The 72,089-nt window shown below is 35.1% G+C and overlaps 5 protein-coding genes and 1 pseudogene across 5 annotated transcripts; 5 read left to right on the top strand and 1 right to left on the bottom strand.

Moving 5' to 3' along the window:
• The first annotated feature begins 297 nt into the window (after window positions 1-297).
• On the top strand, window positions 298-1,235 carry LOC103542589 (olfactory receptor 8K3-like). Its single transcript, XM_008509525.2, is given in 2 exon segments — window positions 298-1,207; window positions 1,210-1,235. Coding segments are annotated over 2 exon segments (936 nt in total).
• Window positions 1,236-10,455: 9,220 nt separating this feature from the next.
• LOC103542588 (olfactory receptor 8K3-like) lies at window positions 10,456-11,435 on the top strand (annotated as a pseudogene).
• Window positions 11,436-18,186: 6,751 nt separating this feature from the next.
• On the top strand, window positions 18,187-19,131 carry LOC103542585 (olfactory receptor 8K3-like). The gene has a single exon (XM_070566015.1). It carries the CDS (start codon window positions 18,187-18,189, stop codon window positions 19,129-19,131), a length of 945 nt encoding a protein of 314 aa, XP_070422116.1.
• A 10,797-nt stretch (window positions 19,132-29,928) lies between these two features.
• Window positions 29,929-30,867, bottom strand: LOC103542586 (olfactory receptor 5J3). Its single transcript, XM_008509524.1, has one exon. It carries the CDS (start codon window positions 30,865-30,867, stop codon window positions 29,929-29,931), a length of 939 nt encoding a protein of 312 aa, XP_008507746.1.
• Window positions 30,868-45,806: 14,939 nt separating this feature from the next.
• On the top strand, window positions 45,807-62,466 carry LOC103542900 (olfactory receptor 8J3-like). The gene is made up of 3 exons (XM_070563884.1): window positions 45,807-45,890; window positions 48,117-48,167; window positions 60,519-62,466. Exon 3 carries the CDS (start codon window positions 60,539-60,541, stop codon window positions 61,484-61,486), a length of 948 nt encoding a protein of 315 aa, XP_070419985.1. The 5' UTR covers window positions 45,807-45,890; window positions 48,117-48,167; window positions 60,519-60,538; the 3' UTR covers window positions 61,487-62,466.
• LOC139074336 (olfactory receptor 8K1-like) lies at window positions 48,126-49,016 on the top strand. Its single transcript, XM_070563885.1, has one exon. It carries the CDS (start codon window positions 48,126-48,128, stop codon window positions 49,014-49,016), a length of 891 nt encoding a protein of 296 aa, XP_070419986.1.
• Window positions 62,467-72,089: the final 9,623 nt, after the last annotated feature.

Genomic DNA, 72,089 nt, shown 5'->3' with positions numbered 1-72,089 from the left:
CCAGTAGCACCCCTCATGCAGGTGTGACAGATAAAATTCCTCCAAAAATCATCAAATACCTTTTGGGGACCGTTCCCCCAATTGAAAACTACAAGTCTCTCTCTATCTCCAACTTTACCCCTATTTCTGTTTCTATTATCAAATATATATATTGTGGGGGTTTTTTTTGCAGGAGGTGGATTATTTTATTAGAATATGAATGGTAAATTTCAATTTATTTTATTTATGCTAACTTTATATACTAAACTTTGCCTATGCTGATGTCTCTATCCAGAATAGGTTTTCTGATGAACCGGGATGGAAAAACATAATCAAACAATGCTGAATGAATTCATTCTCATGGGGATCACAGACAATCCTGAGCTGCAGGCTCCATTATTTGGGCTCTTCCTCATCATCTACGTGATCTCGGTGGTGGGCAACTTGGGCATGATCATCCTCACCAAGACAGACTCCAGGCTACAAACACCCATGTACTTCTTTCTCAGACACCTGGCTTTTACTGATCTTGGTTATTCAAGCACTGTGGGCCCCAAAATGTTGGTAAATTTTGTTGTGGATCATAATACAATATCCTATTATTTTTGTGCCACACAGCTGGCTTTCTTCAGCATGTTCATTCTTAGTGAACTTTTCATTCTGTCAGCAATGTCCTATGACCGCTATGTGGCCATCTGCAGCCCTCTGCTCTACACAGTCATCATGTCACAAAGGGTGTGTAGGGTGCTGGCAGCAATTCCATATCTTTACAGCACATTTGTTTCTCTTCTAGTCACCATAAAGATTTTTAATTTGTCCTTCTGTGGCTACAATGTCATCCATCATTTCTACTGTGACAGTCTCCCCTTATTATCTTTACTGTGCTCAAACACAAGTGAAATTGAAATGATTATTCTGATATTAGCAGGTTTTGATTTGATATCCTTTCTTATAGTTCTTGTGTCTTACTCGCTCATTCTTAGAGCCGTTCTCAGGATGAACTCTGCTGAAGGTAGGCGCAAGGCCTTTTCCACCTGTGGGTCCCACCTGACAGTGGTCACAGTGTTCTATGGGACTTTGATATTTATATACGCGCAGCCCAGGTCCACTCATTTCTTTGACACTGATAAAGTGGCCTCCATATTTTACACGCTCATTATCCCCATGTTGAATCCCTTGATCTATAGTTTGAGGAACACAGATGTTAAATATGCCGTAAACAAGCTGTGGAAAAGTTATGTAATATCTTTTCTTAAGGTTCACTGTTCAATGTGATTCCTATAAGTTAGGTTATGACTTTAAGCTTTGTTCATTATGCTTTCAGAGGGAAAAGTTAACACTAATAAGTTCATCATATATTTAGAGATTGGATTCATTGAGCCAGTCACATTTCTAAGTGTTATAAACACATTAGTGAACAAAACAGTAAAAATCTTTGTCTTCTTCGAAGGAGAGAGATAAAATTTAAGCACACTAATTTAGTAAATTTTATAGAACAATAGAATGTGTTGGGGGCTATAGACCATAAAAGCAGGCAAGGAGATGGATTTGCTTTGTGGATTGAGGAAGAATAGTAGGTACAGAAGGGGAGTTCATATGACTCTTGTGTTGTTCTCAACATTTAGAACAAACTTTCAAGTTTTTCTGTGTGATTGTGCATGTGTGTTTTTGTGTTAGAGCATTTTTCTGTTTTAGCCTTCATACTCTTCTGTGTGGAGTGTTAAAATCAAACTTGGTTGTGGTTTCAAGGAGGCTCATTGTAGTGTGATGACTTGAAGGCAACAGTCATCTGAATTTGCTCAAATGCCCCCATTCCACATGGGAATCTTAGAATCCCGTTCTTTTCTCATCCGTCCCATTATTTCGCATATAAGCCCTAGAGAGTCAATTAACTCAACACACTTAGCATTTCAGCAACTCAGAAGGTCTGCACTGCATCTAATTGTGTCCAAATCAGTCCATCTGTCTATGATAGTGGATATATCAATTAGGATAAATTTCTTGAGTTCTCCCATAGAAGCTTTCAAGTTTGCACAAAATTTTCTTTTTATATTTTTACCAGCTTTATCTCAATTCTTGAATGCCTGTTTTTGTGTAATGGATTCTTACTTTTCCCTGCTTCTCTGGAAAACAAGAATAATTACTGTTTTAAAGGCAAGCTTTAAGTGTTTTTATATCTTTGCATAGGAGGTCTACTTTATGATAAATTAAATTAATCATACTTCTGACTTTTCTCAAATTTGGTTCATATGGATGTGTATTATTTTTGGATTAGGATCCATTATTTAAAAGCATCGTTTTGATAATTCCTCTTTTAGGAAGTAGAAGGAGACAATTCCATTATTTGTCTATGACACATTTCTAGCAAAATTGTAGTATGATATGAAGCAATTTATATACAAGTCTTCTGAATAAACTTCCTCCCATCCCTAACTAAATTCCTCCTTGTTTTTTTGCTTACTTTTAGAATTTTAACATTCACAGAACTTTATTTACATCATAGAGGGACTATACTCTTTCCTTGTCTACATCAAGGAATAAAATTTTCTATGTAGTCAATCAAATTTGAATGAAATTAAGACATTAAAATAAAAAATATTAGTATATTATCATGTGAGGATAAATATTACTAAAAAATTTATAGTTTTTAATTAAGAAAAATTATAAACCAAAATAAGAACTATACGTATATACGTATAAGAAATTACTTTTGTTTCCTAGAAAATGTATAATAGCCAAAAATACAGTGAAATATTAATCAGCTATTGGTGGCTGCTGACATTATTAACTTTTTGAATTTAATATATTTTCTTATCTGTTTTCCCCAAAATATCTTTTGTGAATAATTATGACTTTTATAACAGAAGAAGGTAAATTTTCAAATATTTGGATTTTAGAAAATGAACTAGTGAACATGACTCAATATCCTGGTACTAAAATAAGACTTTGCTAGTCCTTTTGATTGTCCTTCAAATGATAAACCAAAGAAAGAACAAAATATATCGAGATTTACAAATATTAATAATATATTTCAATCATTTTAAAGGTTATTCTCTGCATCATTATTAAGAAGACATATGTTATTTCAGAAAGTTATATATTTTCTATAGATATTAAAAACTGAAAAATTGGGGCTGGCCCAGTAGTGTAGTGGTTAAGTTTGTGTGCTCCACTATGGCAGTCCAGGGTTCACAGATGTGGGTCCCTTGCACAAACCAATGCACCACTCATCAAGCCATGCTGTGGCTGCATCCCACATACAAAATAGAAGACGTTTGGCACAGATGTTAGCCCAGTGACAGTCTTCTTCAAGTAAAACGAGGAAGATTGGGATTAGATGTTAGCTCAGTGTCAATCTTCCCCACCAAAAAAAAAAGAAAACCAAAAAGATGTGGACGAATACGTAGTCATACTGAGATGATCAATTTGAAGAGTAAATGTAGTAAAGATATCAGTTCTTCCTAGAATGATCTATAAGTTTAATGCAAGGCCTGTTAAACTTCCAGTAAGATTGTTTTTTCAGATATAGCTGAGCATATGCTAAAATTTATATGAGAGGAAAATGACCTGGCATAACTAAAACACATTTGAAAATGTAGACTAATAAGGAAGGAAATGCTCTACTCCGCATTAAGACTTACCATGTGGCTACAGCAATCAAGACTGTGTGGTAGAGGTGGAGAGATTGAAACATAAATCAATGGAACAGTATTGAGAACACAGAAATAGATCTTTGAAAAGTTTGATAAACTCGTGATGGTACAAAGATAATTCAATTAAAGGATAGCCTCTTTAAAAATGACGCTGGAGTAATTGGACATATATAGGAAAAACAAATAAAGACATAAACTTCATCTAAGCCTATACAACTCAAGCTAATGTGAACTAACTCAAAATTGAACACAAATATAGAATGTAAAACTGTAAAATATTCAGACAAGTACGTAGGGAAAATCTATATCTAGGACCTACGTCTAGTGGCGAGTTTATAGACATGACATCAAAGCACAATCCATAAAAGTAAACATGGATAAGCTGGACTTCACCAGAATTAAAACAACCTGTCAATCAGACTTTTGGACACTTACCTTAGAGAAATGAAAACTTATGTTCAGATAATCATCTTTATGAAAATTTTTATAGAAGCTTTATTCGTGATAGCTGAAAACTGGAAACAACCCAGTTGTCTTTCAGTGGGTGAATGGTTGAACAAACTCTATCATCAGTACCATCCAATACAACATAACAATAATAAAGGAACAAACAATTGATACCCACAAAAGCATGCATGGACCGCAAGAGAATTATGTTGAATAAAAACTGCTTATTGCAGAAGGTTACAAATGGTATTTACTTTATAAAACATTCTTTAAAAGATAAAATTATAGCGATGGGAAACTAGGTTAGTGGTTTGCTAAAGACTAGGGAATGAGAGACTAGAAGGAGGTATGACTATCAAAGAAGGGCATGAGGGAACTTTGTGGTGATGAACCAGGTCTGTATGTTGACTGCTGTGGGAGTTAAACAAATATACACATGTGATAAAATTGCTTTAAATTACATATACGCAAACAGAAAAATGAATGCATGCAAAACTGGTGAAATCTGAACAAAGTCAGTGGCTCGTCCCCATGTTAATTTCATGGTGGTAATATTGTTACTGTATTTATGTACTGTTATTATGACATTTATTACCACTTGGGGAAACTAAGTGGGGCACGGGAATTCTCTGTGGTCTTTTTGTTTTTTGGAACTTCTTGTAAACCTATGATTACTTAAAAAGAAGTTAAAAAAGCAAATCAAAGACGCCTGGGATAGTGTGGGGAAAGGAGTAGAATGAAAGTACTGCATAGACACTAAGAAACTTAGGGGTGCAGATAAATTCATTATTGTGATTGTTTTAATTGTTTTTCAATGCATACATATGTCCAAATTAATCAAGTATTAGACTTTGTGTATGCACTGTCTATTTTAGTGATACCTTAATAAAGTGTTTTAATTAGAAAACATGCTAAGAAACCAAACCAAACATAAGAAGAAAAGTCATTAACAGAAACATGTATCTTATAATAATACCAATTAACAAGAGAGAATATAATTTAGGCTCTGGTCACAGATGTGAGGATCCAAGAAACTTTATGAATTTAATGGTGGAGGAACGTATTAATAAAATCAACTTGAAATATTTAACAAAATCACCTGGTGTATTATACATTCTATTACCAACATTTTTCAATTTTGTGAGTGCATAAGTGTGAATATGTGTGTAGATGTAAGTATAGATATATCAATGTCTATATCCACATAGACACACACACAAGCAGATATTTGATATGTCTCACATGGAGAATTTGTTCACAACATATTAACATGACAAGCTCAAGATTTTTCATTGGACTGCAAACGTTAGTAGTGTTGGTGACAGCCAAGGTTACAAACAAAATATCTATCAATAAAATATGGATCTATGAAATTTTAATATATTTATTGACTGTAATGAATAAATAAGAAAAATGTCACAACATGGATTCATCACAAATAATTAGAGTGAATTAAATTCAATAACACAATTTACAGCAAAATAACATAGTAAAATATACATAAAAAATACATTTTAGCAGAAAGTATTGATAATATGTGTATATATCAAGCAGAGTAGGATATGTGTGAAGGTGGACAAGAAGGATTGGAATGATTATTGGACAATATGGAAAAACAATAAATATTGAAACATAAAGGCAAGGGGCTGGCCCGGTGGGGTAGTGGTTAAGTTTGTGTGCTCCACTTCAGCAGCCTGGGGTTCACTGGTTCAGATCCTAGGTGCAGACCTAGCACTGCTCATCAGGCCATGCTGTGGTGGCATCCCACATATAAAGTAGGGGAAGATGGGCATAGATGTTAGCTCAGGGCCAATCTTCCTCAACAAAAAGAGGAAGATTGGCAGTGGATGTTAGCGCAGGGCTAATTTCTTCTTCAAAAAAATTAAAAGTAAAGGCAACTATAGTGAAGAGATGCCCTAAACAGGTGATGACAATTCACTACGAAATGAGAATGAGAGAGAGGAGTAACTAATTTCTCTCCCAATGTCCCAAAGCAAAAGTAAAACAATTAAAAAAAGAAGAAGAAAACAAACACCTTATATAGAAAATATATTATTTTTAGTTCACTTATATTTTAAATAATTCAATACGACCATGTTTAAATACATCTCTCCCATGTCATCTATTTGAGGAGTCATTGTAGAACTAGAGGAACACTAACAAGCTTGTTGTATTGAGTAAATATATTTAAGCCATTTCTCTATGTGGTTGTGTTAATAAGGCTAATCCACAGACACAAAACCAAAAGGAGAATACACACACATGCATGCATACACACACACACACACAGATTGATGTTAAGGAATTGGGTCATGCAACTGTAACGGCTGTTAAGGCAGAAATCTGTGGGCAGGCTGGCACTGTAAGAGTTGATAACTGCGGTCTTGAGTACAAAGGTGAGAAAATAAGATAGAATTTCTATATTGTAGATATTGCTGTCTGGAGTATAATTCCCTTTGCTTTGGGAATATCCGTTTTTGCTCTTCAAGGCTTAAACTGATTGGATGAGGCCCACCCACATTCCGGAGGGTAATTGGCTGTACTCTAAATCTATTGATGCAAACATTAATAACATAGAAAAAATATCTTCACAGCAACATCTAGACTGATGTTTGACCAAAGAAGTGGCACCATTGCCTAGCAAAGTGGATACAAGTTTAGTCATCAAAGTGGAAAAAAAGAGAAAGTTAATCAAGAGTAAAAGGTAGAAATATAATATACAAACAAAAAAATGAATCTAGCTCACTTGCTCATAAATATAAGTTATTCTGGGCTATTAATAGACACACGCTGTCCTTTGCATTCTGTTAAGCTTTCGAATACTTCAGGGACAATCATGGAATTGTTTGGCCTCTCCAAAGGGAGAGTCTCAGAGGGTGAAAAACAATCCATAAATTGTTCTCACTATTCCATGTTATGAAACACATGCAGGATCCAAAACAGAGGTTTCATGACAGGTAAACAGAATATTTCACGTGGTGCCATATTTTACCAATATCTGAATAGTTTGAGTGACATCAGCAAGAACACCTTTATTCTATGGCAAAGCATAACAAAATATTGAGATTTCTGATTCACTTCCGTGTGCATTCTGCTATGATAACGCATGAGCTGAATAGGACTGCTCTTCTTTCTCTTCAGATTAATTGTTAAAACATTTTCAGAAATACTATTAAGAATATTTGAAATGTCAATGCCATATGACATGTAATATTTATGTTTTTACAAATACTTAATCACATGAATATTTGAGGCCAAAAATAAAGAAAATAAAGCCTAACTAAGGAGCCAGGAATAGAAAAATATACAGATATGGCAGAATTATGAAGCTTCAAGTATTAAGTTTCTAGTCTGAAAACTTTCTAAATCCTTAGTCCTTTAGCGACGCTAGGCTTTTCTTATTCCTTTCTCAAAAATATTGTAATAATTAATATATATTTAATTCAATGTATAAATGTGAATTTTTTTCTGATCTCTTGATGAATGAAAAGGAAATTTCCACCTTACACTGAGATGTGAAAAGCAATTTTTAGAGGTTAGGAGACTTTCAAGTACCCAGTCTTATGGTGATGGTACAATGGACAGCGTGTTCAGTTTCCAGTGGGATCTGGCAGAAAGCTGATGTAATTTTTCAAAGAGTATAGCTTTAGAAAGTAATCTGATAATCCAGATAGTGCACAATGAAAAGGTGGTTTGATGCATTCTGTAGACGTCTAAAGCTGGTGAGAGAAAGCCCGTCTATCCTCCGTCATCGTCCAGGAATTCAGCGCTTCCCAATGTGCTTTGTTTTCTTTAGCTTTTCATCATTGCACGTAAACAAGATTTATACTGCTTCGTATTCCATTGATTTAAAATATTTTTTCCAAACATGGAAATATGTTCAGTATTTCTGACATGAGAAGGGTAAGTACATGGGACAGGGTAGGATGTCAGAAGCTCACAAACTTCTAACCAATGATTTATGTGAGAAAGTATAGATTTCCTGTAAAAACCTTTATAATTTAATGTTTATGTTATAAAGATTAGTAATTTAATGTTATAAAGATTTTTCTATTTGCTTTTTTAGAGCTCACTCAGAGACTCCTGACACTGTTATTTTCCTTGTAATCAGGATCAATTCTTTTTAAGTATGTATGTATGCATTTCTTTTTTTGCGGAAATATTTATACTCACAATTTTTTAAAACACTAATTCTTTTACCTTAGCCTGCCATCCTCATTCTACTCTGCTATGTTTTAAGCTTGGTGGTTTATTAGGCACATTCACATATGTATTTATTTCATTATACTTATGGACGTCTGCATTAAATTAAATGTGTAGAGAAGTTCTTTGTGACCTTAATGTACAGACAGTCTTCAAATAACATCCCAGAATTTATAATCTGTGTATTTTATCTTCCAGCACGCTATTGTGTAATATAGTGATTTTAAACCTATTTTTTTCTTTAAAGTAGAAAATCTCTTTATCCAAAAAGAATGTATGTGAAACATTATTATATGAAACTGATTCCAGTGACCTCACTTTTGCTCAATTTGCTTATGTCTTCATACTATTCTAGGTTCATCCATCACAAAACATATCTTTGTGTTACAAACAAGGTAGTATTCATCAGTTATAATAAAAATGCACCTGGGGAAGAGGAAATATGTTAGTTTTTTTTAATTTTCTTTAAAGTATTTTATTGGAATCCTTTGATTAAAAAATGTACTTGTTTAAGACAAAGGTAAGAAGTGAATCCTGACTGATATTTAAATTCCCCAAAATTTCTAGTCAGATTTTTACCCCAACAAGTTGACAGCAGTTTCTCAAGCTAATACAAGAAAGATGCAAGTTCCTAGGATTTACCCAACACCAGAGAAAGGACATTCTTTGTGTCAGCAAAATTCATAGTAGCCAAGAAGGGGCATGACTCTTCACTTTTTGTCATAGCCTCTAGATGAAGTCGCAGGAACCATTACCTAGGCAACCCAGCCATCCTGACAGCACTTCTCCAAGAGGCTAAATACCAAACCTTAGCCCTTCAGTTGTCAATTTAGTGCTCAATCTCTGTGAAGGGGCACTGCCTCTGGCTGGGCTTCCAGATCTCTAGAAATATGTTAGTTTTAAGATAAATGTATGTTAAATATCTTAAGTAAAGTAGAAGATAAATTATCCAAAAGAAGAGCACATTGATAGTCAAGTTGTAGTCACGGAGCTGGGTCATGGTGGAGGGGTACTGAGGACAGTTACCTGGACAACACACCACTCCATCTATGCATCCTCATAACCCTGACAAAGAAGTTAAGTCATACAGAAAGAGTTTATACGTACATATCTAAAATAATCCATTTCAGGTAACTCACTCTCTCCACCAAGAAATTAAAACAAACACACACAAAGAATCCTATGTACTTGACATTAAGGGATATTTCCAGGTACCACAAACACAGTGAAATGTATAATTCTCACTTATCTTCCCAACAACCGTACGAGAAACAGTTTATTTTGCTGGTGTGAATAAAGAGATTAAGATAATTTACAACATTTATCCACAGTACTGCTTTATATACAACAAAAATTTAGGTGTAGTAGTGAGGATATTAACCTATGTATATTTCATGAGATGTTTCCCTATGTAAAGAAAAATAATCTACTATAATCTCTCAGAATTTTCTTCTTTTTACACCTCTGTCCAATACTGGTCAACACATTAATTTCATCCTGTCCCATCTGAAGGCATAAGGGCCTTCACATGAATATGCTTTAAAGCAGGGGCTTCTAAATATTTCCACACATAACTGGAATTTGCATTTTAAAATTTTGTGATATAATTAACAGATTTATCATGTCATATTATGTAATTCTAATTTTGTAAGTGTAATTATGCTATTGTCATTATATAAAAGACAAAACAAAAAGTTTGTCACCTCTAAAACTACCAGTTGCAATTTGTATCATTTTTATTCATTTTTGCTTTATTACACTTATATCTATATTTATGTCTATATCTATACATATATGAGGGTTTGCCAACGTTGGCACTGTTGATATTTTGAACTGTAAAACTCTTTGTTGAGGGGGGCTACCCTAATATAGGAATATAAGTAGCAGCATCACTGGACTTTAACCATTAGATGCCAGTAGGATCCCTCTTTCAGCTGTGGCAACTAAAATTCCTCCAAATATTATCAAATGTCTTTTGGGGCACAAAGCTTCCCCAGCTGAAAATGACAAATCTCTCTCTATCACCAATTATATCTCTACTTCGGTTTCTATTATTAAATACATATGGTTTATTTGCAGGGAGTGGATTATTTTATCAGAGTCTTAATGGTAAATTTGGATTTATTTTATTTATAGCAACTTTGCATATTAAAAAATTACCATATTATACTACATGAAAGCTATTGAGTATGCTGACATCTCTACCCAGAATAGGTTTTCTGATCAACCTGGATGGAAAAAAAATCGCACAGTGCTGAACAAATTCATTCTCATGGGAATCATAGATCACCCAGAGCTGCAGGCTCCATTATTTGGGATCTTCCTCACCATCAACATGATCTCAGTGGTGGGTAACCTAGCACGGTCATCCTCACCAAGATGGACTCCAGGCTACAAACAACCATGTACTTTTTTCTCAGATACATGACTTTTATTGATTTTGGTTATTCAACAACTGGAAGCACCTAAAATGTTACTAAATTTTGCTGTGGATCAAAATACAATATATTATTATACTTGTGCCACACGGCTGGCTTTTTTCATCATGTTCATTATTAGTGAACTTTTTATTCTATCAGCAATGTCCTATGACCACTATGTGGCCATCTGTGACCCTCTGCTCTACACAGTCATCATGCCCCAAAGGCTATGTCAGGAACTGGTGGCAATCCCATATCTCTATAGCACATTTGATTCTCTTGTAGTCAATGTAAAGATTTTTAATTTATTCTTCTGTGGGTATAATGTCATCAGACATATCTACTGTGACAGTCTTCCCTTGTTATCTTTTCTCTTCTCAAACACAACTAATTGAATTGACTATTCTGATTTTCTCAGCTTTTAATTTGATTTTCTCACTTCTGATAATTCTTGTCTTACCTGTTCATCTTTGTAGCCATTCTCAGGATGAACTCTGCTGAGGTTAGGCACAAGTGTGTTTCTATCTGTAGTTCCCACCTGACAGTGGTCACAGTGTTTTATGAACCTTTAATGTTTAAGTCCAGTCATTCCTTTGACACTGATAAAGTGGCTTACATATGTTACACCCTCATTATGCCCACATTGAATCCCTGGATCTATAGCTTGAGGAACAAAGATGTCAAATATGCTTTACAAAGGATGTGGAAAAAACTATTCAATATGTTTACTTAAGGTTCAATGTCCAACGTGATTTCTATAAACTAGGTTCATATTTTAAGCCTTGTTTTGTGTGCTTTCAGAAGGAAAGCAAATACAAAAAAGTATATCATATATTTAGATAATATCTTCTATGTGCCAGTCACACTAAGTGCTGTAAATATATTGGTGAGAAGAACAGTAAAAATCTTTGCTTCTTTCTGGGAAAGAGGTGAAATAGAAGATTAGAATTAAGTAAATTTTACAGCACAGTAGAATGGTTAGGACACATAGGACAAGATAAAGAGAATGGGCATGCTGCGTGGGAGTAAGGGAGAATAGTTGGCAGAGAAGGGACACTAAAATGACTCGTGTTATTCTCAACTATTAGAATAAATTTCCCAGTGTCTATGTGTGTGTTTGTGCATGTCTTTGTGTGTGTTTGCGTAAGCACATCCTTCTGTTTTAGGCTTCATACTCTTCTATGGCATGTATTAAACTCAAACATTGTGGTTTCAAGGAGGCTCAGTGTAGTACAATGATTTAAAGTCATCCGCCATGTGAATTTGCTCAGATGCTCCCATACCACATGGGCGATCTTAGGGTCGTGCTCTTTTCTCATCAGCACAGTTGCTTTCATATGTGAGCCCTAGAAAGTCTATTAACTCAGCATACTCAGCAATTTAGTAACTCATAGGATTTTCTGAATCAGTCCATTTCTCTATACAAGAGGATATACCAATTAGGATACATTTCCTTGATTATAGTTAACAATGCTGTATTTAATACTTGAAAGTTATTAAGAGAGTAAATAAATCTTCTGACAACAAAAAAATAGTAAATGTGAAGTGACGGAGATGTTAGATAATGCTAAATTCTAATCATACTACAGTATGTATGTAGCAAATCAACACACTATACACCTTTAACTTACGCAACGTTATATGCCAATTATATTTCAATAAAACTGGAGAAAAAAATTTCTTGAAGCTTGCCATGGAAGCTTCCAATTTTTTTTTTTTTTTATAATTTATTAGGGTCTTGATTCTGAACTCCTTGTTTTTGTCTAATAGATTGTTACACCTCCTTATCTTTCTGATAACCTAGAATACTTCTTGTTTAAAGTTCACACTATAATTGTTTTTGTTTCTTTGCAAAAAAAGTCTACTCTATGTTGAATAAGGTTTGTTGCCTCTTTATAAGGTGACTTTCCTCAATGTTGGTTCTTATGAGTGTAATATAATCAAGAGCAGCCAAAGGCATTATAAGAAAAGAAAACAACAGAGCAATATCAGTCAAGACAATTTATGCAACAATTCTGACAAAAATTTTAGTAAATTTAATCTAGCAATATGTAAATACAAGAATGCACCATGCTATGTTTACTCCAAAAATGTACAGTTGGTTTAATATTCAAAAATGCAATCATATTAAGAAACTAAAAAGGACAAAAAAATTGACATCTTAATAAATATAGCTGACAGATCATTTTAAAGTGTCAACATCTGCTAGTAATAAACATTTTGACCAGACAAGTAGTAAGTGGGACTTTGTAAAAGTGATAAAGGGCACCAATGAAAAATCTACAACTAGCATCATGTAGCATATTAAAAAATCAAATACATTTTCACTAAGATTAGGAGCGAGATGAGTAGGATCTTCTTCCTCATTCTAGTCAACTTGTACTGGAGGTTGTATCGAGCACTACATGGAAAAGAAAAAAAATAGAAAGTATTCACTTGGGAAAGGAGGAAGTAAAACTGTATTTATTAGTAGACGACATGATCGTGCAGGTAGCAATCTACTGGAACCTATGGAAAAAAAGTCTAAACTAAAAAGTGAATTCAACGGGGCAAAAGAAAGATCAGTATACAAAAATTTTATTTCTCTACACTGCCAATAAAAATTTAAAGTAAAATTTTTAAATACCTGTTACAAAGGCATCAAAATGGTTAAAATACATAAAATAAATCTGAAAAAATATAAAAAGCCTATACAATAAAAATTAAGAAACATTTTTGAAAGACATTAAAGGAGACCTAAATAAATGAAAGATAAACTATGTTCATTTGCTGGAATATTTAATATTGTTAAAATCTCAAACTTCCCCAAATGTACCTCTAAATTCAATGCAACCCCAATGAAAATCCAAGCAGGTTTTATCTTTTGGTAGGAATTGGGAATCTGAAACTAAAATATATAAAGAAACACAAAAGATCTTGTGTAGCTGAATTAACTTTAAAAAGAGGAATAAAGTTGTAATACAAACACTAAGACAAACACTAAATTCCAGTTTTATTTTAAAGCTACAGTTATCAAAAGAGTGCACATCAATGAAATGATAATGATAGACCAGAAATAGACTCATGTATATATGAAAAATGGATTTTCCACAAAGCAAAAGAAAAAAAGGTCATTTGGTGGGGAAAAGACTTTTTAAGAAATCATGATGAGCTAATTAGATACACATATGCAAACATTGAACATTGATCAATAACTCATACAAAGATTTACAGAAAATGGATTACAGATGTAAATGCAATACCTAAAAGTCTAAAAATTTCAGAAGAAAACCTAATAGAAAATATTCTTCACCTTGGGTTGTGTAAAGATTTCTTAGATTCAACACCAGAAGTAAAACTGATAAAATAAAAATTTGATACAGTGGTCAACATGAACATTAAATCTTTTACTTTTAAAAATATATTCTTAAAAGGATGTAAAACAAATGCACATTCTGGGAGACAATATCTTCAAGCAATGCATCTCATGAAGGGCTTGTGCCACAATACATACAGAGATCTCATAACTCAATATTAATAATATTAATAATAATAAAGAATAGGCAAAACAACTGAATAATCTCTTTACTAAATAACATATAAAGATGGCAAATATGCACAGAAAAGTTGCTCAGCATCATTATCCATTAATGAAATTCAATTTAAAACCTCAATGAGATAACACCATATATCATATATTGTGTGTAAGATATATATTTATACACATAGGTATATATATATATATACACACACACACATACATCTATGTGTATATATATAAATATGAGATCTATATATCTGTTTATATATATATGTGAGATAAATTTTATCATATTTGTTCATTTTTGTATAAGATTTTGATCAACATTGTTTATTTTTTGCCTCTGTGCTCCTAATTATATCAGTGCAACGTTTTTAAAGGCTATCTTCCTCCTGTTGAATTACTTTCATATTTTTATGAGAAATTAGTTGAACTATTTGCCAAGGTGTATTTCTATGTTGTTTATTCTGTTCCATTGATTTATGTGTTTGTATTTCCACCAGTATCTCACAGTCTTGATTATTGTGGCTGTATTCTAAACCTCAACATAGAATACAGTATTTTCTTCATTTCAGCCACAATTTAAATTTGTTTTCCCCATGCTAGGTCCTTGACCCTTCATATAAATTTCAGTTTAAAGTAGCCTCTACAAAAAATCTCGCTGGAATTTTATTTGGATTTGCATTAAATCTATAGATCAGTTTGGAAAGAATTGACTTCTTTAGTCTGTTGAGTTTTCTAATCTACAAACTCAATACGTCTACTAATTTGTGGGGCTCTTTTATTTCTTTAGTAAGTATTTTGTACTTTTCAGCATACAGATCTTATATATGTTTTATTAGTTTCTATCTACACATTTTACTATATATGGGGTGAATATAAAGAGTTTTATTTTTTAGTTGGTTTCTGTATGTCTTTTAATCATGTTTCATGACACTTTGCTGAACTCATATTTTTTCCTAGACTTAGTTTCAGATTTGTGGAAATTTTTTATTAGACAATATATCATTTGAATATAGGAAAGATTTCATTTCTTCCTTTCCAACTGCATGTATTTTTATGCCCTTTTCTTGCACTTTCTGGAAATTCCTATTTGATCTCCATTGAGTACCTATAGATGATTTTGCATTTTTAGATGTCTTCTGAATATGTAATTATAAATTATTTAGTCCTTTTATTCTGGCGTCCTTCACTCAGCATAATTCTTTTGAGAGCATCTATATTTTTGTGTGTACGAATCATTCATTACTTTCCATTGCTAGTGACATTCATTTGCTTGTATATCCTACAATCTATTTTTCCATTCTCCAGTAGATGAACATTTGGACTGTTTCTGGTTTTTGGCCATTACAAATAAAGCTTCAATAAAGCTGAAGGGAAAGAAAAATTTCTACTTTACACTTACTAGGGGTTCTAGCCAGGCTTAAGAATTAAACTGACATAAGACAGATAACAGGACAAAAGCAAGCATATTTTATTTAGTAATTTTTGTGTGTATGTGTGAGTCCTCTCAAGAGTAATGAAGACCCAAAGAAGTGGCTAAGCCTAAGTGTTCATATGTTAGGTTGAACTGAGAGTGTAGAAAAGTAACTAAAATATATGGTATATGCGGAGACTCCCAGCATATAAGATATTTTAACCACGTGTTTGCACAGATTTCTCTTGACCTCAAGTCTCCATCTCTGGTGGAATGCTTCTTTTCTCCTGGTATAAGGAGAGCATGTGTGATGTGATAGTTTTATCTCTTGCTTTTAGGAAAAAAAGTTCAGAGTTCCCTTCTTGCTCCTCTTGTTTTTCCTATCTTTAGCTCAAAATAATCAATATGTCCGAACAACATATTGTGGAGTGACATGTGCTAAACTTCTGTTACTATGGACATTTGTATACAAGTCTTATACGGAAATATGCTGTCATTTTTCTTGGGTAAATACATGGGAATGGAATGGTTAAATATTATGTCACACGCATGTCTAAATGTTAAGACACTGGTGCTTATATCAAATCGCTTTCAAATATTTATACCATTTTACTTTCCTACCAACAATGTGTGAAAGTTCCTGTTCCTTTAGGAAGAATATATATACATATATAAACAAATTTCATGTGATAAATTTTATCATAAATACCATGGAATACCTCTCACCAACAATAAAGTAACAAATGATTTATACACGTAAAAGCACAAACACATCTCAGGAGAATTATGTTGCTTGAACAAAGCCAATCCCAAAAGATCACAAATGATATAATATTATTTATAAAACTTTTTTAAATGACAAAAACTATAATGAGGGCTTAGGAACAGTGGCAGAAGAGGAGGAAGAGGGTGTGGCTGTGAAGGGACAGCCAAAGGGAACTTTGTGGTGATGGAATAAATCAATATTGGAGTGGGGGTTGCACAGAATGGAATAACTGAAATGGTGCAATATGCAGTAAAGGAAAAAAGCAAAAGTAAAGGAGAAGTGGTAAATAGATGATAGAAACTCACAGTGAAATGAGAAGGAACAGTAACTAGTTTCTGTCCCTGAGGCAAGAGTAAAAACAACATGAGGAACAAATCAAGGAAGCAACATCTCATATTTGCATAATGTATTATTTTAATTCCCTAAAACTTTTAAAATAATGTAATAGGACAATTTTTAAACATTTCTACACTGGGTGACTCATTTGGGGAGCCCACTGTGGCAATGCAGACTGTTGATGATCATGCCCTATAGGTACAATATCTTAAACAAGAGTCATTTGTGGTACAAAAGGAAAGTTCACCAAGAGTAAAAAAGAGGAAGCTAAGAAGAAAGGAAGGAAGGAAGGAAGGAAATAGCGGAAAGAAAGTAGGAAGTCAGAAATGAAAACCTGAAAGAAAGAGAGAAGGAAAAGACAGTGAATACAATTGTTCCTGACAATTAAAGGACAACCTACAGACATTTTGTTGTGCTCTCAAATACTTTAGGGGTAATCAACAAATTGCTTGATGTCTCTTTAGGGAGAGTTTCAAAAGGTGAAAAAAATCCATAAATTGTTCTCAGTGTGCCACAAGTGAAACACACGAGAGAGCCAAGACAGCTGTTTCTTTACAGGTAAAAAGATAAAATATTTCATGTGGTGCCTTAAGTTACCAATAGTGACAATGTTTCAGCGACATATGCGACGTTCCACTTTAATTAAATGGCAAAGCCCTAGCAAAAAGCAACCATTTCTGCTTCAGTTCCCTTTGCCTTCTACTACTCCATATGCTTGAGCAAGAACAGGACTCCTTTCCTTTTTATTTTAATTTTTTGAGTATTTTCACATAGGTTGACAGACTAAATGCTCAAAAGCATCTTTGAAATATCATCATGCTATTGCTTATAAAATATTCATTTTATAAGACTAATTATATCTCTAATACAGGCCAAAATTTAGAATGAATGAAGCATAACTAAAGAGGCATGAATTTTTAAAAACTGGAAAAGTTGAGAAGCTGCTCGTATTCAGTCTTCTGATATCCTTTTGACATCCTTTCACATTTTTAGTTACTTAGTTAAAGTTACCGATATCCTTTTGATATCCTTTCACATTTTTAGTTACTTAGTGGCTCTAGGCTCTTTTTTGTGACCCTCTCAGTATAATTTAATATTTTATGACAATTTAAATAAATGTATAAATATGATTCTTTCCAGATCATTTGATGAGTTAAAAGTGGATTTTCACCCACACTGAGATGTGAGAAGTATTATTTGGATATTAACAGACATTTAGGTACCCAGTTTTATAATAATGGTACAATGTTCAGCAGATTCTTCACTTTCAAGTGGGGTCTGACAGAAATCAGCTATAATTATTTCAAAGAGCATAGCTTTAAAAAAATAGCAATTAGTATTCAACAAAGATGTTACTATGAAAAAGCAATATGATTTTTACACAAAATGATAAAGGTTGTGAGAAAAAAAGCTTCTCTTTTTCTTTACCTTACAGAGAAACCTGCATGGAAACACAAAATCTAACAATGTTAAATGAATTCATTTTAATGGGGATCACAGACAAACCTGAGGTGCAGGCTCCATTATTTGGGCTCTTCCTCACCATATATGTGATCTCAGTGGTGGGCAACTTGGGCATGGTCATCCTCACCAAGATGGACTCCAGGCTACAAACACCCATGTACTTTTTTCTCAGACACCTGGCTTTTACTGATCTTGGTTATTCAACAACTGTAGGACCCAAAATGTTAGTAAATTTTGTTCAGGATAAAAATACAATATCTTATTATTTTTGTGCTATACAACTAGCTTTCTTTCTTATGTTCATTATTAGTGAATTCTTTATTCTGTCAGTGATGTCCTATGATCGCTACGTGGCCATCTGTAACCTTCTGCTCTACACAGTTAACATGTCACAAAGGGTATGCCATGTGCTGGTGGCAATTCCATATCTCTACAGCACATTTGTTTCTCTTTTGGTCACTGTAAAGATTTTTAATTTATACTTCTGTGGCTACAACGTCATCCATCACTTCTACTGTGACTGTTTCCCTTTGTTATCTTTGCTCTGCTCAAATACGCATGAAACTGAAATGATTATTCTGATTTTAGCTGGTTTTGATTTAATTTCATCCCTTGAGATAGTTCTTGTGAATGGCTACCTACTCATCCTTGTAGCCATTCTCAGGATGAACTCTGCTGAGGGTTGGTACAAGGCTTTTTCTACCTGTGGATCCCACTTGATTGTGGTCATAGTATTTTATGGAACTTTGATATTTATGTATGTGCAGCCCAAATCCAGTCATGCCTTTGACACTGATATAGTCGCTTCCATATTTTACACCTTCATTATCCCCATGTTGAATCCTTTGATCTATAGCTTGAGGAACAATGATGTAAAATATTCACTAAAAAGGATGTGGAAAAATCTATGCAATCTTTTTGCTTAAAGTTAATGCACAATGTGATTTCTGTACATTAGGTTATGAGATTTAATGTTTCCTCTATGTGCCTCCGAAAGAAACAGCAAGCACAAAAGAGTTCAACATATATTTATAGTTTTTCTTCTCTATTCCAGGCATGTGTAGTTCCTGGAGTTAGATTAATGCCCAAGATAGTAAAAATATTGGACTTCTTTGAGAAAGAAAGAGAGATTAAATATATAAGTTAAGTAGATGTTACAATACAGTAGACTGTAGACAGTAGACAGAGTGGATGCAGACAAAAATAGTTGTCAACGATTCTGGTGATTTCCTCACCTAGAAGAATAAAATTATAGAATCTGTGTGTGTTTGTGTGTGCACCTGTATGTGTAAGTCTTGTCTTTTCCTTCTGTTTTAGCCTTCATACTCTTCCTTGCTATACTTTAGAATTATGCTTAATATTGACTGTTCTGTGACATCTGATAACTTGAAGTATTCAATTGTATTAGTTTGCTCAGGGCACTCAGAATCTCCCAAGTTTGTACTCCCCCTTGAAAGTGGTTAGCTTGCTTAATATCGGGTGTTTGGTTTAGAAGATTCTAACATTTCCTTTTCTTTTTGAGAGAACATAGTTATCCATGCTTAAAAATTATGTTCCAGTTGTTTTATTTGGGTAAGAGGATTATTCTGTGTTGAATTAATTATGTTGCCTCTCTGCTTAGGTTGATGCTTCCCAATTTTCATCAATATTGACTACGCACTGTATTTTAATTGACTTTCAGTGCTTAACTATTGCTCCAACTCACTATCCACATTTCCCCATATGCTTGCTTTCATTTTTTAAATTTCTCTTTTTCTTACTTTCATTGATCTTAATATTGCTGGGATTTCACTGAAACTATTAGTCTACAATATTTGCTCTGTTCACCATGATGAATCAATATTCTCTGTTTAGCCAATGGACATTTAATAAAAATATTTTATTGAAATAAAATTTATGAAGTGCATGATACAGCATAACCAAGATGTTCTTCAGTAGGTGTATGAGTAAATAACCATGGTACATCTAGAAAATGGAATGCTATTTAGCACTAAAAAGAAATGAGCTATTAAGCTTTGAAAAGATAAAATGGAACCTTAAATGCATGCGTCTAAGTGAAGGAAGCCAATATGAAAAGGCTGCATACTGTATGATTCTAAGTCTATGACATTCTAGAAAAGGCAAAATTATGGAGACGGTAAAAAAGTCAGTGGTTGACAGGAGTTGGGGCAGAGGAAAGGACAAATAGGAGGAGTACAGAGGATTTTTAAAGCAGTGAATCTACTTTGTATGAAATTATAATGGTGGATACAAGTCATTATATATTTGTCCAAACCCATAGAATGTACAATACCAGGAGTGAACGCTAATGCCAACTATGGAGTTCTGCTGAGAATGATGCATCAATGAAGGTTCATCAGCTGTAACAAACGTGCCACTCTGGCGGGGGGCATGGATAATGGGATGGGGGACTCTATGCAAGTGTAGGGGCATGGAGTTTATGGGAAACATCTGTTCTTAATTTTCCTGTCAAGTTAAAACTTCTCTAAAAAGTTTCAAAGTACAAAAAATGTGCATGATACAGTGACATAGGAGGTAAATATTATGAAAATGTTGATGCAGTTAAAAGGAATATTTGCAATGGTCATAAAGACTACCAGGTAATAATTTCTGACACTTTTGAGTACTATATGACAGACATTCCTCATGTCTTGATGAATTTAGTCATCAGAAAGTCTGTGTGAGACAGGTTCAATTAAAATTTCCATTTTTCTCATTATAAAATGATGATTCAGAGACGGTAAGTAAATTGTTAGAATCCACAAACGTATTAGGTGTTAGAGCCAGGTTTAAAAGACAGGTGGTTTAGTTCATGCTTGAGGATTCATGCTCTTAATAAGTACCCTATATTGTCTCTTATGCCTTTTTTATGCTTTGCTGATGTCATCCCAGAGATGACAGAGAGTAAAACGTCACTTTGGTAGATAACATATTGGAAGAGGAGAAGCAAGAGAGAGATTAAAAAAAAAAACAAAAAACAAAAGCAGTGAAGTGCATGTCTGGCACAGAAAGTGAATTCAAGAAAGATATAATTAATTAAAAATAGATAAATTGAGTCACAGAAATATAAATGAATTAGACCATTTTGCATGAGTTATTTGCTCAAATAAAAAGCCATAACAAAGTGAATGCAAGGCAAAGTCTGAGTAGACCTATAATAAATTGGGGAATGGGCAGGAATTGCCATTAGGTCATCAGAAATATGCTGAAAAAGAAATAAACAACGAGGTTCCCATTTTAAGAAACAATTTCTGTTCTAAGAAGTTCAGTTGTCTTTAAGAAATGAAAATTGAGAAGAATCAGAATTACAAAAAATTCAAATATCAATTGCTAATGATTTGTAGGAAAAATTCTACCAGGGACAATATAAGATATAAATGTTCTTTCCCAAAAAAGACAGGTCTGTGTAAGGAATATTCATTCTCCATCACTTTCTGCTTCTCAGAATTTGAAGGAACTTTTTATATGAGCTTCAGCCATTTTAGAAATTAATTTGAGGACAAGAGAATATATTGATTCCAATATTGTTGAGTTACTGAAACAGTGAAAGACATGAGGCCCAACAGGTGATCATTTATTTTTAATTGTCCTCTTCCTTGAACCAGTATTTGTTGAGTGACACATTAAATGGGAAAAGCATTCCTAAGTGATACAGTAGGGAAAAGATTAATGCCGCATGCAGTTGTGAAAGTTAGGCATCATGTTATTTTAGGATGTGCCATTCATATGGACTAAGATTTGAAAAAACCTCCCCAAAGATGTACAATATATTAAGCATCCCTTTGATTCATGTAAACGTCCAAGGGCTGCCCACCACAGTGATTAGACAGATAAAAGGACCACCATACATCTCAAGAATATCTATCAACATCCTGAAAAGAAAGTTCGCTAATCAACCTACACAGTTTGTCACTGAAAGAGATCCTGAAAACATGAAAGAAAAAGAATATTAATTGAAAAGTTTGAAGATGAGAGTTGAATGTTATTATCTTTAGAATAAGAAATAATCTGATTCTTTAAATAAAGACCCACAATAATCCTAATACTCCCAAGTGTCAAATTGCACATGCATATGGTTTTATAATTGGAGAAACATACCACTGGGAAAGGAGCATACAGGAGATGACAAATTGGTTTCACATATATCTCAGGATTCCCTAGAGAAAAAGTAATCACTGGAGAGCTGAATGAGAATGCTATGAGATGGAAAGGTCTCAGAATCATATAACAGGAGGAGTTCTATTCTAATACTGAGTATATGTGTGTGGCATACCCTGGAACTATCGGGGGCATGCCCTTCCGAAGGGGATATGATATTTCTTATATTTGAGCAGAAGTATAGTATTTATTATGTTATTAAATACGATATATATTAAATACAGTATTATTAAATGCAATATATGTATTAAATACAATATATATTATTGTATTTATAGTCAATATTACCTTTATTAGTTCCTTGATGATAAGTATTAACATATTCTGTATAATATTCTTTAAATCCCAACAAACTTGCATGACATAATACATGAAATAATAACAAATTATGTGATCAGATGTGTCTATATAATTCATGTATCAATATATTGGTTTATAACTCAGAGTAATAGAGATCAGTCAACCATATAGGAGACAAAGTAAAATTTCAGGTTTTATTCTGTCATAGAAAATGTTGGCATTTTTAAAACTCACCTCTCCATGGAATTATTCCTTGGCTATTACGGCCAACGTTGATTCTATAAAAATTATGGACTTATTAAAAAATGATTTGTAAATAGAACAATACAGAGATTTCTTTCAAGGCTTTATATTTAACAAAGACATTAAATTCTCATAAATTTTGTCTAGACATAAAGAATTTAATACCAACGAGTAAATGTGGTTTCTGACTCTTGCAGGGTTGCTTATACACAGCTTAACCCCTTGATTCCACTGTGTTGTTCCTCGGGTTCCAGGTTCCCTGGTAGTCTGCCTTCTTTCCACCTTTCAGTTTCTTCTTAAGTTCCTTTTATATATCATGTCTAGGAATACATGGCAGTTGAATATGGAAACTAAAGCATCACTGTGAACACCAAGTGAGCAGCTCAAAATAACTGGCTCGGCCCGGTGGAGGTGTTTAATAAAAATGTGCCTTGCATCTAAATCAACGACTATTCAGTTAATCACAATGAGGCTGGGTGTAAGGCCACAAGCCCAGATGGGCTATGGTGGCAGGATATCTTGCTGAGAGACCAAAGAAATGACCCAGAGACTGTGAGCGAGGCATGTAGGTTTATTGGGGCTTACTTACATGGAGAGTGTCCAGTGGTGGCCGGACGGAAGTGTGCACCCACACCCGGCCCCTAATAGATGCTTGCTTAAGTAGGCAGAGGAACAAAGGCTGCATGCTTGCCAAAGGGCTGTCGTTGGTACAACCAGCATTCCCAGGAACAGTAACTCACATGGAGGGGCTTTGTGTCCTGTAAGATGCAATGTTCTGGTGGGATAAGGGAGGATCCAGGCTGACCAGGCCCAGATCCTTACAAATCTTCATAGCTGGGCTGCCTGTCCAGAAAGGAGCCAGAAGTACACATGGTTGCAATGGGCCTGCGGGTTTCTGCTGAACAAGTTAGGCCCAGGCCCTACACTGCTTCCATAGCCAGAGACGTATCAAAGCAAAATATAAGCAGAGAGCGCTATCATTATAATTCCACATTGTCAGAAAGTCAAAGTTTTTTTTCCTTGAATAGCACACACCTGGAAATTGTTGATGTCTCCATAGTTGTTTTGTTTCACATTTTTATATATTAAACCATTTATTTTTTCTTTTAATTTTCATGAATATCACTTGCTTTACAGAATAGATTTTTTAATCACACTCATATATTTAAGCTTTTTCTTCTGGATTGCTTTATACATATTTTACCCTTTTGCCTGATTATTGTTTACAAAAATCAATGTCCTCTGGAAAAACTCGTAAAATGTCCTTGCCCCTGTAATCTGATCCGATGTCATTCTCCCTTTTAAAACTTCAATCACATCCATGGTTAAATTATTTACAAAATATTAAAGTATTCCTTAAATAACTATATTTACTTAAAATAAAGAGCAGTGACATCAACATATTAGGTTGTTGGTTAACTAAAAGAGGAAGGAGCCTATGAATAACTTCAAAGTAACAATATAGCGTTGTCAAATGGCTACGTATATCCCATGACCACAGAGTGTGGATTATTTTGAGTTCAATATTTTCCTTTGGATTAAAATCTCGGCGTAATTGTGAGTTTATTTAGAATGATATAAAATGAAATCCATAGTGTCTTAGCTTTTAAAGTTTGAAAAAGAGCTCAGATAGTGGTAGCCTTATGCATTCTGCCTTGTACTGGGCAAATTTTACACAACCTATGGCAAAGCATATTGGTTTGCCCTATCTTATTTATAGAGAACAAAACTTATACGTCTTCTTGATTCAAATCCCAATATCTCTATGATGTAAAAATTAAGAATAAAATGGTGAGACTAAAAAGAAAATGTAACAATGAAATATTTAATTCAGAAGAAATCAAGAAAAGAAATCAAAAAGAACACGGAAAAGGTGAGACAAATAGAAAGCACTAGGTAAATGGCAGCTTTAGGCCCAAATATTTCGGTTATCATGCCACTTATTACACTACATGTGAATAGAATAGGACTCCACTTAAAAGACAAACATTATGACTAGATAAATGAATAAACTTTATCCTATTGTGGGAAGCCTTGAATTGTACCTAGGAGTTGAACATGTGCTTCTCATCATCTCTGATATGACATAATACTTTTTTTATGCTTTTTTTTTTGGTGAGGAAGACTCGCCTTAAGCTAAAATCTGTTGCCAGTCTTCCTCTTTTTTTCTCTCTCCTCCCCAACACCCCAGGATATAGTTGTGTACTCTAGTTGTAGGTCACTCTAGCTCTTCTTTGTGGGGTGCCATCACAGCATGACTTGAGGTGCAGTGTGCAGTTCTGTGCCCAGGATCCAAACCTGTGAACACTGGATCACTGAAGAGGGGCGTGCAAACTTAACCACTAGGCCACAGGGCCAGCCCCATGATATGACAAAATACTTCTGAGTGCATCATTAAAATCGAGTTGCTCCTTTGCTGCAAATACTCAATGGCAACACCACTTACAGTGGCTTAACTGACTGGCTGCAGCATTCTAAGAGGGGCTTGAGGCCCTTGGGGGCCAGTCATCTTATGCTGACTCCATCAGGAATCTTGTTCTAAGAATTCAGCACCATAAGAAAAACATGTTTATCCAGGTAGAGACAGAGAAACTAGAGCAGGCTCTCATCTAGGAAAACTGGCCATGCTTAAGTTGACTTATAAAGTTGATGAGGCAATGTACAATTGTCCTGAAAGTGTTATTAAACAGATGAATCAAAATGTGTACAACAAGCCCTCAGGAAGGAAGGACTTGCTAACATGTTGATTGCAATGAAATCTGATTTAAGTGTCAGACTTAGGCTAATGGGGTATATGTGTATATATGTGGGAAGACTATGGGCAGCCTACACTCTGGCAAGACATCACTTGCTCCCTTACAGCCAAAGTGTCACAAATTAAAAAGGAACTCACACATATACAATAGAATAATTTTTTGTAATCAGATAGATTCAGAATAAAAACAGTGATGTCCCTGTGGGAAGCAGATGGGTAGTGCTTCACACTAACAACTGGAAGCCTGAGCTGCTGAGGACTTTGTAAAATTATTTCCAACCATAATAATGACAATAATAATTATAATATTATTGATAATGTGTAATGGCAATATGCATGCAGAATAAAACACTTCAGATTTTGATACTGACAAAATCTCATTATGCTCTGATAACCTCACATTATGATGTCAGGTAGAGAAACTTGTATGTAAAATTTAACCCTCAGGTAACAAAACATCAATTTGCTCAATCTCTTTGGATGTCTTGGAATCTATTTCTGTTCCTGGGACTATTTAGTTTTACTATGTTGTTATGTTTTGAATAATTAGCTGTGAGTTTGCCTTACTCTAAGCGTGTTATTCACATACAACAAGAAAAAAAATAAAGGGAGAATGTGAGTCGTCTAACTTTCTTCTTATTTTTTTCAGATTCTTTAGCCTATTCTAATTTCTTTACCCTTCTGTTTACATTTTAGAAACAGCTTGTTGATTTCTCCAATTCAATTATTAGATGCTTCACATCTTAACAATATTGTGTTTTCCAATCCATGAGCAAAATATAGTTCTACATTTACATAGATTTGATTTATTACATCAGTGTTTTGCAGTGTTGAATGTGTTGATCTTGTGCATATTTTGTTAGATTTATAAACATTTCATGTTTTTTGTCTTTATAGTTATAAGTTATACATTTATCTAAAATTCCAGTTGTTTATTGCTTATATACAGAAATACAATGGAATTCTGTATGTTGGTCTTGCATACTGTGACCTTGCTATATACAATTGTTAGTTCTAATAACTTTTGCAGATTCAATTTATACATAAACAATCTTGTCATCTACAAATAGAGAGAATTTCATTTATTTGTGTCAAATCTATATGTCTTTTTATTTATTTACTTCATCTTAATGCAAAGGCTGGGATCTCCTTTACGTTCTATAATAGTTGTAGTGAGAGAAAACAGCTTTGCCTTTTTCCAAATTTAGTATGAAAACATTCATCTTCTCATTTGTCTATAATAAAACTATAAGTTTTATAGTATATGTTCTTTATCATTTTTTAGGAAGCTCCTTTCTGCTTTCAGATTACTGAGGGTTTAATTTTATTTTATACCATATTTGGATACTGAATTTCATCAAATCCTTTTCTGTATCAATTGAGAAATTCATATATATCTTTCTTCCATATTCTGACAACATGATGAATTACATTATTGATATTTGAATGTTGAACTGATGAATCAAAATGTGTACAAGAAGCCCTCAGGAAGGAAGGACTTGCTAACATATCCATCTCATATACACTCCAAAATCTATTTGTAAAAACAATCATTTTACAATTATATTTTATATTATAGGAATACTTAAAACTCTTTTCTCTTTTTTATGTAGAGAGATTGCTAGCAGGCTCAATGTGCTTGACCTAACAACTATGAGCTATCAACAATAAACTTATTTGAATATTTCTTCAACTGTCTCATGGGCTTTAAGAATTCCAGACTGCCACTACTAATCTTGACAGTAATGGAGCTAAAAAATACAGAAAATGTATTTAATTCCATCTAATTTTAATGCAAATATATTTCTTCACATTTCTTTTTGTTTGTTCATGGTAAATGTTGACATTATTAAATGAAGAAAAACTATATAATCATAGAGTGAATACTTACAGAACTAAGTCACTAAATGGGTGTCAGCTTATGTAGTCTAATTATAAGTGTATTCAATGGCATTTCTGTAAATGATGTTTCCATAATGTGAAATACCTGCTTGGTAATTTTTTAAACATCATGTGTAAAGAGGAAGAAGATGCTTAAAAGGAGAGGAGAAATTGTTTTTGAATTTTAAGTACTCCAAATTACTCTTTAACTCATCCTACATTTGTAGGTGAAATTTTAAAATCTGAAGTTTCAATCTTAAGGCTTCTGTTATAATCTCAAAAGTAATCAAAGGGAGAGCCACCCTCCCTTTTCAGAGATTAAGACCTAGAAAAAAAGAAACTTTAATCAAATAGCACGTTTTTGGAAGAGCTGAGGTGGACAGCTCTCATTATATTTGCATGGGGGTCTAGCACTAATGATTCTGCCCCCCAAATTTCAAAGTGTGCGGGAGGTTCCAACATTTTTTTTCACAATTAAAGGCTTTATGCAATTTGCAGCCAGAACATCACATACTGGTGGTCAGAAATGAGCACTTCTGAAATCGCTCAGATAGGTCTCGGCAGCCTGAGAAGTCTTTCATACTTTCCTTTCAGCCTCCATTGTTGTTCTCTTTATGCTGCAATCCAGGCAGCAGGGAATGGTGAGCCTGATTCTGCTGAGGTTAGTGGCAAGAAATTCTTTTACAATAGCTAGGAGTTCTACAGTTCGACTCAATTCTGACAACATCTACAAAGTTAGCATCAGATTCCATAGACTGAGGGCTCAGTCCCACAAGACTGCCCTGCATTTCAGATGCTAATCACAAGTCCAGCTTGTTACTTATGCCTCTGACCTGGTGAGCATAAATCAAAGGTTTCCCTGACCTCCCTCCTTTGCTAGAGCAACTCACAGAACTCAGGAAACCAGGTTACTCACTAGATTACCAGTTCATTACAAAGGATATCAAATGATGCAAATCAACAGCAAGATGGAAACATACATAGAACCAGATAGGGAACAAAGAAGCTTCTGTTCTCATTGAGTTGGGCCTGGCACAGGGGCACGTGGAAGCGTCCTGGTTCAACATACTGGATCTCTCTGAACTCATGTCTTTTGGGTTCTTAGGAGGCTTTATTACATAGGCAAGATGGATGAAACCATTGGCCATTGATGATTCATTCAACCTCCAGCCCCACTCTCCTCCCTGGAAATCAGGGTGTGGAAATGAAAGTCCCAAACATCTATTCATGGTTGCTTCCCCTGGTAACTAGCCCCCATCCTTAGGTGTTCTGCAAAATCACTTAATTAACGTAAAAAAGGTACCTTTATGACCCTCATCACTCAGGAAATTCCAAGGGTTTTAGGAGCTCTGTGACATTAGCTGGACAAAGACTAAATATATATTTCCTATTACAAATCGCAATATCACAACCACTCTCTAGTTAAAATATGTCAATGAATGCAAATTTCAGCTATAAAATTATATCCATGTTCTTGGAAACTTGAGAATCAATTATTTTTTTCTTAATAAGTACTATGTTTTTATGTCCTTAAATTCAGGGATTATTATACAATGTTTCCTATAAATAACAAAAAATATAAATGTAGTACTGTATTTTGTATTGATTCAGAGATTCATAAGCTAGATTATCAGAAGGCCGATGCAATAGATTATCATTTTTGTGATGCAGCTGTATGAATTAAACCACTTTGCCTTTCTGGCTGCTTTTTCGTATTGACAAATAGAAATGGCAAGCAACAGGATATATTGGAGTACATGAGGAAGCCATTTGGTATAAACCTAATTCGGCCTGACTTTGTTTTTCCACAAGGGCCTGACTGTGGCCATTGAGCATGCATTGTCTATCTGCTTAGACATTTTGAGATAAAGGTGCAACTTCCCTCCCCCTCCCAAAATTGGCATCTCCTTAAAGATTAGCATCTTTCTTTAGGCTGGGAACTGATTGCAGTGCTCATTTGTGACTGCCCAGCTCAAGGCAACAGACCTTCCACCCTGCGGCATTCACTGAGACAGCAGACCTATCTGCTATTTCCATCAATCGCTGTGCTGACAGAGCAGCCTCATGACTATTGTAAAAGGGACATTTCAATCATATGTGAAATACACTCTTTGAGGGTATATAACCACCCTGTACACCCCCACTTCTTTGGAGTGCTCTGTTCCTTTGTGGAAAGACTCTCCTGGGTTATAATCCTCAGATTAAACTCAGAATAAACTCACCCAAATTTTCATTTATAGATTGGTTATGGATTATTTTCGTCTGCAATATGACAAGTGCATAGAATGAAAAGATCTGTACAATCCTTAGAAGCTTTAACATTCATGGAATTCGTGGAAGTGAGAACCAATTGGTGGAATGTTTTAGGATTAACAGGGACTTGAAATTAGCAGGGGAAATGTTTCATTTCTATGGCCCTTCTCACAGCATCCTTTACCTCTTTGTTTCTAAGACTGTAAATCAGTGGGCTTAACATGGGAATCACTAGTGTATAGAACACAGAAACCACCTTCTCCTGTTCTACAGAATACTGGGAATTTGGCTGAATATAATTAAAACTTAAGGTGCCATAGAATATGGTCACAGCAGTCAGATGAGAGACACAGGTAGAGAAAGCTTTCTGTCTGCCTGCTGCTGAGTGGATTCTCAGGAGAGCAATAGCAATGAATACATAGGAAATGATCACAATCAAGAAGGTGGCTAGGGCAATGACTCCAGAGAAGGTTAAGAGCAACAATTCATTCATGGAAGTGTCAGAACATGACAGCTTTAGCAGTGGGAGAACATCACAGAAGAAGTGGCTGACAACATTAGACTCACAGAAGGACAGTCTCCCTACGCTTATCGTGTGTGTCAATGAGTTAGTCATTCCACCTATGAATGACCCAATGACTAGCCCTACACACTTCCTCTTAGACATGGCTGCAGTGTAAAGCAAAGGGTTGACAATGGCCACATAACGATCATATGCCATCACTGAGAGCAAGAAGCCTTCCGTGGTGATGAACACACCCAAAAACAAATGCTGCACTATGCAGGCAGAGAATGATATGGTTTCACTCACAACCAAGAAGTTGATCAGCATTTTTGGCGCAATAACTGATGAATAGCAGGCATCTACAAATGAAAGGCAGCTGAGGAAAAAGTACATGGGTGTGTGGAGTTTGGGAGTGATTTGGATTAAGAAGATCATGCCCAGATTCCCCACCAAGGTAACGGCATATATCACTAGGAATAACACAAAAAGCATAACTTTCAGTTCTGCAATGTCCGTCAGTCCCAAGAGAATAAATTCAGTAACAGCCGTCAAATTCTCTTCAGCCATTTGTTAATTCTTTATCTCGAAATCTAAAGTGATAAAAATAAAGAAATTACAATGCACACAGGAGAATCCAGTATTTAAAAAAGCAAATAGAAACACTTATACACATGTCCTTGGATAAATATGTTATTTTGCTGAACCAAAGTTTCCTCATTGATCATGCATGGTAGGAGCTTGACTTGATTGTCTCTGTTTTTTTAGTGCTAGTTATGATTCTGTCCCATAAGGAAATATGTGAAAAATCATTCTGGTTCTCAAAAATTTTGGTCTGTCTCTAAAATGCCTATCTCTGTATGAAGACAATACTGGCCAGGGGGATAATGATGGTGAGTGAAAGACATTTTCAAAATTAAATTTAAGTCCTTTTTTGAACTCTTAATTTTGGAAATAAAAGAAGTAAATCACAAGAGGTCTAAAATCAACTGTACTGTAAACTATGTAGTTAAATCACAAAAGCACTATGATATAACAAGAGAATTGGCAAAGATTATGGGTCAGTGGGGCTGACATCCAGAGATGATGGCATGATACTCTTCAAAGTGCATAAATCTCTGTTCTCTAATGACAACTCTTTACCAGCAATATGTAAGGAGCCCTCAGTGGAATCACTCAGCCCTAAGACTCAGAGCATAGAAAACTATGTTTTGCTTAAATGGAGAAGTTAGAGGTTTCATAAGCTATCTGAGGCCCTGAATAAATAAATTAAATATTTATTTTTGGCTATAAATTTGCTGTTATATAAATGCCTACACAGGTAATGTATAATATTTAACATATTCATTTATTTGCTCTGTACATGTATATATAAATATAAAGATAATTATATGTCTATATACACTCACACACATATATAGAAAACACAAACTTTTAAATGTGGATAATTACAACCACCTATTGATCTGGAATACTTATTCATATCCTTCCTATAATGATAACTATATATGACCATTATGGTTTTTTAAATCCAGTTTCCATTATGTAGTTCACTTATTTATACTCTTTATTCAATTGTATTGTATTTCTAGAAGAATTAATATGTCCATAATAGAACTCTTTCTCCCATATTCTATGTTTAGTTAATAGATCACATTTTTAAAAATAAAGAAATACAAACAATGATAAACTTTGGCCTATGATAATTCTATAAAATAATTTTAATTAATATATTTCAGTTGCCACAAAAGGGAAGTGTTTGGCATTAGCCCAACCTGGGATTAAAATATGTTGCTGTCACTTATTGACTTAGTGACTTTGGGAAATTCTCTCATCTTCTTTCGGCATGTGTATAATTACACCTATATCACGTGATCCATGGAAAGAAAATAGGAGATATTGCAAGTAAAATAGCAATTGTCACTTTGGGTATATAACTACTCAAATATAGATAGTAAGATAGATAGGTAGGTATATAAGTAGGTAGATAAGCAATATATTGATAATTCATACATGAGTATTTTTAGGGAGGGCATATGTGAGTATACATCATGAAAGAAATTACTTTAGTCAATTACTTTTCCTCTATTTTAAATCTCTGGTTAATTTTATTTAAACTGATAATTAAATGAAAATACAGATGGATGGCTTAGAACTTTCTTTGATAAATTATTAGCATATACATTTTCACAATTTCTCATATGCAGCTTAAAAACTACCAAAATATCTACCAAAATGCATAAGTTCTTTCAACAAATAATGTGAAGGCATTGCATTTCAAAATTGATTATTACATCAGTTAGTCACATCTAAACTGTCCAATGCTGTAGCTAGTAACTTCATGTGAATATTTAAATAGAAATTAAAACTAAATGAAATTAAATCAAATTAAATTTTACTTTTTGAACTAGTCCCAATGCAGTTGTTCGTTAACCGTATGTGACTAGTAGCCACTATATTGAACAGCACAGGTTACCGATCATTTCCGTCACTGCAGAAAGTTGTATTAATAAGAGCTCTCATCTAACTCTCTGACTTATCTCTTTAGAATACCAACTGAATAGCAATTTCTTAAGGAAGGATTATCTATTTTAAGTAGTTTGATTGCAAGCATAATTAAGCAAATGGAATTTCCAAATGAAATTTAGAAATTCAATTATATCATTTATTCGAGGATGCCCATTCTCTGCAAAATTTAAGGTGATGTTGTAAACAGAAATGAATGATAAGATATGGAGTTAGAGTAAATAACCTCTAGTATTCATACCAGTCATATGATTCTATCAGGTTTAAAACAAACTTTCTGACTAATGTACTAAATATGAGGAAAATCAAATAAAAGGGGAAAATCAATTTTAACAGCATAAATTTAACTTACCAAAAAATATTTTAAAATTTCAGCTTTAGAAACTTCCTGTCCTTTTCCATAGTTTCTTACCCTTTACTCAAAAAAAATTCAGTTAATAATTATACTATATGCAACATTATTAAATATTTGAATAGTATGTAGCTGGAGATAACTCCAGGCAAAATTATTGAAAGTAAATCTTAATTATTAACACACAAAAATCAGAATAACAAACTAACGAATAAAGTTTTAACATATTTAATTTTTTGTTCCTCTAAGAGGACAAATATACATAGAAGGGACAGCTATATATATATATATATATATATATATATGTATAAATGTATATATATATACATTTAGATCAGCCTCTAATGAGCTCTGTCACAGCTTAAATGTTATACAGCAATAAATGAAACATTCGGAAACACTCTATTTCTTAAGGGATTTCGCATTTTGCCATGACTCATATAGCTCCCTAGAGGGTACAGTTAACTAAAATGCTATAAAGTTAAGAAAATGTCAAGTAAATGATGGAGGAATTCTTTAATTCAGTAAAATATAATAAGAACAATAATTTAAGAGAATTTGCTCAATAGAATAACCAAGTGACAAGTGCTTAGATATTACTAAGCTTGTTACAAACTTTGTCCTTGGAGTGATAAGAGACTGGTTCTTAGTTCTCCTGCTTCCTTCTCAGTCTTCAGAGAGTTTTGTTTACCTTGAGTTTGGCTGTATTAATTTTCTGGCCTCTCCTACCCGCTGCATCCCTACATACAAATCTGTTTTTTTTTTTATTAAGATTATGATAGTTAACAACCATGTGAAATTACAGTTGTACATTATTATTACTCATGTTATAGGTACACCACTTCACCCTTAGTGCCCTCCCTTCACCCCCCCCCCCTTCACCTGGTAACCACTGATCAGTTCTCTTTGTGTATATGTTAACTACCACCTATGAGTGGAGTCATACAGAGTTTGTCTTTCTCTGTCTGGCTTATTTCACTCAACATAATACCATCAATGTCTATCCATGTTGCTGTGAACGGGACAAATTTGTTCTTTTTTTACGGCTGAGAATTATTCCATTGTATATATATACCATATCTTCTTTATCCAATCATCAGTTAGGCTGGGCACTTAGGTTGGTTCCATGACTTGGCTATTGTGAATAATGCTGCGATGAACATAGGGGTGCATGGGTGTTTTGGAATTGCTGATTTCAGGTTCTTAGGATAGATACCCAGTAGTGGGATGGAAGGGTCATAAGGTATTTCTGTTTTTAACTTTTTGAGAAATCTCCATACTGTTTTCCATAGTGGCTGCACCAGTTTGCATTCCCACCAACAGTGTATGAGGGTTCCTTTTTCTCCATAGCCTCTCCAACATTTGTCACTCTTGGTTTTGGATATTTTTGCCATTCGAAGAGGTGTAAGGTGATATCTTAGTGTAGTTTCGATTTGCATTTCCCTGATGATTAGTGATGATGAGCATCTTTTCATGTGTCTATTGGCCATCCATATATCTTCTTTAGAGAAATGTCTGTTTATGTCCCCTGCCCATTTTGTGATTGGGTTGTTTGATTTTTTGTTGTTGAGCTGTGTGTGTTCTTTATATATTATGGAGATTAACCCTTTGTTGGATAAATAACTTATAAATATTTTTTTTCCAATTAGCGGGTTGTTTTCTTGTTTCAATCCTGTTTTCCCTTACCTTGAAGAAGCTCTTTAGTCCGATGAAGTCCCATTTGTTTATTCTTTCTATTGTTTCCCTTGTCTGAGGGGTTATGGTGTCTGAAAAGATTCTTTTGAAGCTGATGTCAAAGAGTGTACTGCCGAGATTCTCTTCTAGAAGACTTATTGTTTCAGGCCTAATCTTTAGGTCTTTGATCCATTTTGAGTTTATTTTAGTGAATGGTGACAAAAAATGGCCAATTTTCATTCTTTTACATGTGGCTGTCCAGTTTTCCCAGCACCATTTGTTGAAGAGACATTCTTTTCTCCATTGTAGGCCCTCAGCTCCTTTTTCGAAGTTTAGCTGTCCATAGACATGTGGTTTTATTTCTGGTCTTTCAATTCTGTTCCATTGATCTGGGCACCTGTTGTTGTACCAGTACCATGCTGTTTTGATTACTGTAGCTTTGTAGTATGTTTTGAAGTCAGGGATTGTGATGCCTCCAGCTTTGTTCTTTCTCAGGATTGCTTTAGCAATTTGGGGTCTTTTGTTGCCCCATATGAATTTTAGGATTCTTTGTTCAATTTCTGTAAAGAATTTCATTGGAATTCTGATTGGGATAGCATTGAATCTGTAGATTGCTTTAGGTAGTATGGACATTTTAACTATGTTTATTCTTCCAATCCATGTGCATGGAATGTCTTTCCATCTCTTTATGTCGTCATCGATTTCTTTCAAGAAAGTCTTGTAGTTTTCATTGTATAGATCTTTCATTTCCTTGGTTAAATTTATCCCAAGGGATTTTATTCTTTTTGTTGTGATTGTGAATGGGATTAAGTTCTTGAGATCTTTTTCTTTTAGTTCATTGTTAGCATATAGAAATGTTACTGATTTATGTATGTTGATTTTATACACTGCAACTTTGCTGTAGCTGTTGATTTTTTTCTAATAGTTTTCCTATGGATTCTTTGGGGTTTTCTATATAAGAGATCATGTCGTCTGCAAACAGTGAGAGCTTTAATTCTTCTTTGCCTATTTGGATTCCTTTTATTTCTTTTTCCTGCTGAAGTTCTCTGGCCAAAATCTCCAGTACTATGTTGAATAAGAGTGGTGAAAGTGGGCACTCTTGTCTTGCTCCTGTTCTGAGAGGGATGGGTTTCAGTTTTTGTCCGTTGAGTATGATGTTGGCTGTGGGTTTGTCATATATGGCCTTTATTATGTTGAGATAGCTTTCCTTCTATACCTATTTTATTGAGGGTTTTTATCATAAATGGATGTTGGATCTTGTCAAATGCTTTCTCTGCATCTATTGAGATGATCATGTGGTTTTTGTTTCTCATTTTGTTAATGTAGTGAATCACGTTGATTGACTTGTGGATTTTGAACCATCCCTGTTCCCTGGTATAAACCCCACTTGATCATGGTGTATAATCTTTTTGATGTATTGCTGTATTCGGTTTGCCAAAATTTTGTTGAGGATTTTTGCATCTATGTTTATCAGTGATATTGGCCTGTAGTTTTCCTTCTTTCTGTTGTCCTTGTCAGGTTTGGTGATCACGGTGATGTTGGCTTCATACAATGTGTTAGGGAGTGCTCCACCTTCCTCAATTTTCTGGAATAGTTTGAGAAGGATAGGTATTAAATCTTCTTTGAATGTTTGGTAGAATTCTCCAGAGAAGCCATCTGGTCCTGGATTCTTATTTTGGGGGAGGTTTTTGATTACTGTTTCTATTTCTTTACTTGTGATTGGTCTATTCAGATTCTCTGTTTCTTCCTGATTCAGTTTGTGGCGGTTGTATGAGTCTAGGAATTTATCGATTTCTTCTAGGTTGTTCACTTTGTTGGGATATAGTTTTTCATAGTATTCTCTTATGATCCTTTGTATTTCTTTGGTATCTGTTGTGATTTCTCCTCTCTCATTTCTAATTTTATTTATTTGAGACTTCTCTCTTTTATTCTTAGTGAGTCTGGCTAAGGGTTTATCAATTTTGTTAATTTTTTCGAAGAACCAACTCTTTGTTTCATTGATCATTTCTATTGTCTTCTTAGTTTCAATATCGTTTATTTCTTTTCTAATTTTTATTATTTCTCTCCTTCTACTGACTTTGGGTTTGTTTGTTCTTCCTTTTCTAATTCTGTTCAGTGTCGTTTGAGGTTATTTATGTAAGAATTTTCTTGCTTATTGAGGTGAACCGGTATTGCAATGAATTTCCCTCTTAGGACTGCCTTTCCTGTGTCCCCAATCATTTGTTACAGTGTGTTTTCATTTTCATTTGTCTCCAGATACTATTTGATTTCTTCTTTAATTTCTTCAATAATCCATTGTTTGTTCAGTAGCATGTTGTTTAGTCTCCACATCTTTGCCAGCTTTATTCTTGTAGTTGATTTCTAGTTGCATAACATTATGATCTGAAAAGATGCTCAATATTATTTCAACCCTCTTGAACTTATTGATGCTTGATTTGTTTCTCAAGATATGGTCTATCGTTGAGAATGTTCCATGCGCACTTGAGAAGAATGTGTAACCTGCTGTTTTTGGATGAAGTGTTCTATAGATATCTATTAAGTCCATCTGGTCTAATGTTTCATTTAATTCTGTAATTTCCTTGTTGATTTTCTGTCTGGATGATCTATCTATTGGTGTTAATGGGGTGTTGAGGTCCCCTACTATTATTGTATTGTTGTTGATTTCTCCTTTTAGTTTTGTTAATGGTTTCTTCACAAATTTTGGTGCTCCTGTGTTGGGTGCATATATATTTATAAGTGTCATGTCATATTGGTGGAGTGTCTCTTTCATCATTATATACTGCCCCTCTTTGTCTTTATCTGTTTTGCTTTGAAGTCTACTTTGTCTGATATAAGTATGGCAACACCTGCTTTCTTTTGTTCATTATTAGCTTGGAGTGTTGTCTTCCATCCCTTCACTCTGAGTCTGTGTTTGTCTTTGGTGCTGACGTGTGTTTCCTGGAGGCAACATATTGTTGGATCTTGTTCTTTGCTCCATCCTGCCACGCTGTGTCTTTTGATTGGAGAGTTCAATCCATTTACATTTAGAGTGATCATTGAAACGTGGGGGCCTAATGCTGCCATTTTATCACATGTTTTCTTGTTCTTTTGCATTTCCTTTGTTTCTCATCCCATGATTTTTGGATTCCTAATTCAAGTAGGTAAATTTCTGTATTGGCCTTCTTCTTATTTGTAATTTGTGTCTTTATTCTTGTTATTTGTTTAGTGGTTATGAGGCGGTTTGTATAACACATCTCATAGATGAGATAGTCCTTTTTCTGATAGCATCTTATTTCCTTAAATTAAAATGTTCCATTCCTTTTCTCTTCCCCTTCTAGTTTGTTATGGTCAGATTTATTTTTTTCCTCTTCCTTTTTGTGTTGTGATTTGTGGTTAAAGTGACTAGGTTATATTTATTCTTGGGGTTTCCATTCCATTTGTGTTTAATGTTTTATTTAACTTTTGCTAACATGTTCTGATGGAGAGCTGCTACTTTCTGTTATTGTCCTTCTTCTTATCTCCTTTGTTCTGGATTTTGTAACCCCTTTCCTTTTTTTGATTTTTCAGGTCTGATGTTCTTCCTAAGCATTTCTTGAAGAGGAGGTCTTGTGGCAATGAACTCCCTTAACTTTTGTTTATCTGGGAAAGTTTTTATTTCTCCATCATATTTGAAGGATATTTTCACTGAGTAGAGTATTCTTGGCTGCAGGTTTTTGTCCTTCAGAGTTTTGAATATTTCATTCCAATCTCTTCTAGCCTGTAAGGTATCTCCTGAGAAATCTGCTGATAGCCTTAAGGGGGTTCCTTTGTAGTTTATTTTCTTCTGTCTGGCTGCCCTTAGCATTTTCTCTTTGTTGTTGACTTTTGCTAGCTTCACTACTATATACCTGGGGGTTGGTCTTCTTGCATTGATAAAGTTTGGAGATCTATTGGCTTCTGTCACATGAAGTTCCATCTCTTATCCCAAGTTTAGAAAGTTCTCAGCCATTATTTCTTTGAATAGGCCTTCTGCCCCCTTCTCCTTCTCTTCTCCCTCTGGTATACCTATAACCCTTATGTTGCATCTCCTAACTGAGTCGGATAATTCTCAGAGAGTTTCTTCATTGCTTTTTAGTCTTAGTTCTCTCTCCTCCTCTGTCTGCAGCATTTCTATATTCCTACCCTCCAAATTGCTAATTCTGTACTCCATATTATAGACCCTACTGTTCAAAGAGTCCGGATTTTTCTTAATCTCCTCCATTGTGTTCATCATCTCCAGTATTTCTAATTGGTTCTTCTTTATAGTATCAAGCTCTTTTGTGACATAGCTCCTGAACTCATTGAGTTGTCTATCTGAATTATCTTTTAACTCATTGAGTTTTTAAATAAGGGCTGTTTTGAAATCATCGTCATTTAGGTTATAGATTTCATTGTCTTTGGGATTGTTTTCTGGGTACTTATCATTTTTCTTCTGTTCTGGAGATTTAATATATTTTTTCATACTGCTTGATAGCGTGGATTTGTGCCTCCACATAGAGATAGCATTTAGTCATTGCTTTCACTTGTTGCAACTGGTGTGGGGGGGAGCAGCTGTTTACACTGCAGCAGGCAGGAACCATATCAGCTGTTACTGACTGGATCAGGGCCCCTGCTCATAGTCAGTGGTCCTGTGTGGTCCCTCATCAGTTGTGGCAGCAATCCCAAGGGGACCTCAGGCTGCTGATGCCTACTGTTGCAGACTACCTAGACACGCTCCCTCCCTGGGGTCTGCAGCAGTGTTATGGGCTTTCCCAACAGCCGGGAGCAGGATCACCTGTAATTGAAGCTCTGTCACTGGCAGAGCCCACAAGATCACACTTGTCCACTATAGGTCCCAGCAGAGCTATGGGTATCTTCTGCAGTCTGTGGTTAGCTCACCTAGCTGTGCTACTTTTGCCCCAGGGCCTTCCAGCCTTGTGATTGCTGGTTGGGACCTCTCCACTAGTGCTTTGCAGAGGCTTTTGCTGAGGTTGCTGTGGGAACCTGGAGTTCCCCCTGGGCCACATAGCTGCTCCACTGGAGCTCTACCCAGCCCCAAACCACTCCCACAGAATCTCTGGGAGCCCCTTGCCCCATCTGGGTCATGGCCAGAGTCCACGGGCCTGGCAGTGGCTGGTAGGATGCTGCCTTGTGGGGAATTCTGCTCTTTGGGAGCTTCCTTGTGTTCTGAATGCTGGGCGGGGTCTCTCCGCTAAGGGCGAGCAGAGGCTTTCCCTGCTAGTGGGTGCAGGACACTGGAGATTTCCCTTGGGCCACGGAGCTGGGCACTAGGGCTCCACCTAGCCCCCAAGCACATCCACAGGAAGTCTTGGCACCTCTTGCACCATCCTGTGCACAGCTGGAGTCCATGGGCCTGGCAGTGGCTGGCGGGTTGCTGCCCTGCCGGGAAATCAGCTCCCTGGGAGCTTCCCTGTGTTCTGATTGTTGGGCAAAGACTCCCTGCTTGGCGAGCAGAGGCTTTCCCTGCCAGCAGATGTGGGACCCTGGAGTTTCCCCCTGGGCTTAGGTGTAATTGCAGGGGGCTTTGGTAGGGCTGTTGTCACCTGTTTCTACTGTTGTTCCGCAGATGAGTGCACACTCCCACCCTTGGTGTGTGCCAATGCTATGGGGGAGTCAACTGGAAGAGAGCCTCTTGCAGGTACTAGGCTGTCGGGGGGTCAGGGGTTGGAGAGTTTTCACCTATTTCCACCTCCCCCCGGGGGTAAGTCCATCCGCCTTCTGATGTATAGCAGCATGGGTCTTTCGGGCATCTTGTGGTGCTATCTGGATATCCTTTGTTAACCAGTGAATGTCCAATTAGTTGTGGATTCGAAGGGGGAGAGACAAAGAAGACCACTCACTCTGCCATCTTGGTCCCACCTCCTCTGATCCAAATCTGCTTTTATATGTAGAGCTCTCAGGCAGGAGAGAGGTTTTGCCCTTCTTAGTGGTAGCACAGCTCTATTTTGTATCACGGCAAGATCTTGGGCCAAAGAACTAAACATAATGACCAAAACAATGAAACTTCTAGAAGAAAGCTTGACAAGGTAGTTTTAACTAGAACACATATAAAAATTCAAAAGAATCAATAGAAAACCCAAATTAAAATGGACAAAAGTTTAGACATCCTACAAAGAAGACACATGAATGACCAACAAGTACAAAGAGAAATGTTCATTATTGTTAGTCACCAGGTAAATTAAAATTGAAATTATAATGAGATATCATGTTACACCAATTTTTACTTCCTTTTTCTTCTTTGTAAAGATTGTCACCTGAGATAACACATGTTGCCAATCTTCTTTCTGTTTTTTTCTTCTTCTTCTCCCCAAAACCCCCTGGTACATAGTTGTATATCTTATTTTATTTTTAATTTTTTTCTTAAAGATTGGCACCTGAGCTAACAACTTTTGTCAATCTTGTTTTTTTTTATCCTGCTTTATCTCCCCCAAGCCCCCGGACATAGTTGTATATCTTAGGTGTGGGTCCTTCTAGTTGTGGCATGTGGGACACGGACTCAATGTGACCTGATGAGCAGTGCCACATCCGTGCCCAGGATCTGAACTCTGGGCCACCGCACTGGAGTGAGGGAACTTAACCACTCGGCCACAGGGCCAGCCCCAGTTCTATATTTTAATTGTGACTGCCTCTGCTTGTGCTATGTGGGACGCTGCCTCAGCATGGCCTGATGAGCGGTGCCATGTCCATGTCCAGGACCTGAATCAGCAAAACCCTGGGCCACTGAAGTGGAGCACGTGAACTTATCCACTCAGCCACAAGGCTGGCCCCCATCATTTCTAAATTAAAATTGTTTAAAATAATAATAATAAAATTATTTTCTTTAAATTAAAAAAAAGTCTACACCAAATATTGACAAAGGTGTGGAGAAAATTACACTCTCATACTTAGCTATTGGAAATGTAAAATGCTACAATAAGTTTGGAAAGCTGGTAATTTCTTAGAAAATTAAATACGCATTTACCCTATGAACCTGTTATTCCACTCTTAGCTCTATAGTCAAGAGAAATTAATACATGTGTCCACAAATACACTTAATAGGAGTGTTTATTCTAGACTTTTCATAATAACACAAAACTCAAATATCCATTGATAGAATAATGGTTAAAGAATTGTGGTATATTTATCCAATGGGATATCATACAGCAATAAAAAGACAACATGGATGAATTTCAAAATCACTATTCTGAGTGAAAGAAGCCAGATTGACTATATATTGTGTGATTAAACTTACACGAAATTCAGAAACAGGAAAAATATTTCTAGGCATAGAAATGAGAGTGGTAGCTGCTGGAGGTGGGAGGATATTGTTTGAGAGTTATGGTATGAGGAACATTTCCTTATGATGGTAGTGGCCTAGAGTGTGGGAGGAAAAAAGCTTTAGGGAACTTTCCTTCGTGTTGAAAATGTGTTCTATCTTGATTTTAGTATTAACAAAAAATGAAACACACTTTTCAAAACATCAATTTGTACAATGTAGGTTCATGTTTATGCATGTAAATATCCCTCAATTCTTATAAGTCATAAGAAGAAGACATGGATAAAATTTATGAGATTACCTTATATTAGACTTCACTCTCAGTGAGGTTGTACTGAACATTATCCAAGAGTGGTAGGATCTGAGTTAAGATTATACTATGGTTGAGGCAATCATTATAATAACATGTTGCATTACAACAATTGTTATGGGTTAGCCATATGAAAGAACAAGGCATATATCTCACTCATTTAAAGATGAGGGATTAATTTAAAAATCTTCTACTTATCAATCATATGACTTTGGGCAATTTACATGGTCTATGTAATCCTAGTGCCCTCTGAATAAGGGAATAATAATATCTATCTCACATAGGTTCAATGAAATGTTTCTAACTCAGTGCCTATTACATATTTTTATTGGAACAATAACTTCAAAGAAAAAGTTCTATGTGATGATAATAACGTCATTTGCAATTTGGGGACTGTTCAAGTTTTACTGGGATAAAGCCAATGTTAAGGTATTTTCTATTATTATTTTAATCATTGACTCTGTGCAGATGAGTCCGTACCATTACATCATGTAGGTCTCCATGGAACTGTACAGATCATTCATGTCATTTTGTCCCTTTCCTTGAATTGTCCCTTATATTTTCTCTTTTGGGAATTTGTAGAGTGTTCCTCATAAGTATCAGGCACCAAAAGGCAATTTTTAAAAATCTCTCGGATGATTTGGGCATAATCATCTGAATGAATTAACGTGCTACTTCCTCAGGGAATATCATTAAGAGAGAGTACATGCATAAATTCTCCCTCCCCAAAGAAAAGGTAAAGTAATTTAGGAGAATAAAATCCAATTTTTCATTAAAAGCGAGTGAATAAGAATTGTTGATTTAGATTAACACATGGGCATTGGTAATTTCCCATGACTCCTGGCTTCTGACCATGAACTCTCTTATAGTCACTGGCAGCTGATTCTTTACACCACAAAAATTCATTATTTCCTTTGCTAACTGGATTTCCTGTAGTAGTATGTTATTTTCAGTTCATGAAATCCTATGAATTAACTAGATGCCATAGATACATTTGATTTGTGAGTCAATAGTAGCATTTGTATATTGCAAGTGAAGAAAAAGTTAGAAATATCTGAAAGAATTATTACCGATCTCATCTATTAGAATCTAGTAAGGTTAGCATTTCCAGATAAAACACAAGACGCCTGGTTGCATTTGAATTTGAGATGAACAACACATAAGTCTGAGTATATGTCCCATGTAATACTTGATAAAAATTTTACATGAAATGATTGAAAAAAAATTTAAAAATATGCATTACCAATGCAGTATCTTACCAACAGAAAATAATTTTAATATAAAGATTCATATCTGCTTTTGCATAAGGATAAACTCCCATGCATGGACATGTGGATTTTTTAGTTGTTATTTTCCCTACAAGGCTGCTTATTACACAGTTTACTTTTTTTTTTTTTTTTTAGAATAAGCTTTGGAGACTGATTGAGTAGACTTTCAAATAAATAGAATTATTTTTAAGAGTCATGGAGAAAGCCGTGAACCTCAAAAAATTCCTAACCGATACCACCATGTGTAAATGTTGAAAAGTCAGTCACCATTCTGCATACTTTTTCTAGCCTGTCTTCTTTAACAGTTACCCTAAATGAAACTATTTAAAATGCATTCATCAAGATATTCAAACTGATTAGATATATTTTTCCAAATAGACAGAATGAGCAGGATATTACCATCATTTTAAGATCCTGATAGCGATGCTTTTCAATAAATACCCAGAAGTGGGTTTGCTGGATCTTATGGGGAATTGCTAATTAACGGGTATAAAGTTTCAGTTATGTAAGATGGATAAGATCTAGAGATCCTACGACATTGTGCTTAATGTTGTGTACAGCATTGTGCCTATAGTTAACAATATTGTATTGTACACTTAAAAATCTTTTAACAGGGTAGAAATCATGTGAAGTATTCTTATCACAATATAATTAAGGTAAAAAAGAAGACTGGGCAGGGTAAAGGAATCTAGATATCTTCAGAGGAAGGTAGTAACTGACACTGAAAATGGAGGTAAACTCAATAAACACTAGAATAATTCTTAGGAAAGAGTTGAAATCTTCAAGGAGATAAGACTGGTACTGGAATTCTGAATTCCTTTGCTTAATCCAGTCTATCTCCCATTCTACAGAATATGAATGATAGCAGGCTCTGCAACTCTTAGTTCTTACTTGCGAAAGAGGGAAGGATCTGAAAGTAGAGTGGGACTCAACGGAGCATCATCAGACAACTTGAACTAGGAAAAAGGGATAGAAGTGGATCACTGATCTCCAGTGATGCCTTCATCCCCCAGCCCCATTTCTTGGATCAGACTGCTTAAATCAACACCAAAAATTAATAGATTTCTAGAATTCTGCCAACTGTCACAGGGTGGCAACAGAATATAAAGCTATGCACTGGGGGACTTTGGGGAGAAGAAGAAAAATAAAAAAGGAAATTCACACCAGATGTTAGCTCAAGGCCAATCTTCTTCACCAAAAAAAAATAAAAATAACCAAATGAGATCTGTAGAGATTAAAATACAATATTAGATATAAACAAATATTTATTGAATGAGAGTAACAGTGGATTATACACTGAAAAAGGAATAACTACACTTAAACATATCACAGTAAAGATAACCCAAAGTGAAACCTATGAAAAAACGAAATACTGAAAAAAAAAAAACTATGAAAAAAATCTCAGTGGTCTGTAGAAGAATAACAACCTACATAACTGTACATTTAAACATAGGTCCAAGTGGAAAGAAGAGACTGTATGGTCCAGAATAAACTTTGAAAGAAATGTTGGCCAGAGCTTTTTCCAAATTAATTAAAAAGAAAAAAAAATTCCAATGATATAAGAAGCTAAAATAATTCTAAGCAGAATAAGTAGAAAAGGAAATTATGCCAAAGAACACACCTCACTACCAAGTTTTAGAAAACCAATAATAGAAATCCTTAAAAATAGAGATAAAAAATAGTTTATGAACAGATGAAGAAAAGATTTACCACTGATTTATTGGCAGAAACAATACAAGTCATAAGACATTGTCTTAGGCCAACTTATAATTATTTATCCAGCAAAAATATCCTTGGTTAATGGATGTTGTATTATCAAATATTGCATAATCTTTTTCTGGGAAGACAATCTTTTATTTACTCACATATTGTGTCTATATGTGTGTATACCTAATATGTACATGATATTTTGTAACTGAGATGCTGACAAAGACGTATTTATGATTTCCAGTGTTTAATGATATTATATAATTTATTTACTCAGACTTAGGCTTGAAATACTTTTGACTTTTCCTAGTGAGACATTCTGGGAATAATTAACAGATAACCAAACATTCACCCTCAGGTAACCATGTGCAATTTGTTTATCCTTGAATCAGATTAAAGCTTCCACAAAATGAGTCTCAGAGGGGTAGAAAAAAACTTAAATCCATTCTGCAACAATGGGCGAGGATTAAAACAGTAGCAAACCAAAGCAGATTCTCTATTAAGGTGAGTAGGAAACACTGGTCTCTGAAAATTTCTCTGGGCATACAGCTTAAACTGGATCATCACCAAAGATCTTGAAGGGCATTCAACTCTGAAACAGGTTCTTCCTTTGCAATATGCTTTTCTTTCATCAATAGGATTAACATGTAAGACAGACCTGTTAGAGAGTCCCTGATACTCTGTGTGTGCATTTAGACCACTTTAGGTTTTAAATAAATTTACTGATTCAGTCATCTATGTTAACAAGGATCACTGTCTATCTTTATTTACCTGGTGAAGCCCCTGTCCCACTTTCCATTTCCTCTCTTCTCAGGGTGACCTTAATAGAGAGGCAGCATACCTCTCTATTATGTTTATGAGAAAATATTCTGATGACACAATGATTTTATTTGAATCTTGACTCCACTGCTTACTATCCTAGTGACCTTAGTTAAGTTATTTAACACCCTGTGCCTCAGTTTTTACAACTCTCAAATGGAAATGGTAACAATGTCTACTACCTAGAGTTATTGTGTGGATCGTATGCGTTAATATTTGTACAGTGCTCAGAAAAGTGCCTGGTACATAACTGATTCTCTATCAGTGCTTGATATTCATTTGTGTTCTTTCTACCGGGCCTCTACATGAATCTCCATCAAGAAGTCGTAAAAAATAAGAATGGCTAAGTCCTTTTTATGCAGAAGAGGGATGTATGATTGGAGGATCATTAGAAGAAGTGATTCAATATGCAAAATGACAGACATGGCAAATGTGGACAAGATATTAATAGCAAAATTGTAAAAACATAGCATTAGACTTTGTACTGGGGAAGCAAGCTGAACTTACAGTGAAAAGTATTGAAATATGTATTTAATGATCAGAGGTTTCCTAATCACCACCTGATTCATCACTTCACCAACAGTTTAGAAAGTCTTTTTATATACATCTGGCTACTTTTAAACATTTTGTTTTTAAAGATTGACACCTAAACTAACATGTGTTGCCAATCTTCTTTTCTTCTTTTTCTTCTTCACCAAATCTCCCAGTACATAGTTGTAAATTCTAGTTGTAGGTCCTTCTCTTTGTGCTATGTGAGATGCCACCTCAGCATGGCTTGAGGAGCAGTGCTAGGTCCGTGCCCAGGATCCAAATCAGAGAAGCCCTGGGCTTCCAAAGTGGAGTGTGCAAGCTTAACCACTCAGCCGCAGGACTGGCCCCTAAACACATTTGAGGATTGCCAGTTATTTAAGGTTTATGGTTTAGGTGTAGATGTTTGTTTTATAAATTACTTGAAAATTTTAAAAAGTTGAAATATAATAGGTCTTTTGTCACACAAAATTATTTTGGGTCAAAAGAAATAGGTCATTGTAGCTGTATCAAAACAACCACTTCAAAATATTTTTCCCCTTATAAAGCACACTTTACCAAAGTTTCAATGAATGTGTGGTTTGCGTCAGTCTCAGCCTAAGGAAGGTGATACTATCAGCTAGGAATGCCTGGGGGCACTCAGCTTGGCCTGTACTAGTTGTGGCAAGTCCCCACAGATATGTCCCCCAACCAAAGCCAGCGTTGAGACTGGACTTTGTGTGCTAAACAATGTTGTGGTCGTCATGGTTCTTATCATGATTGTAAGACACACCTCAGCAACAGCCATCAGGGAACCATGAACAAACAAAATTCATTACCTAGGTCATGGAGGGTACACAGCATAACTGGGGCCACACAGCAAGGTCACAGGTAGAGAGAGAGAATATGGACCTGGTGTTCTGCCTTTATTGGGGTTGAGAGTCAGGGATTAGGGTTTTGCCCTGGGTTTACTCTTTATCAGTGAATTTAAAATATAAGAGCAGGGATTAATGGACAAGGAGGGAAAAACAGGGTCATTCAAGAAGTCAGCTATCTAGGTCACCCAGGGATTTTTATAAGGGGAAGTTCATGGGTAGATCAGCCTGCCTCTTTATCTAATTATGTAGCTGACAATATGTTTATTAGAGATGAATATTTTTCAAATGGATGCCATGGCAATCAAAAGCTTAATAGCAGGCACTTACACTGTAATACAAAAAGCTAATTGTCAGGCACTTAGACTGCAATGTGAGTGTAGGTCTGTGTAGTTCTGGCCTGATGGGAAGAGGAGTCTGTATTTATAATTTGAGACAAAATGTCTCTATATCTCATAAATCATGTTTTAAATTCTCTTAGAAGATGGGATCTCAAATACAATAAGTACTGATTTTATACCTTACACAGGTTACCAAGATGAATCATATGGAGAACCAGAATCATACTGCAGTGACCAAGGTGACTGAATTTATTCTCATGGGGATCACTGACAACCCTGGGCTGCAGGCACCTCTCCTTGGAGTCTTCCTCATCATATACTTGGTCACAGTGATGGGTAATCTGGGCATGGTTATCTTAACCCATTTAGACTCCAAGCTACATACTCCCATGTACTTTTTCCTTAGACATTTGTCGATTACTGATCTTGGTTACTCCACTGTCATTGGCCCAAAAATGATGGCAAACTTCGCAGTGCACAAAAATACAATTTCCTACACTTGCTGTGCCATCCAGCTAGTGTTCTTTGAGATTTTCATCATCACTGAACTGTTTATTCTTTCAGCAATGGCCTATGATCGCTATGTAGCTGTCTGCAAACCTCTTCTCTATGTGATCATCATGGCAGAGAAAGTGTGTTGGGGACTAGTAGTCACTCCTTATCTCTACAGTACATTTGTTTCACTATTTCTCACAATTAGGTTGTTTAACTCATCCTTCTGTGGCTCTAACATCATCAGTTATTTTTACTGTGACAGTCTACCTCTGATATCCATGCTGTGTTCTGACACACATGAATTAGAATTGATTATCCTGATCTTTTCAGGCTGCAATTTGCTCTCTTCCCTCTTCATTGTTCTTCTATCCTATACGTTTATTTTTGTGGCCATTCTCAGAATGAACTCAACTGAGAGGAGGTACAAAGCCTTCTCCACCTGTAGCTCCCATCTGACAGTGGTGGCTGTGTTCTATGGAACATTATTATTTATTTACCTGAAACCCAAATCCAGCCACATTTTTGATATTGATAAAATGGCTTCTGTACTTTTATACCTTACTGATCCCTATGCTGAATCCATTGATTTATAGCTTAAGGAACAAAGACGTAAAAGATGCTCTGAAAAGAACTTTAACTAATCAATGTAAAATGTTCATTTAATCTGATCTTAATATTCCATTGCAAAGGTGGGTCCAAAAATCTTTGTATAATCTTTTGTCAGAGCAATTACAGCATCAAAAAGAAAGACTATTTTACAAAATTTTTTCCTCTTTTTCTAGACAGAAGACTTCATCTTATATCTCTGTGTACTCTTCTCCACTTCAATAGAATAAATAAACATTATAGCCAGATCATATAATTCTCAAGTGGCTTTCAAGGTCATATTTGTACCTATTTTATTTAGAAGTAAGGCAAGTCATATCAAATTTTTGGTGAAACTCAGACTTGCTGAGATAAAAATTAAATACTCACAATAGAGCAAAATTAACCAGAATATTAATAATATGTATTTTATCGCAGTCACTGTGTATTAAAGATAAATAAGATTGAATCATGAAGACTATGTAGGCTAGATAGGAGATAAGTAAATGTGTGATTATAACACGACATGAAAAAACTGATCTGATAATCTAGGCTAAATAGAAAATAAAACATACATTTCAAAAATGAGATTTTAAATCAGATTGCTTTAATATTTTATATCTCAAGGATACAGTGGGCCTTTGGGATAATTTTTCATTAGGGACCATGAAAGAAATATTGGCTAGTTCTAGGTCCCCTTTGACAGATCATCACACTATAACTAATTTCAGTTTATGATAGCCTCTTGATAAACAAGCTAACTTTGAATTTGCAAAGTCAAAATAAATGAGTTATCTGGTCATCTACTGGAATGACATCACTGTTTTGAAAAACCTAGAGCAGTGGTAAATATTAAATGTAAATGATATACTCAAGGGTGAATTGCATTTTCTTTCATGTCTATTTGAATCTTTCATGAGTTTTATACACAATGATAATATTTTGCATGGATTCTCTGCTAACACAATGCTTCATTCACATTGTGTACTCATCCAGCAAATGAATAGATTCCTTACATCTTAGTATTCTCCTCATTTGAATAAGTGTTTTTTAGATTTTTAAAACTATATAGACCACCTCAAGCATGCTTGTTTCCATCTACCCTAGTCTTCTTATTGAAAATTGTGGGGAATTCAATCAGAGAATGAATCAGAGTCTCTTTATCCCACACCCATGAATTTTGTTTATTTTTTCCCTTTTTTAATGCACTGAAGTTTACTTTGTGACAGAGAGTTAATCTTAAGTGCTCTCACCACAAAAAGAAAAAAATAACTACATGAGGTGATGGATATGTTAGTTAGCTTGATTTTGGTAATCAAATTTCACAATATATACATATATCAAAACATCACATTCAAGGCCATTCCATTGGCATAGAGTTTAAGTTCATGCACTCTACTATGGTGGCCTGGGGTTTGCAGTTTTGGATCCTGTGCACAGACCTATACACCACTCATCAAGCAATGCTGTGTTGGCATGCCACCTACAAAATTGAGGAAGATTGGCACAGACGTTAGCTCAGGGCCAATTTCCAAACAAAAACAAACCAAAAAATCGCAATGTACACCTTAAATATACACAACTTTTATTTATTGATTCTAACCTCCACAAAGCTGGGGGAAATTTTTTGAAGCAAAAAATAAAATAAAACATAAATTGAACACAATAAAAGAAATACAAAATTACATTCTCCAATCACATCAATTTGTTTATCACATTAGCTTTGGATCCTATCCCTAATCATATTTATTGTTATGAATAAATTTTATTTTATAGAGTAACATTTTATATTATACTGCATAGTCTTTTTGGTCAGGATATTTTTTTCCAGATTCTATCTTTTCTATTACTATTCACAAACCAAAAATAAAGTTAAATAATATTATAGCATTTTCCAATATCATCTGCATAGAAAGGGCTTTACAGAAACATAATACATCAACTTCCCTGTAACTTAGTTACATGAAAAGTCGTCATCAAAATCTTTGTCAGCCAATGCATATTAAATATTATTTTTAATACCGGCTTGAATATCCTTTTTAATATACAGTAGAGTATAGATCAATCACTGTGTGTTTAGACATTCTTTGATAAATATTTGATCGTTTTCAGCTTTTTATTTCTTTTACCACTATAAAAAGGGCTGTAATAAATAGCCCTGTGCTAATAACATGATATACTATTGCTTTTTATTTCTAAAATAGATGTATAAGGCTTCTTCCACATGCTGATATGCTCTTGGATCAGTGTTTTACAGATATCCATAATAGTCTGAAATAAAAAAAGAAAACACAGAGCAAAAGTACTATGCATTGTAACTTTTTGCCATCGAGTATTTTTTTTTATTTTCAAAGAAAGGATACTAAGATTTACTGACATATTTTCATTGTGTGATGATAAAATTGCAAAATGATTGTAATAAGTGGGTAGCATCACATATTTGAAATCATAGATACAACAGGAAGGTTTCTAAAACATTACCTTCTTTTCTACAGAAAGTTTATAGCATACCAGACTTTACTGGGTAGGGCCAGTTACACTAAATGCCACAAAGCATATTGTCTCATCATCATTATGATGATGAATAATTTAGAAATAATGCTGCCAACCAACATGAAAATCCTTTAATATTTGTACACTCTCAAAATCTCCCCTGAGCTAGAAAGTTTAGGGTTTTTTTTGATTACTTGTTTTGACTCCATATCTAATTAATGCCTTGATATACCAAATGCTTTTAGCTAGGAAATTGGAATATATTTGTATTAATTCCCAAATGGCAATTCCTCCAAAGCTCTGATGACTCAATTGCATAAACTCAAGCTCTGATTATTTTTAAAAATCCTCAAAGTTGATTTCTTACATGGACTCTGCAATGATTTCTTCTATTCCTATCCCATGACTTCCTTATGAAGACAGCGAGATATACTCTTTCTTGAAGGGATTTTCTCGATGAGTCCAAATTTCACACATGGAAAAGGAACCATTCTGGCTTTAAGATGATGGAGAGAGATGGCTCAAAAAATTATCTCTTTTAATATTTTATGCTAAGGTTCCAAATTATTCATCCCTCAATTTAACACCATAGTGTTGAGACCAAGGTGCAACTTTTAACGACTCAATTTTGAGTTACGGAACAAGTTTCAATATTAAAATAATTTAATTACTACTACCAAATGAGACTATTGTCATAGCAAACAGGTCTAGACTTAAGTTCCTTGTATACAGTTGTTGGGGCCCAGTCCAGGCCACCCTAAAATATTCCCAATGTGGTATTGATTATTTTGAATTAAAGTTACTTGAAAAGCAGTTGACATCAAATTTTTTTAAAAAAGGCATTTTGACCCTCCTCTCTCTTCCCCGCTGAAAGCAGGAGATAAACCTCCCATGTGAGAGGTGCTTTCCCTACATTTTTATCACCAGACTGGGAAGATCAGGGCAGAGAAGACTATATAAACAAGCATTGTTACTTGTTTACTAATTTACTACCCCAAACCCAGACTCTGTTTAAATTCCTTGCTAATAAAGCACCCAAACCTAAGTGTCTTTGTCCTGTCAAATCTTCACAAATTTATTGCTACTTTGCGTAAAAAGATATATAAGCTGCCTACTTTGTTTCCTCTCTGAGCATCATTTTTTATGATCTGCCCTGCATACATATTAAATTGTTTTTTCCTGTTGATCTGGACTTGTGTCACTTTTATAATTATTCTAGCCATAAGAACTCAAGATGGGTAGAAGGGGAAACTTTCCTCTTCCCAACACAAACAAGATCCCCCATGTCTGCTTTCTGTCTGATTCTATACAATAGAGAAAAGATTCAGAATGGCTAAAGCATCTAGAAAAACAAAAAGTTGGAGAACTTATAATACGGATTTCAAGACTAATTGTAAATCTATAGTAATCAATACAGAGAAATATTCTATAAAAATAGTAAATAGATGAATGGAAAAGAATAAAGACGCTAAAACATGTGTACATGTGTATGTTAAAATATCAGATAAGAAGCCAAAGTAACTCAAAGGGATCCAAGATATATATAAATATTCTTTAAAAATTAATAACGAAAAGACAAACACCCTAATGAAAATGAGGGAAAAGACTTGAAAAGACATTTCACAGAAGAAAATATGAATGGTCAATAAACACTTTAAAAAGTCCAACATCCTCAGTCACTAGGAAAATGAAATTACAGTACCAATGAGATATTACTTCCCACCCACTAGTTTGGGTAAAATTAAAAACACTAGATTATCAAATACAAAGTACCATATCAGCTACTATGTTCAGCTCCTGAAATTATCATACGTTGCTGATTGAGTGCACAAAGATAACTTCACGCTGGAAAAAAGTTTGGCAGTTTTAAGTAAAGTTAAACACATTACTACCATATGTCCCAAGAATTCCCCTCACGGATGCTAATGCAAAGTGAATGGAAACGTGTCCAGAAAAATATGTGTATATTAATGTTACTGGTGGTTTTATATATAATAGTACAAAATGGAAATATTTCAACTGTCCATCAAGAGATAAAAAGATGAATTGTGATATATAAATACAATGAAATATTACTCAGCAATAAAATGGAATGAACTGCCCATATATACAATAGCATGGATGAATTTCAATTACATTAAATTGAGCAGAAGAAACCACACATAAACATGCTACATTATTCCATTTGTATGAAATTCTAAAACAAGCAAAATAAATCTATGGTAAGAGAAATCCTAGCAGTTGTGGTCTGGGCTATATTGTGAGGCAACTTACTACAACGAGACGTTGAAGAACATTTTTCATATTGGGAATACTCTCTCATTGGACGCAGTAGTAACGCAGGTGAAATCATTTTTCAAATGCCATCCAGTTACACTTGACGTTTTATTGTAACTAAAAGATACTTTAATAATTTGGTGTTTTAAAAGAAACCAGTGCAATATGACGTTTTTAGTACTATTTTTAATTCATTTCTCAGAAGCTCTTGAATTTCTATATAACCCATGTGGACAAAGTTTTATAAGAAATATAAGATTATACTAAATATATACTTCTATAATTTGCTGACTACATTTCCAAACTATATATTTAATTTCCAGTATTTCAACATACTAATAATACTCTTATGAAGATTTTTGTATATTTTAATAACTTGTATTACTTATGCAGATTTCCAGGAGCAAGTTTGCTTCCCAATGAAGATATGCACATTTCAACTGTTTTTGGACCTAATGCAAGAGATTTAGAATAATTATTTTCCTCAGTTTATGACATTTTATCATTATTGAGCCAGGTAAAGCCCCTATCTTATCTTAATTTATTTTATATTCTGATTTGTTATGGACTGAATTGTCACCCACCAAATTCATGTGTTGAAACCCTAGTCTGCAGTACTTCAGAATGTGACTTGCATTAGGATATAGGGCCTTTAAAAGGTAGCTAATTAAAAAAGGGTCATTATGTGGGCCCTAATCTAATATGGTTGATATTTTTATACAAAGAGGGGGTAAGGACACAAAGAGAGGCACTAGACTTGTGCACAGACCCAGCAATGACCATGTGAAGACACAGCAGGAAGGGGGCCATCTGCAAGCCAAGGAGAGGCCTCAGAAGTAACCTAACCTGCCAACCCCTTGATCTTGGCCTTCTAGGCTCCAACTGAGAAAACATATTTGAATTGTTGCTGCCATATAATCTGTGGTACCTGATTATGGCAGCACTAGTAAAATAATACATCTCTCATCTTTATTTCTTTATCCAGTCCCCTCTACCACCACCAGTAACCATCCCAATATATTTAATGAGAATCTGTTTATTTTCTTCTGTTCTTATAAAACATAGATTACTCTTCCGTGTGCATGTGTTTATACTTTTTATAAATGGCATTATTCCATATATGTCAACTTCCATCTCTAAATTTAAGGCCTGTAGAGGAATATCTTGGACAAAAAAATAAGAAGACTTAAGCCTGAAGGAAGAGAATTTTCCCAGGGAAATTTGAGTACTACATAATTCTATTAGTCATAGGTTTGTTTAAGCAACACATATGCTAAAATCCAAATGATGTATAATTCTATTAGTCTTTGCATGGATAAAATGCATATTTCTATAATATTCAGCATTTAACAATGTGCTTTTTTGACAGGGAATTTATAGTCATATTCAAATATAACATAAGGTCTCCATTTTTAAATATTATGTTTGGTTCTTCTCTAGAAGGTATATTATCCATTTTTCACCTGAAATATAATCATAAAGAAAAGAATAAAATAATTTTTTTCTTACCTAATGATTGTTTTTCAGAGAACCCCTCCTCATTTCAATATCCACTTTAGCAAATTCCTTGAAATAATGACTATGCTAATTGTATTCTTTGAAGTAAAAGTGGAAGAAAAGGACAGTGGCATGATAAAATTACTATTTATCAATAGAGTTTGTTCCAGTTTCAATGTTAGGGCTTTGGTTTCCATCTCTTCAATATTGAAATTTGCAATAATGAATCTATGAATGCAAATGAGTTACTTTGAGAGTCACAATTTAATTACTGTGCCCCTTAGCTGTAATGAAGTTGAATTCACTTCAATAATGTAGGCTGATGCAACAAAGACTCACAGGGTGCCTGGTTGAACTTCCAGAGGAACAGCTTGTTAAGGAAGCATCCCCAAGGGGCATCATCCCCAAGGATGTAAAAGGCAATTTGTTGATCGTTAAATCACCTGTGCTTCAGAGTTTGGAACTTAAAGGTTTATAAAGTCCCATCAACACCCATTGCCACAGCAACGTGGAGAGTCTCACTAAGAACCTGAAACAGATTCTCCACTATAGGTGGGTAGGAATCACTTATCTTATTTTTGCATAATGGCCTTTAAAAAATCTGAAACTATACGTTAAAATGAGCCACTTCACTTTTATTTTAGAAGCTACTGGATATTATATATAATCAAATAATCCAATGTTTAATGTAAGGTTTGTTTTCAAGATTTACAACTGTTTGGGAGAACACAGAATGTTAATTATGATCCAGATTTTATATTTCCAAATTAGAACTGCCATCTTTGTGCCTTATGTACTTAAATAAATTATATCACTACTGAAATAATGGACTTTTGCTCACTGAGATTGTTCATATCATAGTTTTCTCCCACAATATTACCTAAAATACAAACAAAATGCTTCATAGGAAATCCTGTGAAAGAAACCTGGACAAACAACTACCCAGACTCCAAATGATGCTCCTTTTTGAGAATATAACTCTAGATCACAAATTTTCTCAGGAAATTTTTCCATTCACTCTGAAAGCATACATGCAAGTGTATGTAGAGAAGCATGAGAAGTAATCAATGCAATAATGAAACACATTGAGATAAACCATCTACCTTATAGTAAAATAGTCTACTAACATTTAGTTGCAAAGATCTCAAAAAGAAAGACTTCTCTTTGAAGAAAGTCACTGCATAAACAGGATCAAGTCTTTAAGAAATGCAGACCTGTAGATTCTTGGTTTGATAGAACAGAATCTCTATAACATTCTTTAGGAGGAAATAAAACCCCGAAGACAATGTTGATTACCTAGATTTTACTTACTTCAACTGACCTAAAATAGGATGTTCCTAAATAAATTTATTTTCTTTCTATTTTGTCGTCTCATTTTATAATAAAAAAGTACATGGAAGCTATCTATGTACACACTTTTAAATGCTATTATTATTACTTATGAGCCATAAAACGTTGGTGCTAATTTATAGACAATTCACCTATCTCTTTACCCTCCCTTTACTCATTAGTATTCAAAAGAAGATTGTAAATGCCTAGAGAAGTATCAGGAATAGCATGCTTAAATACTCCAAAATCAATTTTTTCATCCTCATTTGATACTATGTTCATTTCCAGTTTCTGATCACATGGGGCCAGTGCTACAAATGGTGGCTAGACTTCTTTGAGATAATATGCCACCTCACAAAAAAGTGGAGTAATCTCAGAAGAGTCAATATGAGTAAAGATACAGATGGTCAGAGATGAAAATATATATGTAATGTATGCCTGGGAAGGTATTATGACTAGAAAGGAGATGTGGAAGTCATTGTGGAATGCATGGAAAACGAGGCTAAAACATATTTCAATTATCCTAAAAGATAGCTGAGATTACATGTCTTAATTATTCAAAAAGATTTAATGGCTTTCATTTGCCTACCAGCTAATGTGAGACAATCATAACATAGAGACCAAGAAGGATACAAAAGTCAATAACAATGTCAATGAAAGCTTGACCTGAGGAAGTAGAAGAGGAGGATGCTTAGGACAGGAAAGTATTTACGGAAATCGGCACAAAACAACACATGGAACTTTGAAAGAAAATTACAGGATGGATACATTTTTGTGATTTAAACTGGTTGCTTTTTAAAATTTATTATTTCAAGTTTAAAATAAAGTGTATAACAAACAGCACTCTAGATTTCAGCAGAAATACAGGAGCTAACATAATTTGGAAACATTGTTTCGGCTGATAGTTGAAATGTTTGCCAAGGGAGGCAATCGAGAGACTAAATGCTGCAGACAAAATATTAAAAACTGCAAACAAAGAGAAGACAAGATGAAAAACGCATAGGAGGGGACACAGAAATGATATCTTTCAGTGTAGTGTTTGGAGATAGGTAAACTACAATCTCAAAACAGAGGGTTGTCTCTCAGAGGACAATAATGCAGATAGATTGAGGAATATATTAGGAACGTTTGTTTAACAAAGTTAAAAGATCTTGAAATAGATGAAAAACAATATGGTATCAACATCTAGGTTGAGGTTTCGTAGCTTTGTAAACCTAACCACACCTATGTGCTCCAGACGTAAATATTAGCTGCCTAAATGATTGCTTAAATGTCCCATTAGCACTTTGAAAATTTAACTTGTTCAAAATTTCACTTTGATCAGTCCATCTTAAATCATATCCTGTAATATGCAAAAAATGTTATGGCCATTGACCCAATTGCAAAAACGTCACTGAAGTCTTTCTTGTTCGACCCCCAACTGTCATTCTCTCACATCCCTCTCACGTAATTCATAACATGAATTATTTAAGATATCATCTTGTTTCTGGTTCCAGCTGTTCAGTGCACCTTCTCTGTATGTCCAGCTTCTCCAATTGGGCCCAAGTTATCATTATCTTATACTGGGAATCCTCAACCAACTGTTTGACTCATTTGTTTTTATTTCCACTCATAACTTCTACACTTTAAATCCCATAATTCATCATCTTCATAACAGCAAGAGAAAGCTTTTTAGAACTTAAAGCTGATTATGTTCCCCCACGTTAAAACTTATCAATACCTTACAATTCACTTAAAATAAAAACCAAATATTTATTGTGACCTACGTTATCTAATTCTAGTAATTCTCCACTTTTTCATTATTATCCAGTCACACTGGTCTCCAGTAAGTTTCCTCTCAAAAACAAACAAAAAAACTAACTTCTTTTCTACCACACAGCAGCATTTTCAAGAAATACCCTTCTGCCTGGAACCTTGGAGGGTTCTTCCTGTGATTGATTAAATAGCTGGTTCCATCGCTTGTTTAGTTTTCAGTTCACATGTCACCCTCTCAGAAAGGCCTTGCCTTGATATGATTTGTGCAAGAACTCTCCCAGCTTATTCTGATGCATGTTTTTGTTGAATTTTCTTATTGTACTTACTACAATTTATAATCCTCTGTCTATATGTTCTGTTATCAGCCTTTTTTCTCTTCTATTATCAAACAAGAAGGCCCATGAGTTGAGGAACAAGTAACTTATCTGAAGCTTGAGCGTTGTCTGGCTCAAATAGGAAATCAACAAATACTTGGTAAATAAGTAAATAAGAGGATGATTCAAAGAAACAGAGAAAGAATGAGGTTTGGTGTCAGAAACAAACTGATATCACATACTCAACAATGTTGGAAGTTATTTTGGTCTTATTTCTCCAATTCTTTTTGCATTGTTGCTTCATTCTTTTTTCTCTCTGTAGCAGAGTTTTCTATTTTTCTTTCTTTTATAGCCTTTTTTAGGAGAGACAATGTCAGTAACTCTGGGCTTTTACAAGTCAGGCATCAGTGATACATAATCATTAAAAAAATCACTTTATTAAGTTAAGATTGACAAACAAAAAGCTGTACAAGTTGGATGTATAAAATTTCATGAGTTTGGAGATAAGCCTACATCCTTAAATCATCACCACAGTTTACGCCATAAACATATCCTTCATCTTCAAAGGTTTCCTTTTGCCTCTTTGTTTATCATTATTATTATTATTATTTTGTGTGCATGTATGCTTAAATTTTTGTTAAAAGGTAGAGCTTATGTTAAATGCTGATATAGTCTTGACTCTCTGGCTGTGAACGCCAAATCTTCAGATAAGAGACAATGACAGGACTTTTTGGACAAGGTGCCCCCCATGGGAAGCATCAGTTTGGATTGGAAAGGGACTCTAATTGGTTTAGCTAGAAGCAGGTGACCACCCTTCTAACAAACACCTCTAGAAAAATATTCAATCAGATTATAATAGCATGCTGATTATCTGACAAATATATGTAGGGTAATTATCATAGAAACTATAAAATAAGGATATTTAACATTTTGGCAATAATGAAAAATATCAAAATGTGAAAAATTCAAGAAAAGGCCAACTAAAACTTAAGGCCAGATGTGTTTTATAAATTTTTTAAATAATGTTATAAAATTATATAAATAAAAATACTAGGTAAAAATAAATACATATTGGAAAGAATATGATGAATTTCATCAGCTTGTGGGGCAGGAAAAAGAAGAATTATGAGATGGAAGCAAAAGTAAGTTGAATCCAGTAGAGCATAGCATGTGATGGAGATGCAAAAAATGATAACATTTTCATATATATCATTTTTTAGAAGTTGAAAAGAGAATCAGTAAACAGAAAAATACAGCTGAAGACATGTATTCATATATTTTTGTCTGTGCTAATAAAGTGTAAAATGGGAAAAACAGTTAACATATATGGATGGTAGTATGTGCAAATTGAATGCACATTGATTAGAAGTTATAGAAAGATTGAAGAAAGAAAATGGAGCAGGATTGTGGCTAGATTATCTATTCTTGAGAAAAAGCAAGAAATCTCAGAATAAGAAATCACAAAGCAACATTGAATTATATGGCACATGCAATTCCTCAAGCCTTTCTCCCACTCAATGCAAAAGACATAAGAAATGAATCATGGCTTCTATTGTTTGCAAGCTAATAAGATATGCATAATTTAATAAAATTGTGAGGAAGTAAATTCTCAAAATATGCATGACAGTGAACCATCCATTTAATTGATCATGTTTGTTTTTTCTATCTCCCAAATGATTGCAAGCTGTATTTATAAAACCTAGAACCTTGAGTTTAATAAATGGCTTAGGTTAATAAAGGATTTCAGGAATTCTCACCCAAGGAATTGCCCTTGCCATCAAATGGCAGTCCTAGAAAAGAGTCCCTTAACGTTTGTAACCACTTCTCCTTTCTTTCTCCAAACAGATGAATTTCCAAACTCTTACATGGCTCCTGGAAATTTCACCCGGGTCACTGAGTTTATTCTCACAGGTGTCTCAGACTGTCCAGAACTCCAGATTCCACTCTTCTTTGTTTTCCTGGTCATCTATGGACTGACTGTGGCAGGAAATCTGAGCATCATCACTCTCACCAGTGTTGACTCTCGACTTCAGACTCCCATGTATTTTTTCCTCCGAAATTTGGCTATCATCAATCTTGGCAATTCTACTGTTATAGCCCCAAAAATGCTGATCAATTTTTTGGTAAAGAAGAAAACCATCTTCTACTATGAATGTGCCACCCAACTGGGTGTCTTCTTGGTTTTCATTGTAGCTGAGGTCTTCATGTTAGCTGTGATGGCCTATGACCGCTATGTGGCCATCTGCAATCCCCTGCTCTACATGGTGGTGGTATCTCGGCAGGTCTGCCTTCTGCTGGTATCCCTCACTTACCTCTATAGCTTTTTCATAGCTCTTCTGGCTTCATCTTCTATATTCTCTGTGGCTTATTGCTCTCCCAATATCATCAATCATTTTTTCTGTGATATTGTCCCTCTGTTAGCATTGTCCTGCTCTGATACTTACTTTCCAGAAACAGTAGTTTTTATATCTGCAGCTACAGATTTGGTTTTTTCCATGATTATAGTTCTTGTGTCTTATTTCAACATTGTTTTGTCCATTCTAAGGATACACTCATCAGAAGGAAGGAAAAAAGCCTTTTCCACATGTGCTTCACATATGGTGGCGGTAACGGTTTTCTATGGAACAATGCTCTTCATGTACGTGCAGCCTCCAACTAACCATTCAATGGATACTGATAAAATGGCTTCCGTGTTTTACACAGTGGTGATTCCAATGCTGAATCCCATGATCTACAGCCTGCGGAATAAGGATGTGAAGGCTGCCCTTTGGAGATTTCTGACAAACTCACGCTGTTCTTTTAAATTAATGTGAATTTAGATCTCTATAGTTAAATGAAGACAAGATCAAGATAGGCTGTCATTACAGCAGAGAAAGCAAAAGGGTAGGTGGCTGACCTCCTTTCTTTACAAGTACTTAATCCTGTGAATTAAAAGGGGCTAGGATCAGGAACCAGTGAATTAAAAAAGAAACAGAAACTCTAGAAGTTACCAAGTTAATACAGAAGCAAAGCATTATTTACTAACTTTGCCAAGGAGTTTGCAGGTAGCTAGATTGAAATAAATATCTCCAAGACTCAGGAAAGATATAAGTTAAAAAATTAAATAAGTTAAAACAGACCAACAACATATGGGTCAGAAAAGTAAGTCCATTTCTCCTATTTGGCTTCCTTTTTGGTTCCTGGATGTGTTTCGTCAATGAACCTTGAAAAACTGTAGTTGCAGTTGAACAAAAACCTACTAAAGCTAAGTTAGCAAAATTAAATTGACAGCTATATTTAAAACGAAACTCCCTAACACTTTCTTAATATCATTTGAATTACAAAAATACATTACCAATGAACTTATATTCTGAATGTTAACCAAAATATAATTGAAAATATTATTTCAATTGATATAATTTATACAATCTTTTTATGAAAGATACAGAGTGTGATTATTGAATCGGCTCTCCTACTGGGTATTATTTCATTGAAAACCTTCGTGGATTCTGTAAAAGTTTTTCTTTCTCATTATTCTAAGTATCAGTCTTCTTTAGTGTGTATAATAAATGTACTGAATGGTATACTATTAGACATTCAATGGGCCATGTTTGTGAAATTTCTTTACATTATTGGAGGAATGCTTTAATTGATTTATAATTTTTTTCTGTTTTCTGATAGCATTTTGATCAGTGGGTGTGCACTAAAATCTACTGTACATCTCTGAATATATAGAGTTGACCATATTATATCTCAGATGTATCAAATGAGAACTGAGTTAACCAATGTAATATTAAAGTAATGGAGTACTGTTTATATAGTGCATGTAACCATCTTGGGCATTTCCAAAGCAGAACAATAATCCTGCTTTGAAATTAATTTACTAAAAATGTTTAAAACCCTAGATTAGCCATCTTCCTGGTACATGAAGAATATCCTAAAAAATATACTCGATTTCATTTGGGACGTCAAGTGGAACCAGAATGGTAAAACACTCAGTATAAATGTTCCAGTTTCTTCACATCCCCACTGGGTATAACACTTAGTATAAATATCATCAGTCATTCTTTTTTTTGAGGAAGATTAACCCTGAGCTAACATCTGCTGCCAATCCTCCTCTTTTTGCTGAGGAAGACTGGCCCTGAGTTAACATCCGTGCCCATCTTCCTCTACTTTATATGTGGGATGCCTACCACAGCATGGCTTGCCAAGCAGTGCCATGTCCACACCCGGGATCCAAACCAGCGAACCCCAGGCCACCAAAGCAGAACGTGCGAACTTAACTGCTGAGCCACCGGGCCGGGCAACATCAGTCATTTTGATTAGCCACTCTAGTAGGTATGTAGTGGCACCATACTATGGTTTTAGTTTTCATTTCTTTAATAGCTGATGATACAGAGCATGATCACTCTATTAAATCTATGGCAGGTTTGCTACACTGTTGGTTATACCAACCAGTATTGTGGCCTCACACTATCTATAACTTCACCTTGCTGAGAAATCCACTGACATCACAATTGTTTTGAAAACACCCATGGGCATAGGTTTTTTCAAGCTCCACTCCAGAACAAACCAGCCCATTTCTAGCAGCAAAACTATAGATCCTGATGTCTGCCCCACAACCATATTCTAGATATTTACATAACTGATTTGATTTACTCAATATAAAATTGTGTTTAATTGCAGTTATGTTCATAATGGAAAACACTGAAAGCAATGAAATATCTTTCAATAGGTGAATAGATAAACAAATTGTGATACATCTGTACAATGGAATACAATTCAGCAATAAAAGGCAGTGAGCTATTAAGCCATAGAAAGACACTGATGAATCTTCAATGCATGTTGCTAAGTGAAAGAAACTAGTCGGAAAAGACTACAATATTCTATTTATGCAACATTATATAAAATGCAAAATTATAGAGATGGTAAACAGATCAGTGGTTGCCAAGGGCTCAGTAGTGAAATGAAGGGTTAAATAGGTGAAGCACAAGGGATTTATTTTCCTGTAGTGAAGCTGTTGTGTATGGTAAAGTAATGGTGGATACATGACACTATATATTTTTTAAATACCCATAGAGATTTATGGGACGAAGTATAAATCTTAATGAATGCAAATGTTGAAATAAATCATTTAAGAGGTAGGACAAGCCAGAATGGAATGCAGAAAGTGTTAAAACAATCTAGTGTAATAAAATGTATGAAACAATTTCTTTGGATGGGTGGGGTGAAAGGTGCTGACCTAAGTAACATTGGAAATAGTGGAATATGTAGGACTAAAGGCAAAAATGATGGTATGTCGCACTGTATTTCAGTTATAAATCTTTTTCTCATAGGGATGTGGTTTAAGAATTCTGGAATGACTACACACATATACTGGAATTAAAAAACTGAGTAAATAGGTGGTAGATGGTGGGACCAGGTTTCTAACTGTGTAGGAAGTTAAAGCAAAGCAAAGTGATGAAGCCAGAATGATCCATGTGATAATGGATCAGTGTCAGAGACATCAGCATGAACTCTTGTTCAGCATTATGTAGATACTGAAGGTTTTAAACAGAAATAGTTATAGATAAATATATACACATGAGTTAATATACAAATATATATTCCCTTACTCTGCTAACTAATAAGGTCTGGAAGCTTGGGGATATCTCACTAGCAACAAAGTCATCTGCTGCTAAGATATTAAATTCTAATAATATTTTTGAATGTAAGGAACTGGGACTTTTTTGAGTTTGACTGATTCTAGGACTAGGCTGGAGATTTACAGAATGAGCATATTATTGTGTCTGAAAGTAAGGAAATCATAAGAAAAAAAGAGATGAAGCAAAGAAGAAAAGAAGGAAAGAAGAAAGGAAGGTAGGTAGGGAGGAAGGGAAGAAGGAAGAAAGAACAGAAAGAAAGAGAGAAATAAAGAAAAGAAAGAAAGAGACAGAAAAAGAAAGAAAGAAAAGCAATGATGGGGTATGTCAAAATAACACAGAAGCCAACTGAAAGTGTTTCCAATGGCCAAAGCCAGAATAATTTGAGCAACAAAATAAAGTAGAATTTTAGAGTTGAATTATTATCCCAATATGAAATGTTTCCATGATAACATACTGATACAAATAAATGATTGAATAAATTATGAAGAGAGAAAGCAGTGAAATGTCACAGGCAGAAAATTCCAAATAATTTATGCAGATAGTCTGCCCTCAAGCAGGTGGATCATGACACTCCATTCGTTGTGTGTGAACTGCATATAGTGACTTCTTTCCAAAAAGTATAATATAGAAAGGAAAGGGGGTAATTTTATGGTGGAGAAACCTGACAAACATTCCCTTAGCCAGGTGATCAAGGTTACCATAAGCACTGATAATTCATGTTGCTAGTATGTACTCTTCTTATGATGTGATGAGAACGTCAATTCACTCACAGGTTTTCCTCCCCACAACTTGTTAGCCAAGTCTAATCACGAGAAAAACATCAGAAAAAGCCCAACTGAGGGACATTTCAGAAAACACTTGATTAGTACTCCTCAAAAACATCAAGGTCTTAAAAAACAAGAAAAAGCTGAGAAACTGTGACAGCCAAGAGATCACCAAGGAAACATAAGGACCAAATGTCATGTTTTATCCTGGATGTGATCCTGAATTAGAAAAAGCTCATTGGAGAAAATCGAAGAAAATCTGAAAAAAGGATACACTTTAATTTATTTACAACAACAACAACAACGACAAAATATGTGACATTTCTCAAATCTTTCAGGTGGCCGAGTCTTATTGTGGCATCCTCAGCTTCTCTTCCTATCAGTAAATCGAGTTTTATTTCAAACATAAAAATCTAAAGAATGCACCACTACACATAGCCAATTCTAGAATTTTGTTTACTGTGGACACCTGGGTCCTTTTTATTCCGGGAGAAGAGAGACAGATGAAGAGATTGGGCCATCAGGAAGCATGGACTGGACTCCTGAAAGAAACACCATGTGCTGAGTGACATTCTGGAAATTTATTTTTTCTCTCTAGGCTTGCATTTCCTCATGGGTATAACTATGATATTGTGCTAGAAATATGGTTTGTTTATTATTTATCGATTTTTCACAGAACTCTTTTGTTTCAAATTAATCCTAAAAAGATAACACTAATCAACATACTTCTCTGGTTAATTGAGGTGGCCGACACAAAGATTTGCTGAATTGATTATCTTACACGTTTTTCCTGACATCCTTCTCTCACCTCACTTTGCAACGCTCCTTGAGTCACTCCCACAGAATACTATTACTGCTAAAAACACTACCAGGCATTAAAAAATCCTAAAATGATAAAAATAATCCTGACTGCAGAGAAAATTTTAAACCTGATGGTTTATATTTCTTGGAGAACCAATTGTTCTTTCTGAAATTTCAAGATTTATCTTTATTAACAGTTCTATTGGAAAATTGAATTCTGAAAATTACGTGTTTCTGATCTAAATTTGGATTTCATATATATTACCAAAGTCAATTTCATTCACAGATTTGGGATTCCAAGGATTTCATTTTTCTATTGATGTCATAGTCAGTCCTTAAATATGAAACAATCTCTAAATACTGTAATGTAGTTATTTGCTTCTCACAAATTAATTCAACGTGATAACCCAGTAGGGATTTTAAGATAAACAGCAATGCTCCAATGGTACTCAGCAGAAATGATAAGAAATGTGTTATTTCCTTAAATACCTCCTGGGAGGCCTTCTGTTAATTCATGACACTACGCATGATTAATAGTTTTTGTAACAGGGAGGAAATCAGTGTAGCATTGTGACCTAAGCTATGAGTTGCACGTGGGCACTTACACTGGTTGTTACAATTCTAAATTAGCCTATGAACTTAATATTAATGAAATATGTCAGGTGAAATTTATGATTGATTCACTGTGTTAAGTGTCTGAACTCCTTTATAAAAAACTGTGATATTAGTTTTCCCTGACTCTCTATACAATGTCCTGTGTTTGTCATGTTTTATGTAACTATTTACATTGATGTTTTATTTTAGGCCAAATTTATTAGAAAATCAACTTTAATTTCTTGAAAAAATATATCTCTTAATTATAGAGAGTGAACGGCCTTGTCTAGGAACACTAACCATGCTCCCATGTTAAGCACCACAGTTACTAATTCACCATCTAATATCAGACCATAACTCATAGCATTTTACAACAAGACACAGGCAGAGATGTGACATTTGACCAATTGTGGTAGATTTGTTTTTAAATTTAATTAATGAAAGAAACACAGGCATTGTCCATTCATAGAATAAGTATTTAGGATCTCAAACACATAATTTCTGCCTATAAAAATCGCATTCTGATCATAACTCATAGAATATTATCAGGCTGTTATTTTTAAGTATTTGATACATTGCATGCTTCAGTGAAAATTTTAATGACTGCATCATATAAAGGAAATGTAATATTCTGTCTCTCTCTTCATTATATAGAAACCCAGTGTTATGATAGTTGGAAGTTTATTTAATAGAAAACTACGTGGTAGATTTACCCAACAGGTATGTTCCTTTTGGATATAAATGAATTTAACAAATTTATAACAAATTTTCTCATCAATCTATCTGTTGTAAGGAAAAGGGGGATAAAGAGAATTTCATGTTTTCACTTAATATAGAGTAAAAAGACTTCAGACAGGTCCTAAGAGTATGGAGATTACTATAATTTATGTAAGAAAATCTGTGAAGGAAATGTCTTGGAGGATGGGAGAAGTTGCTATGAGACGGTTACAGGAAGGGTTTTTATGTTTGTGTTTATGAGGAGAAGTCTAGAAAGGGGTTTCTGAGAATGTACTCATGCACAATTAGGATATTCCAAATTTCGTGAGTCTTGACCAGGATTCCATTGAGGAAGTAGCAGAGAATAGAGTAGTGTAGAACACAGAATAGAAAGAAATTAGTGCATCCCAAGTAATGAAAGCACTTCAGATATATGCATAAACCTTGAGACTAGAAAATGTTTGCCACGTTTTAAAAAGTGCTAGAATGCCAACATGGCTAGAGTGTATTGAGCCAGCTGGAGATTTGCAGATGAGTCTGTAGTGGGAAACAGGCCCCCTCGAAATGACAAAACAAAGAGGCATCATTCTGGAGTCTTGTTCCCCTACTAACAAACTGAGTGAACTTGGGCAAGTCGTTAAAGCTCTTTTAATATACACCTACTTGTTTATGAACGTTAAAACATGTGTAGCTTTATCCATAATAGTACAAAATGGAAATATTTCAATGGCCCATCAAGAGACAAAAAGATGGAGGCCAGTCTGGTGGTGTAGTGATTTAGTTCACTTGCTCTGTTTCACCAGCCTGGGGTTAGCAGGTACGGATCCCGGGCATAGGCCTAGCACCACTCTTCAGGCCATGCTGAGAGACCGAAAGGGACTCTAATTGTCTTAGACAGGAGGAGGTGACCACCCTTGAAACAAATATCTCTAGGAAATTATTCAGTTATATTATGATAGTATGCTGAGACTTTAGCAAATATATGCAATGTAATTGTCATAGAACGTCTGTAAAATACAGACGTTTAAAACAGTAAGGGTGTGATTGTAAGATTTTTTTCTTTCTTTTGTGGAAGATTAGCCCTGAGCTAATGTCTGCCACCAATCCTCCTTTTTCTTGCTGAGGAAAACTGGCCCTGAGCTAACATCCATGCCCATCTTCCTCTACTTTATATATAGGACGACTGCCACAGCATGGCCCAACAGCAGTGTGTAGGTCCACATCCAGGATCCGAACCAGCAAACCCCAGGTGCCAAAGCAGAATGTGTGAACTTAACTGCTGCACCATCAGGCAAGACCCTGATTATAAGTTTTTAATTAAGCTAAATATATTCAGTTAAAAGTGCCATTTATTCTGGTATAAAGTTCTTACTAATTTTTTTGTCATAATTCATTCCTATAAGAAATAAAATTAATAACATTTGGTAATTTTTAATTTTTTTATTTTATTTCTTTTAAAGATTGGCACCTGGGCTAACAACTGTTGCCAATCTTTTTTTTTTTTTTTCCTGCTTTATCTTCCCAACCCCCACCCCGCCCCGTACACAGTTGTATATCTTAGTTGCAGGTCCTTCTAGTTGTGGGATGTGGGACGCTGCCTCAACGTGGCATGACGAGCAGTGCCATGTCTGCACCCAGTATCAGAACGCTGGGCCGCTGCAGCAGACAGCACAAACTTAACCACTCGGCCACGGAGCCGGCCCCTTTGGTAATTTTTAATGTACTTTTTGGAAAAAATAAAATATTGGTAGTTTTTGTCTGTCCTCAAAATTTGGGGACTTTTTCTTTCTGACTGGTAAAATTCAAAGTCTATAAACCATAGAGATCAAATAATTAGAATGTTCTCCCAGGCCACATAAAGAAGGCAGATCTTACTGAAATCTTTCCTTTTTTTTTCAGGAAGTTTGGCCCTGAGCTAACATCCATGCCCATCTTCCACCACTTTATAAGTGGGATTCCTGCCACAGCGTGGCTTGACAAACAGTGCGTAGGTCTGCACCTGGGACCAGAACCAGCGAACCCCAGGCCGCAAAAGCAGAGCATGTGAACTTAACCACTGTACCACCGGGCTGACCCCCTGAAACCTTTAATAAGGCAAATCTCAATTAACAACAGTAATTATGCAAGCCTGTGTAAACAATGGGAGAATTCTGTGGTTGATTTTTCTTTCTTGTTAATCATTTTGGTAAACAAGCTGGTAGGTACCTTGTGAAGGCTTGAATCACTTGTGCAAAGGAGGAAAACTCCTGGGGCCAGCCCCATGGCCCAGTGGTTAAGTTCATGTGCTCCACTTCAGGGGCCCAGGGTTTCACTGTTTCGGATCCTGGGCACAGACCAAGCACTGCTCCTCAAGCCATGCTGAGGTGGCGTCTCACATAGCACAACCAGAGGGACCTACAACTAGAATATAGAACTATGTACTGGGGAGCTTTGGGGAAAAAGGAGGAGGAGGAGGAAGGGGTGGGGGAGGGGGAGGGGAAGAAAAGATTGGCAACAGGTGTTAGCTCAGGTGCCAATCTTCAACAAAAAAAGAAAACACCTATGCATACAGGTGGTATTTTAAAGGAAGAGAAGGACAGATGAAGGAACTATGATACGTTTTTAAGATTATAATAAAAACTTGTTGAATAGCCAGTATATGATGAGAAGTGCCACATTATTAGTTTGCATGTTTTTCTTTCCTAGGTTCTAGACTCCAACTGTGCTCTGGTTCCATTCACATCTACAGCCACCAAGATCAATATCAGTGAAGCCCCAGGAAACTTTTCAGTAGTAAACATGCCCAGTCTGAGTGGCCAGATTCAGTGGAGTTCTTGAGGAGACAGTGACAGGGAGAATTTATTTGAGGGCCTGGCTCCTGGGACCAGCTATTTTATCAGCTTTTCAAATGGCTCTAGTACCTGCTGCCAACAAGTGCAAACAAGTGAGTGAGACTTTTCTTTTGGATGGATTTTAGGGTTTAGAGAACATAAATGTGTTCACGTCTGCAATGTATTTGAGATCACATTATCTGAGCTTTGCAGTAAAAAGCCACTACTTCTTGTATCTCTTCTCTCCCCATTTTTGGCCGTGTAGCCTGGTGTGAGTATCCTGGCTCCTCCGCCAGCTTCTCCACCTCTTGTCTTTCTGCTTCCTCTTTGAGCACTACACCAATGGTGTAGAAGTTAAGACACAGACTCAGAATAGGAGACCCAGGTTTGCTTCCTGTGTCTGTCAGTTTTTAACTGTGTGGCCGTGGGCAAGTCATTGCTCCTCTTTGAACTCAGTTTCTTCATCTTTATTTAAAAAAAAAAGATATACACATTTTAAAACATATTTTTAAATGCGCCTTATTTTCTGAACTTTCAAAACTTAACAACTTGCTTTTCCAAAACCTTCCCAGAATCCCTGTATGAATCAACAACCCTAGTTCTTAACACATTTCTCCTTCTTTAAAATAGTGTCATATCTTTCCTCATGAAGTTGTTGTGAAGCATAAATAAGCACCCAGTACCATGTTTGAGACATGATCAGCCCCCAAAATAGGGCTTCTGCTCTTCTTGCTGCCACCACCCTGCAACTGTGGTTATTGATTTATTAATATCCTCTCACCATCATCAGCATTGATCTGCCAAAAACGTTGCTTGACCCTGTGAAATTGGCACTTTATAAAAAGGAAGCTCAAGACTGGAGGGGCTTCCTGGCATGAAGTTTATTGAACTGTAGGCCACAAGATTCTTCCTCGCCTGTTCCTTTTTCCTCTGTCTTGTTTCCTCTTCCTCTGTCTTGTTTCCTTTCCCACCCTTTTCCACTGAATGGGTAAACGTTTGTGTCTCCCAGGAGCCAGGTAAGGCACACTCTCCATGCTGTCATTTGAAGGTCATGTGCATGCCAAGGTGGTGTTACCTTTACCATCTTTACTCTGTTGGGGTCAATCCCTAGGTCCTTAAGAAGAAAAAGGGCCTTATTGCCTATGGTTTCTCTTTCATTGCTAGTTGTCACTCCTCGGTCTCGAATGTAACTAGGATGCATCCATTTTGAAGTTTTAGTTACCATTAATAACCATAATGGCTTCCATTATTTTAAGGTCCCATACATCTACAATTTGACAGATGATTAAAGTCAGATTCAGAGAGGTGAGATGATTTTGAATAACGTCACACGGCTGATGACTAGCAGGTAGGGCTCTGAACTCAGATTTTTTTAATGTCCAAATCCAATGACCTTCTTTATTATATCATGCCTTAACAATATTCCTTTGTGTTTAATATAGTGTATTAGAGCTGTCAACAGAGGAACCTGAGGCTGATAGGTTATAAGGGACTAATTCCAGGCCACATAGCTAAGGGGAAGAGTAGGTCCTTATGTCCAGATCTGGATTCCAAGACAAGTCATTTTCTCTTTATACGTTTCTTTTTGAGATGTTACATTCTTTATGCTACCATCTCTATGCCAGAAATCTTGAGAGCTTCCTCCTAATTATCAAGGTTTGGAGAAAAAGTTATCACATGCTTCTGCACGATATAACACCTCTCCACAGGCAGTGTTTTCTGAGAATCAGGAGATAGACTCATTTTGCATCTTAGGTCTCTTTTTGTATTGGCTTCTATCCAGGTGTAACCCACATTCAAGTCAAAGCCAACACGGCCAAACTCTATCATTTTTCTCTGTTTTACAGCACTCTGTTTCACTAACTCATGTGTATACATGTGTGGATACGTGTCTCAATGTATTTTTTTTGAGGGAAGTCCAGGGAGCAAATAGAGGGAAATGAAATCCCATAATTGCGAATTTCACTTCTGGAAAATAGAGCAGTTCTTACCCTTACATTTGTTTTTTAAATACATATTTTCTTATCTTCTTTCTTTTTTTGGGGAAACAGTATTGAAATAGAATCCTGTTCTGTGTTTGACATTGAAGCTGTTCCCATCAGTCCA

The sequence above is a fragment of the Equus przewalskii genome, chromosome 11 (assembly GCF_037783145.1).
Source record: "Equus przewalskii isolate Varuska chromosome 11, EquPr2, whole genome shotgun sequence".
NCBI classification, from domain to species: Eukaryota; Metazoa; Chordata; class Mammalia; order Perissodactyla; family Equidae; genus Equus; species Equus przewalskii.
The sequence above is the reverse complement of the archived record's forward strand: the minus strand, read 5'-3'. Positions and strand labels throughout refer to the sequence as shown.

Excerpts from the sequence above, each read along its gene's own strand:
- LOC103542585 (XM_070566015.1), top strand. The coding sequence starts at position 18,187 with ATGGAAACACAAAATCTAACAATGTTAAATGAATTCATTTTAATGGGG.
- LOC103542586 (XM_008509524.1), bottom strand. The coding sequence starts at position 30,867 with ATGGCTGAAGAGAATTTGACGGCTGTTACTGAATTTATTCTCTTGGGA.
- LOC139074336 (XM_070563885.1), top strand. The coding sequence starts at position 48,126 with ATGAATCATATGGAGAACCAGAATCATACTGCAGTGACCAAGGTGACT.
- LOC103542900 (XM_070563884.1), top strand. The coding sequence starts at position 60,539 with ATGGCTCCTGGAAATTTCACCCGGGTCACTGAGTTTATTCTCACAGGT.